Source organism: Rana temporaria, chromosome 1, assembly GCF_905171775.1.
Source record: "Rana temporaria chromosome 1, aRanTem1.1, whole genome shotgun sequence".
Taxonomy (NCBI): domain Eukaryota; kingdom Metazoa; phylum Chordata; class Amphibia; order Anura; family Ranidae; genus Rana; species Rana temporaria.
The window spans coordinates 519,230,222-519,302,310 of NC_053489.1; the positions used below are offsets into that span (position 1 = coordinate 519,230,222).

Below are 72,089 nucleotides of genomic sequence, written 5' to 3' on the forward strand. Positions count from 1 at the left end.
AAATTACAGAAAACAAAAAAATGGCATCTGCAAAAGTTTGGGCGCCCTGCAGAATTTATAGCATGCACTGCACCCTTTGCAAAGCTGAGACCTGCCAGTGGCATGGATTGTTCTCAATCATCGTCTGGGAAGACCAGGTGATGTCAATCTCAAAGGTTTTAAATGCCCAGACTCATCTGACCTTGTCCCAACAATCAGCACCATGGGTTCTTCTAAGCAGTTGTCTAGAAAACTGAAACTGAAAATAGTTGACGCACACAAAGCTGGAGAAGGCTAAGATAGCAAAGCGTTTTCAGATGTCAATATCCTCTGTTCGGAATGTAATTAAGAAATGTCAGTCATCAGGAACAGTGGAAGTTAAAGCAAGATCTGGAAGACCAAGAAAAATATCAGACAGAACAGCTTGCAGGATTGTGAGAAAAGCAATTCAAAACCCACGTTTGACTGCACGATCCCTCCAGAAAGATCTGGCAGACACTGGAGTTGTGGTACACTATTCCACTATAAAGAGATACTTGTACAAATATGGTCTTCATGGAAGAGTCATCAGAAGAAAACCTCTTCTACGTCCTCACCAATGTTCTGTGGGCCGATGAGGTTAAAATATAACTTTTTGGCCTGGAATGAGCAAAGGTACATTTGGAGAAGAAAGGGCACAGAATTTAGTGAAAAGAACCTCTGTCCAACTGTTAAGCATGGGGGTGGATCAATCATGCTTTGGGGTTATATTGAAGCCAGTGGCACAGGGAACATTTCACGAGTAGAAGGAAAAATGAATTCAATAAAATTTCAGCAAATTTTGGATGATAACTTGATGCCATCTGTGAAAAAGCTGAAGTTAAAGAGAGGATGGCTTCTACAAATGGATAATGATCCTAAACACACCTCAAAATCCACAGGGGATTACATCAAGAGGCGTAAACTGAAGGTTTTGCCATGGTCTTCACAATCTCCTGACCTCAACATAATTGAAAATCTATGGATAGACCTTAAAAGAGCAGTGCGTGACAGACAGCCCAGAAATCTCAAAGAACTGGAAGACTTTTGTAAGGAAGAACGGGCAAAGATACCTCAAACAAGAATTGAAAGACTGTTGGCTGGCTACAAAAAGCGTTTACAAGCTGTGATACTTGCCAAAGGGGGCAGTACAAGATATTAACTCTGCAGGGTGCCCAAACTTTTGAAGACACCATTTTTTTGTTTTCTGTAATTTTGAAAGTGTAAATGATGGAAATAAAATCTAACTTTTTTTGACAAGTTATAAGAATGTCTAATCTGTAATTTGATGCCTTTTGGAGATTTTTCCATCTTTCCTTGGCTTTGTTATGCACATTAATACAAATTTTTACCTGATGTGCCCAAACTTTCGATCCCCACTGTATGCCTAAGATCATAATAGTTTTTTTGACGATCTTGTGCACGTTTGAGATTTTGTTTCAAAACTTGCAGTACATGTGAAAGGGTAGACCAATAATCAATAGTTGAGGGTACATTCGTAAGTAATGGAGACTCCGGTAGAATATTGTGATGAAATCCTTAATTTGCATAAAAAGTGGAGTAGCGAGTAGAAGAACTAATTGAATTATTGTAAGAAAATTCAGCGAGAGGAAGAAGGGTAGACCAGTTATCCTGAAGATGGGTGCAATAACATCCGAGATATTGTTCAAGACATTGGTTTATACGTTCTGTCTGTCCATTTGTTTGTGGATGGTATGCACTGGAGTATCTATGGTCTATTTGGAGAATCTGACATAGAGCCTTCCAGAATTTTGAAACAAATTGCGAACCTCTATCAGAAACCAGATGTGAAGGAACACCATCTAATTTAATAACATGATCAAGTAGTGTTTGTGCTGTTTCTTTAGAAGAAGGTAATTTCTTAAGTGGAACAAAGTGAGCCATTTTTGTAAGCATGTCAACTGTTACCATAATGGTGTTATATCCATTGGAAGGAGGTAGTTCAACAATGAAATCCAAAGACAATGCTTCCCAAGGTTTTGTAGGAATAGGTAATGACATCAGAAAACCATAAGGTGGTCCTCTCTCATGTTTGGATCTTATACAGACCTCACAGGTCGATACATAATCTTTTATGGTGCAATGAAATTGAGTCTGCCTGATTCCTATAGGGTTCATCCTGTCTTTCATACTTCTCTGTATAAGCCTGCTGTCCCAGATCATTGTTCCTCTCTCTCTCTCCCTATCTAATGCTGATCCTATTATTGTAAATGGAGAAGAAAAAAATGAGGTTAGAGGACATCTTAGATCTTGTCATGTACTTTTGTGCTTCCAGAGGTCACGCCTTGTGGGGGGGCACTGTCACAACCCGCATCCTACCTGTACCAACCACAGGTGTCCTCGGCACTCAGCACACAGCATGTGAGTCCTTGGCACTCTTGTTGGTGGCCTGTATCCTGTGGCACCCCCATGTTGAGGCCTCTACTACATGTCTGATGGCATCCTCATATCAAAATGGCAGCACTGAAGTTCTTCCTGTTATCGACAGTGTGTTACTATGGCTATTAATCAATTTAAGAATAATATAGAGTTCTGAAGCTTCTGAAACTTTGGAGAACTTTTGAGTTGGACTGAGCAAGGAACCATAAAGGACATTACATCTTAAGCACTAATGCCGCGTACACACAAGCGTTTTTAGGGTTGTAAAAAATGAAATTTTTAAGGGTCTAGAATGTTTTTTTTCAACCCGATCATTAAAACGGCCTTTTTTTTTTTTTTTTTTTTCTTTGTTAGAGGGAGGGATAGGTAGGGTATATAGGGACAAGGGAACAGAGAGGTCTAAGGTGTATGAGAACAATACAGTTTCTCTAGAGATTCCAATTAAAAGGTTTAAGATGTGTTGTTAATTATACAACAATAGGGTAAGGGAGAGGATTGGATAAGCCTGGTTGGTTGCTACTTTTGTTGTGTTTTTCGCTGTCTGGAACGATAATATGTATATGATTATGAATTCCTTGCTTTTGTTATGTTAACATCTCTCTGTGACCTTGAATATAAAAATAAAAAAACAAATGAATATAAAACGGACTTGCCTACACACGATCGTGAAAAAAAAATGTTCTAGCAAAGCGCGGTGACGTACAACACATACGACGACACTATAAAGGGGAAGTTCCATGCAGATGGCGTCACCCTTTCGGCTGCTTTTGCTGATTTTGTGTTAGTAAAAGACGATTCGCGCTTTTCAGTCTGTTACAGTGTGATGAATGTGCTTACTCCATTACGAACGCTAGTTTTACCAGAACGAGCGCTCCCGTCTCATAACTTGCTTCTGAGCATTTTTTCACGTCGTTAAAGCCCACACACGACTATTTTTTACGACGTAAAAAACGACAACGTTAAAAACGACGTGAAAAATTAGAGCATGTTCGAAATTTTTAATGCCCATTTTTTACATCGTGAAAAATGCTCTGGAGCCCACACACAATCGTTTTTAATGACATTAAAAAAAACGTCATTTTTTACAACCCGAAAAACGGTCATGTGTACGCGGCATTAGTTTAGTTTACTTAATGCGTTGTGTTGCATTGTGTATTCTACAGTTGTATGTTTAGTAAAGCAGTGATACACTACAGGGCCCAGATTCAGATAGGAGATACGACGGCGTATCTCCTGATACGCCATCGTATTTCTAAGGCCAGCCGGTCGTATCTATGCGACTGATTCATAGAATCGGTTACGCATAGATATGCCGAAGATCCGACAGGTGTAAGTGACTTACACCGTCGGATCTTAGGCTGCAATTCCAAGCCGGCCGCTAGGTGGCGCTTCCATGTCTTTTACGCGTCAAATATGCTAATGAGCATTTACGCCGATTCAGAAATGACCGCCCGCCCGTCGCTTTTTTTTTACGTCGCTTGCGTTTGGCTTTTTCCGGCGTATACTTACCCCTGCTATGTGAGGCCTATCCTATGTTAAGTATGGCCGTCGTTCCCGCGCCGAGTTTTGAATTTTTACATCGTTTACGTAAGTCGATTCAGAATACGGCCGGACACAAGTTACGCTCACGCCGAAACCAATGACGTCCTAGCGACGTCATTGGGAGCAATGCACGCCAGGAAAATTTGCGGACGGCGCATGCACATTTAAATCCGCGCGGGGACGCGCCTGATTTAAATACTACACTCCCCCTAGCCGCGGAATTTAAATTCCGCCGGGGGATTTACGATCCGCCGGCGCAATTTTAGAGGTAAGTGCTTTCTGAATACAGCACTAGCCTCTCAAAATTGCGCCGGCGGTTTGTAAATCAGATAGATTACGTGGATCTAAAGATCCGCTAATCTATCTGAATCTACCCCCAAAAGTCGAGGCTTCCTTGGTTTTACCGCAAGAACTTTAATAGATAGACTCAAAGCATAACAGACAGTAATTGCATCACTTCCACCACACCCTCCTGAGGTAATTTATTGTTTAATCACTATAAAGCTGAAATGTTCCAGGGAGCGAGAGTGCTTAGTTATTTTAAAGCTGTCCACAGTGTGTACCTGTTGCTTGCCGTGTGATACTGACCTTTGCTACGTTTATCGACTCTGATCCTTTACTGCCTTCCCTGAGCTTATGCTACATTTGACTTTGATTATTGGACTTTCCCTTTTTGTACCACATTTTTGGAAATTGCTGGATTCACCTCCTGAGTATCCTTATCCAAGGTGTGTACCCCTGCTATTGGGCTTCTCATACCTAAACACTGATAGTAAAAGTAAATTATAATATCGCCATCTAGTGGCTCTTTTGTATACTTATAGTTCTATAGATTAATTACTGTAGGTAGACAGATTATAGCTTGAAAGCCACCGTAGCTTCCCAACTTCCTAGTGGACTAGACCATGAGGTCTGAGATACAGCCCCCAGTAGCCATCTTGCTTTTTCATTAATGCATCTTCTCCAGAGGACTCCACATCTACTAGAGGAAGAGGAAGCAAGCGGCTGCCGAGCAGAGCCACATAAGCCGATGCTTCCTGTATAGTACCAACTCCTGTCACAGGCGGAGTGATACCAAATGCTCTCTGCCTGGGACGGTAACAGCTGGTAATGCCTTTATGGAAAACTGTTATTAAAGGTAAGTTTATTACTAAAATCACGTGTATGTAGGGATCTCCCCGACTTCCAAGGGCCTGATGGTGACCCCCAGAGCCAGGGAGAACTGACATTCTTCTTCAGGGTGCAGGTTACTAGGCATAGTGGGTGTAGTGTAAGGTGGAAAGATTGGGCGCCAGTCACTTTATTGTAAAAATGAACAAAGGGAGTTTTATTTCTCTTAACAGGAACTATGGGGAGAGAGGGTTTAGGGCACAGGACACCCTTAGGCAAATGTGAAAGCAATTAAGGCAAACTCTGCAGAAAAAAAAAGAACTAGGCATACAGCAATACAGAACGAGGGCATTTAAGCTGAATACAGCAATCTGTAGCAACCACTGTCTCCTATGGCAACAAAATCTCTCACAGTATCCTATTGTAAATCTTCCAGTTTAACTCTCAGTAACCCACTGTAGGTCCTTAAGCCACGCTCGCCATCTTTCACTAGACTTCTTTGACTCTCAGCTACCTGCTGGATTCCCAAGCTTCACCCACAGCTAACTGCTGTACTTTATCTTTAAACTTTACTTACAGTTACCCGCCATTCTCCTTCAAGCTTTACTCATAGCTACCCGCTGCCTTCTTAGATGAATCTTTACTGAAGCTTTCACACTACTTCACTGTCCCCGGCTAGTGAAGCGTCTGCTCTGGTACTCCTTCAGAACTTCACCCCTTCCAAACTTACCTCCGGTAACAGGAGTGGTCTTCCCATTGTGGCAACTGCTTCTCCTTTACCTCCGACAACGAACAGGCTCCCTTCAGGCCGAGCCTCTAACACATGCGCCTCCGCCCCAGGCTTTGGGCTTAACCTTGGCTGCCCCTGAGCTGCTGGATAGGCCTTAAGTGTACCTAGCAGCCAGCCTGCCTCCTGGATAGGCCTCAGGCTGCAGCCTCAGGCGGGAAGAACCCCGATCACCTGACACTTCCCAAATAAATAGCCTATCACAGCATACACAGTGGTTAAATAAACTTCTGCTGATTGGCTGAGACAACCTAGTTACCCATTACCTGAATTTATGGTAATCCATCATTCTAATGCCAAAAGCAACATTGGCACCTATTGACAGATAAGAGACACTACCCCAAACTCAGACTTAGGGCAGGAATCAGTGAATCAACCTACCAATTAGCTAGGCTAGTTACCACCTAGCACAACTAGAGTTATTAGAAACCCTATTAAAGACCAGGGTGCTACATGTATATATGGGCATATCTGTTCTGCAAAACTTCCTAAAAAAAATGGTTGGACTGCAGCTTGCAGTCCAACCAGAATTGACAGTTCTGTCAGCCAGAGAACCTGACGTGGTCGGAGGTAGAAGGGGAGCTGTCGCCACTAAGGAACCAACCACCTTTACTAGGGACCACAGTGAGTAACTGAAGCAAGTACCGGAGCAGTATTCTCAACAAACGGGCATGGTGGAGAATCAGGAAACTTCAGGCGCTGATCAAGTCAGGGACCCAACCAGCGGAGGTGACACTTGCAGAGCAGCCTTGTGTGTCAAGCCATGGACAAAGCTGGTCAGCAGGGGTGAAGCTTGAGAAGTATCTGGAGTGCAAAGCCAGGGACCCAGCAGGGAAGCGTGGGTGGCGCTTGAGGGAGATACCACCGCAAAGATTAGAGGAGCTCAAGGCATTCAGAGTCAGTAAATCAGAGGGTCTAGTGAGAGACCCAGAGCTCAGTGTTGAAGAACTACAATAGGCAGTTGTAGTGAAGCTGAAGGAACTGTTACGTTTGAGTTAGGAACTGTTAAAGACTGTTACCTTAGGAGACAGCAATCCTGCACGTGCAGATGTGGCGTCTTGCCGGGGCCTTTCCCTGCACGGCTGTCCTCCTATTGAAGTCATTGAGTCTGCCAATTGAATCTACAACTAATTAAAGTGGAGGTCCACCCTAAAAAAAAAAAATAGCCAAAAAGGTTAAAAAAAATAATTATACTTACCAGAAAAGGCTGTTACTAGGCAGATTGTCCTAATCTGCCTCTTCCTTGTCTGCGGTGAGGTTCTGTGTTCTCCTCCTCGCGTTGCCTCCTGGGAAATGGAGGCGCGCTGCTTTCTGGGACACACAGGACGGTGTGCCCATTCACAAAAAGCTGTGTGGCTTGCGCATGCGCAGTAGGAAACGGGCAGTGAAACCGCAAGTCTTCACTGCCTGTTTCCCTTAGTGAGGATGGCGGCGCCAGGGGACCCGGTCCGAGGGACGGATCGGCCTCGGGCAGCCGACATCGCGGGCAACCTGGACAGGTAAGTGTACTTATTCAGTGTTTGTAGCTGCTGACTTTTAATTATTTATTTTTTACCACCAGACCTATGCTTTAAGGGTGTCCTGGCCCTAACCCTCCTTTCCCAAAAATACAAAAAAGACTGTTAAGAGAAATAAAACCTCTTTTACATCCAAGAAGTATCTGGCGTCCACTGACTTTCATCTTTGCACCCACCATGCCTCACAGCCCACTACATATTGAAGGATGTCAGCTATCTTTGGCCTTAGGCCTTGTACACGCGACCGAATCCGGTTGTGTGTACGGCCTAGCGGTCATTTTTCAGCGGACATTTGTCCAGTCGACTGGTTTTCAAGTGGATAACAATTTCTTAGCATGCTAAGAAATCTATCCGCTGGAAACCTATCCGTCGGACGTGTTCGGTCGTCTGTACAGACTCACCGGACACGTCCGACCGACCGCCATCCCTCGCATGTGTCGTACTGATTCGACGCATGCGTGGAAGCTTTGAACTTCCAGGGCCGCCCACGTCGCCGCGTCATCGTCGCCGCAACGGCGCGGCCACGCCCCGTGTATTGTTTAAGCGTGGATTTCTGTCTGATGGTGTGTACAACCATCAGACAGAAATCTCCGGGCGGACATGTCTGCTGAAAACGGTCCGGCGGACCGTTTTCAGCGGATTATCCGCCCGTGTGTATGGGGCCTTAGAGGTTCTCATTAGACTGGAAGAGGCTGAAGACTTTGCTACACAAATATTAATACAACCAATTAAATTCATTGGTAATGTTGACCAGTTATGAAGCTCGTCCCTGACTTCTCCTGTTTGCCTGTGACCCTGACCTTTTGCCTGTCCCTCGGTTACCCTTGTCTGCATGTTGCCCTGACCTCAGCTTACCCATAACTATTGCTTGTCCTGGTTGCTGCTTCCCCTCTCTCCCTGTCGAGCATGACCTTGGGGACCCCAGGGGTCGCGACCTGGATCCAGCTGCGGTGAAGGCCATCCTCACCACCAGAGGCTCTGGTGAACACAAAGCTGGGTCTTAGACTCCGCGCCCTGGGGAATCTTGGGCTTACGCTTCCTCTCTGATCGCAGCAGTCGGCCATAGGGTTCACTACCCTGTGGTGCATCCCTGACCCCAACGGGGTGCACCTGACACTAGCACCATGTCTGGAGACCACCATTGCAAGATTAGAACTTTGTGCTGCTGTTCTAGCAGTGGAGCTAGCAGAACTGATTATGTCTGAAATAGATATAGAACTTGAGGACACAGAGTCTTATACAGACAGCAAGGTAGTGTTGGGCTACATTTACAATGAAAGCAGGAGATTCTATGTCTACGTACAAAACAGAGTCCTGAGGATCAGGAGGTCAAAAAACAGCTTAACCAGTGGCATTATGTATCAACTGATCATAACCCAGCAGACCATGCTACAAGGGCTGTACCAGCATCCCGCCTTAGAGATACTACATGGCTCACAGGACCACCCTTCCTGTACAAACCAGCGCCTAGCGCTCCTGAAAAAGGCACAGATGTACTGTTGGAGCCTGAATCTGATGCAGAAGAATGCCCTCAGTTTTCACACTACACACAACAGTTTCTAACAAATTGTTGGGATCCCAGCACATTCATACATTCTCCACTTAGAAGTCTATATACAGAGCTATAGCCTGCTTAATTCACATAGCCAGACCTTTTAGAGCCACACCTACAGGATCAAGACATTGCAAAGGCTGGCACTATTGTTGCAAGGCATACATAGTGGATAAGCTCACACAGGCTAAAATTGTTATCATCCATTGTATCTAACAAGAGACTTATCTCTATATCTAGAGCACAAACACTAGTGTAGCACCCTGCTCCCAAATGACTGGGTGCTATGCTAAATTTAGTGGGTGTCTGAGCCGATAATATGGCTCAGACTGTATGATTTATTCTAAATTAGCCTCTGTCCTGGCAGTGGCTGTGCCTGATAGCATTTTACCTCTGTTGCCTGTAGGTGGCGATACCCCCACAGGCCGTTGTTGGAGCAAGGGCAAGCCATAGGTCATTGAGTATCTTTCCTCGGGAACAGCCCAGTGGGAGTGGTGCCCCGCTGTGCATGCCGGGAAGGGATACTTAAGGGGCAGACGCCAAATTTTGGGGTCCTTCGCCTCGTGGCCCTCCTGGCACGAGGTATGTGTTGTGTGATTTCCAGCCCCAGGACCACGTTGGCCCGAGGCTACATCTCTACTAGTAGGCCCAGTTATGCTGGCTGGGGCCTACGAATCAAGAGGGATCCTAAGCTGTCCATCTGATTGAGGAAGCTACACTTAATGAAGGAAACCGGGGAAGGACCTGCACCGGAGGAGACCAAGCAGAAGGTTTATGTCTCGGGATAGGCCTGGTGACTCAAGTTGTCCAGTTCGCCGGGTCGGCTTAAAGGCTCTTCAACTGTAAGGCTGGAAGTTCGGGTATTACATCCTGTGGCAGAGGATTCCGGACTGTTCAAATTTGTTCTCAATCAGTCTGTGGCAGAGACTGTTGTCAAACTGGTTCGTGCATCATTCTGGCTGCTAGGCTAGGTGAAAGCGATCTATCCGGGTAAGCAATACCCACTCAAGAGGCGATTAAATTCGCATGTGCTGCACTATATAAGTTTTCATTCATTCATTCATTCAAGAGTGGAGAGGTGAATGACTTTGGAGTTTAAGGAGTTTTTTTCCCCAGTTATCTGTACCGTGTACCTGAACCTTCCCTTCACCTTTAACCCTCTTCACAAGTTTTTCAGCAAAATAATAAAACCTGACAGTTGGAGGTTTTACATCTTGTGTGGACATTGGAATTCTTTTAGACTTTCTTCCCCTAGACGACAAATGTTGAGGTAACGTGCAGGCCCAAAACTAACCAGCTGCTCCTACGGGGGTAGTGCTACACTAGAATGCCTTCAAAATCACAAGAATGTTCAAAGAGACTGTCCACTAAAGAAACTTGATCCCTTTGTAGACTGCAAGCCCAACTTGGAACCTGGCACCGTTGTCCTTGTGAAAGACTCTCAGTCCAGAAGAAACGAATGGCCTTTGGGTTTGATAACCAAAGTGTTTCCAAGCAAGGATTGAAAAGTCAGGAAAGTTGAAGTTAAAGGGGTTGTAAACCCTTGTGTTTTTTCACCTTAATGCATCCTATGATCACCGGACTCTTAGCTGCACCCACTGGACATGCATCATGGGCTGCACAGTGCAGGGAGCCAGTGAAATGCAGGAAGCTTTTACGTTATTATGAGGGAAAGGGGTGGTTACCTGTTCTCATGTATAGGTGAAATGTTCTTATCATATACAGTCCTTGTTATTCTTTTGTAATAATCATTTAAAAAAAAGCAAGTTTAGTTTATTTACTGAATAAGCTGTACTATTATTTCAATCATAATGCTTTTATATACACTGCATTTCATCTTCCCAGTGTAACTTTTCCAAAATAATTTTTTTTCCAGTAGAAAAACAGGGAAAAAAGTTTTTCTTTCCCAGGGTCTCAAGATTTCCACAAATGTTACATCTCTACTTGGCACCAAAGGTATTTGATATAAAAAAGATACAGAACAATTTAAAAAATAGTGAGCAAGAATCACGCTGATTTTTTTCCAGCAGCTAGATGGTTATTTTGAAGAGATGCCACTCTTAACAAGGAATAGCAATAGATTATAGCTGTGTAATCTTCACAGCAAGGCAAGACCGGTTGCTACAGCAGTTTGTTTTTTAACCCAGTGAATTGCTAGAAATAATAAAAGAAAGGGCTCCCCGCTTAGTCAAGGGGCCTGGCACATTTTGAGGTCATGCACCTATTGTGTGAATGTGTGTTAGCTGCAGGAAGATGAAGCTGTGGAAGAGTCTAGACAGCGCTGACCTTGGAAGCTTAAAAGGCAAGACTTGAAACAGAAAAGATAATGAAATTTCTCCTGGGAGAGCAAAGCTAAAAGCCAGATTGCATGTTGACCATCATTTTCCAATACTTTTCCTCCCACTGTGAATAATATCAGGACAGTTTAGTGATATTGCTTGCAATATCTTCATCAAAATATTTTAAGATTTAGGTTTTGCACAGTCTATTGAACACATAACGTTAACGATACATGGTCATGTACGTAATTGATGGTGTTGATTTCAGAATCTCTGGATCCGTTTAACCCTTGCTATTGAGAGATTCACACCAGACAGAATATTCCATATGGCAGAAAAACACAGATGAGATACTGCAAAGTGCACTAGCCCAGTTAGAAACCCTTTCCATCCAGCTAAAGTAAACTGAAATATGATTGGATGCCATTGGTAACTGAACCTTGCATATCGTCACTGCTGTTATTACTGTCTGAAAAAGCCTGGGCATACAGTTCCTTTATTTGAGTATTTTTTTTAAAATCAACATAAAATGTAACTATTTCTTAAAATATGTAATGCATCTAAACTGAACTTCTAGTGCACAGTTCAACAATTAGAGAGACCTTATTGTTTCTCAGTAATAAGTACAACAAAAACAATACAGAAGTAAAGCCCTAATCCTGCAGAGTTACAAAGGTCCAGTGATAGGTCAGGACAGACTCACTTAATGAGCCCATTAGGGTTTAACATGCTCAGGCATAGGCCAAGTAACAGAAGGTCATAACCTTCTTTGCCCTGTGTTAAACAGGTAGTTAAAAGTAATGAAATTTGTTTATCGTGTATATTTTGTCTAGCTATTGCTTCTATGAAAATATGAAATAGAGGAAGCCTGATGTTTATTTGACCCATTGTAGATCAAGAACAAATACATGAGTCGATTGTAAATATGCAAAATGATGATGATGATTAAAATGCTTATACTTTATTACAGGGGTCTCCAAACGTTTCTGTACGAGGGCCACATTGTGTATTTTATAGGTATCTGCGGGGTAAAAAAAAACAGCTTTATAACACTGACCGCTACACACTGACCGCTACACAATACACTACCCACAGACCACTACCCACAGACCACTACACAATACACACTGGCCACCACGCACAGACCACTACACAATACACATAGACCACTACACAATACACACTGACACTACAGCATTGGTGCATTTTACTATAGAGGCATTGGTGGACTACAAGGTCCAGCATTTAACTTTAGGAGGCATTGGTGGACTACAAGGCCCAGCATTTTACTATAGGGGCATTGGTGGACTACAAGGCCCAGCATTTTACTATAGGGGCATTGGTGGACTACAAGGCCCAGCATTTTACTATAGGGGGCATTGGTGGACTACAAGGCCCAGCATTTTACTATAGGAGGCATTGGTGGACTACAAGGCCCAGCATTTTAGTCCCACCAATGCCTCCTATAGTAAAATGCTGGGCCTTGTAGTCCACCAATGCCTCCTATAGTAAAAAGCTGGGCCTTGTAGTCCACCAATGCCTCCTATAGTAAAATGCTGGGCCTTGTAGTCCACCAATGCCTCCTATAGTAAAATGCTGGGCCTTGTAGTCCAATGCCTCCTATAGTAAAATGCTGGGCCTTGTAGTCCACCAATGCCTCCTATAGTTAAAGCCCCAGCATTTTCTATAGGAGGCATTGGTGGGACTAAAAGGCCCAGCATTTTACTATGGAGGCATAACACGTTACACACTGACTTTCTGGCTGCTCTCTCCCTCTCCCCAGACCAATACCTACTCCCCCGGGCCAGCAGCAAAAACTCATGAGGGAGACGAGTCTCTCGCCTTCTTTTTCTTCCTACTGCCAATGCCTGTCACACTACACCCCCGGGCCTCCCCGAAAAGGACATGTTCATGGATCCATTCCGCCGGAGAGCCTGAGGAGGAGGCGGAGAAGACTGCGAGTGTACAGTCGTACACAGCTCGCAGCGAAGGCCAGCTTCGCGATTGAGGATAGGCCAGCCCCGCCCACTGCACATGACCACCTGACCCAATCACAGGGCGCCAGGGGCTGGCCTGACACTAAACATGGAGGCTGGACCGCGGGGTCACGGAACTTAAAATTATGATAATGTAGCGCCCGGGGCCTAGGCCCCCCTCACGCTACGCCACTGCGACTAACATTCTGCAAGCTGTGATGGCCGCACGGCACCCCTGTTGCCCATGGCGCTCTGTGCTGCCACACAGCTCGCAGACTCCAAAGGCCGGCCCTGCAGAGGATTAACCCCTTAGGTTCCACAGTATAACAAACACTGCACATACAGACTGATTTTACTGCTGTGGGATTAGTAACACTTTAATTCTGTAAAACGGTTTGCATGTGTAGTGGTTTTTCTATATATTTATATGCAGCTCCTGTTATTTTAGTTATTCCTGTCTCTTCTGATCTGGGATTCTATAGTTAATTTTAGCTTAGGGCTCAATAATCAGCATAGGCTACAGCCAGGTTAGCATATCTGGTAGTGGGTTCTGGTTAAAATCTGCTAGTGACTAAGATGCAGAGTAAAGAGGGTGACTCTGAGTTCCAGTGCCACACTACGGTTTCAGCTGATGGGAATCTGAGTTCCATGATGGTTGGACAAGAGTTGGAGGATCCCTCCATCACCGCTGATTTTCTCTTTAGGTCTCTGAAGCTGATAATAATAGTGTCAAACTGTAAAACAAACTATATTTCTTAGATTAAACCTATTAAATAAATAATGTGTAAATAGGAAAAACAGTAGCGCTAAAAAGTGATACACAATATAACACCAACTATAAACAATGACAATATTGATGTATAATGTGAATATTAAAAATATCACCCAGTGACACGTGACAAATTAATAGTCCATAAACAAAACAAATGTTGAAGTGAAGATATTGAATGCAAAAAATCCAAATGATGAATCTTCTTATATCTTAAATCTTCCACCACACCAACGTGTATGTGACACCACTCCAACGTGTATGTGACACCGCACTCACCAGCTAATCTTGCCTTCCACTTTCGTGTTTGGCTCAGATGCTTTTTAAAACACACATGGGTTAAAACGATCATCCACTATTCAACCGTGCTTCAAAATAGGATCTCTCCACATGTGAAATTAAAAAAGTGCTCCAATAGCATGATATTGTTTCAACCAGTTTATTTAAAATCACACAAAACCTTCAATCTTTGCACTCACATTTCAAACAAATAAAAACAGCCCGTAATGAGAAACCACAGCACTGCAGTCACGGTGGACCTGAAGTGTGCGCTTGATATAACCTCTCACCCACTCCAAAGCTCAGAATCGCGGTGTCAGTGTCCTGCTCTAAGCTCAGGCGTCACACGTCAGTATGGATGATTGCCATATAGCCACGCCCCTGACATGTTTCGTCACATTGACTTCCTCATGGGACGAAACATGTCAGGGCGTTGCTATAGACTTTTGGCATTTATTTAGAAGATGCAAAGCATTCTCTGAATGGCACCCATGCTGATCAGCCAACCTTCTGTGTTCACAATGCATCAGACTGGCTACTCAGCATAGGGCCTAGAAGCGAGTGGCGATCACTGAAGTAGCAGCGTCTACTTCAGTGATTTCCAGCTTCCAGGCATCGGCCAGGGATGGTATATACATACAGTATAGTTAGTCCAAGATGGATCAATTTAATTGTGTACAAATATACCACACATTGAATTCTTCTTTAATTATTTTTATTAGGATGTAGACACTGTAATGTTCCTTGTTAGTACTCCTAACTGGCCTCCAAATCCTAGTCTTAAGCTGTTTATACACTGAGTGAATTTCTGCTGCTTCTTGATGAATTAGCTTAAATCCGCTCAGTGTGTCACCATGCCCCTCCCAACATCTTTAGATTGAAAAATACATGGATGTCAGGTGGAAGATTGTTGCCGTCCGCCCACCGTCAAAGGACGATGGGACAATGCGGCTCTCGTTCTTGGTGGATGTCATATGACGGCACACCCGAACGGCCGCTCCTGCGTGCCTGTGGGGCTGCGCGGCGATTGCAGATGTGCCATGTTGCTACGAGACGGCGAGACCCTGATTTCTCTGTAAAGAGCCGGTAATGTTGTTCTTTAGTGATGTGATCAGCTGTGTCCAATCACAGCCGTTCGTATGTAAACAAGGAAGTGACAGTACGTGGCAATCCTTGTCTCACACTGACAGAGTGTGTGGCGAGGAGAGACAATCAGCAGAATCTACTCACAAGGGACAGGGAGAGATGTAATCGGGGCACTGATTATCAATACCCTGATTATTAGAGCACCGCCAGTGCCAGCAACCATTGCCCACCAGTGCCAGCAACCAATCCCAACCAGTGCCAGCAATCAATGCCCACCAGAGCCAACAGTCAGTGCCCACCACAGCCAGAAATCAGTGCTCATTAGTGATGCCAGTCTGTGCTTGCTTTCAGTCCCACCTATCAGTGGTGGCCATCAATGCCCATCAATGCTCATCAGTAAAGCCCATCAATGCCCATCAGTGCCCATGAGTGCCGCTTATCCATGCCGCCTATCAGTACCCACCAGTGCCAGCTATCAGGGCCCGTCAGTGGCACCTATCAGTGCCCACTAGTACCACCTATCAATGCCCACCAGTGCCACTCACCAATGCGCCTATCAATGATCATCAGTGCCACATACCAGTGCCACCTATCAGTGCCCATAAGTGCAGAATATTAGTGCCTCCTCAACAGTGCCACCTAATCAGTGCCAATAAGTGAAGCCTATTAGTGCCCATCAGTGCCACCTTTATCAGTACACATCAGTAAAGGAGACAAATTACTTATTTACAAAATTTAGTGACAGAAACTAACGGCCAGATCCACAAAAAGGATACGCAAGCGTATCTACTGATAGGCCGTCGTATCCCTGTTTCTATCTATGCGGCTGATTCACAGAATCAGTTACGCATAGATATTCCTAAGATCCGGCAGGTGTAATACTTTTACACTGTCGGATCTTAGGATGCAGTACCTCGGCCGCCGCTGGGGGCATTTCTCATCGAAATTCCGCGTCGGGTATGCAAATTAGCACTTACGGAGATCCACAAAGCTTTTTCCCTTCGTTTTTTTCCCGTAAGTGTTAGTTTGCCGTCGCAAAATTAGGGCTACTTTTACAAAGTGTAAACTTAGTACACCATGTAAAAGTAGACCCTTCTTTCCCGCGTCGCTGTCAAATTTTTTAAAAAAAAAATTTTTTCCCGCCGCAACTCTTTTTTTTTCTTTTACGCCCGTCGCGATTCTCAAAACTCGGCGCAACGTAATTTCGCGCAAAGCACGTTGGGAAAATCGCGTCGAGAGCATGCGTGCCTAATTTAAATGGGACTCGCCCCATTAGATTGGGCACGCCTTGCGCCGGACGGATTTAAGTCACACCGCTGCAAATTTCTAGGTAAGTGCTTTGTGGATCGGGCACTTAGGTAGAGATTTTGCGGCGGTGTTACTTAAATCCGAATATTTAAGTTGCGCCCGCTGTGCGTGGATCTGGCCCTAAGAAAAAAACTTTTTTTTTCAATATGTTCAGTCTTTTTGGAAAAAATAAATCCCAGCAGTAATTAAACTCCACCCAAAAGAAAATTCAAAAAATTCACATGGTTGCAGTGTAGCATGACCACGTAATTATCATTAAGGCCGGATTCACACTTGTGCGGTGCGAATTCCAGCTTTGTTATCTCTGCAAAAAGATAAGAGACCTGTTCAGCAGATCATCTCCATTTTAGCTGCGAATGTGGAGACCTGGGAGAGGGGAGGGGGAGGGGGGAAGTGTATTGAGTAGAATGAGAGAAATCCTGAAGAGAAATGAACACATCTGTGAATCAGATGCATGCCCATAGAAGATAATGGGCCTGAATTCGCACCTGAGCTGCACCGCAATGCCTAGAAAACGCACAAATTTTTTCGGCAATGCGCAGTGCGAATGCATCGCACATATGTGAACCAGCCTCATTGAAATTAATGTATTTAGAAATGTTCTGCAAATTGGATGCGGTTTAAGCCGCACTCAATTCGCATAGGTGTAAACCCGGCCTCAAAGTTTGACAGCGCTGAAAGTTGAAAAATGGCCTGGGCAGGAAGGGGGTGAAAGTGCCTTGTAGATATGTGGTTAAGCAGTGCCTTATCCAATTAGATGCAGGCCTTGTTTGGATATTTTGACAGGTGGTGGGGCTGGCTGTTAGAATACTGATGCAAAATTAGTTGATCTGTGTAGCGTGGATGGTGGAATCAGTTTTTGTGATTTTTATGCCCATGTCCAGTTTAAAACTAAACTGAACTTTCAGTTTAAATAAGTTAAATATATTCCAGGTGCATCAAACTAAACATCTTGCGGTTTGTCAAAAAAAGTTGCAGCTGAAAAGCCTGTCCGTTGCCAGGATGCTGCATAGAAGAGCCTTTGTTCTCTGTATGAAAGCAGTGGTCTCTCTTCAGAGGTCCAACACACCTTGAAGTCCTTGAATTGCATCAGAATTTACGAAGGATAAATAGGGGATCAGGAACATGGAGGTGGGCATAGCACATTCCATTTATCACCCCTTACCTCTTCAGTCCTCTCTTCTAAGGTAAAAACTCACAGTCAAATGACATCTTTGAATATTTATTTTTAACCTCCTGCAAGCCCTGTAGAGAATCCCTCTTTCGTTTATGTAGAGCCCCCATCCCAAATCTAGGTGCGCTTTTTCAAATTTAAGGGATGTCTGGGCCAGTACTTGGGCCCAAACCTGTTTGATTGATACAAATTTGCCTCTGCTCTGGCTGTGATACTATCTGGTAGTTTTCCCTTGTTGCCTGCAGGTGGCGTTACCATCTCAGGCTTTTGTTGGAACGCAGATATACCATTGTGTATTGGGTGTCTCTTCTCGGCAGCGGTGCAGTGGGAGTGGTGACCCCGCTGTGCATGCTGGTGTGATGGAAGTGAAATAAAATAAATATTTTATTCTATGCTATTTTGTGTTATGATTACTTTCCTCCTGAGCTACTCAAATGTTACACATGTATGTGTGAAAATATACCACAGTGCTGTTACTTTACTTAAGAGACATTATAGGGTTAAAGGAACCTTCAGGAAGTAATTAAGTGAAGACAGCTGCTATCCCACCCTTGTACACACACCTAAACTCCCTCCTTTCCGGCCCATCCCATCGAGGGAAGAAGATGGCCCCCAAAGACTTTGAAACATGTGCCTGGACATTCCACAATGGACTTTTATGCCTGGACTTACACGAGGCTGTTAGTGCTATGAGAGCCCCCATACCACAAATGGACTTACAAGGAGAATGTGTGTAGTATGCCGAGATCAGACGTCACAGGGGGCGTGTAATAAGGGGCTGAAATGTATAGACTGAACCAATCAAATGTTCTTGTGTGTGTGATGTCATGTTGTTTTTAAAGGGACCAATAAAGTGGGTTCGGTCTCTCTCTCTCTCTCTCTGGCTGGACACCGAAAGGAACAGAGCTTTCTCTCAGTTCTCTGCATACTTTCACGATTTGGGTCAAATGGCAGAAATGGGGTTTTGCCCTGAGGTTGTATCAGGGGTCAATCATTATCACTGGGGAAGGGTAATTAAAGGGCAGACGCCATTTATCGGGGTCCTTTAGCCTCGTGGCCCTCCTAGCGCAATGTGCATTTATGTGAGCCTAACTTCGGGGCCACGTTGGCCCGGGGTCGCTTCGCTGTTGAGTAGACCCAGCTATGCTGGCTTGGCCTACAATCCTAAAAGGGCATCCCAAGCTGTCTGTCCACAGGGGAGGAAGCTGTCTTAATGAAGAAAACCCGGTAGAGGACCTGCCCTGGAGGAGACCGGCTAGTGTCTCGGGTGAGGCCTGGTTACCTAATTAAGGAGGGATCCACCATATTGAAAGCCCTGCAGTCTGCCGGTTCGGCTTAAAGGCTCTTCTACTGCAAAGGCTGGCAGAGACTGTTTGGACATTAGTTTGTGCATCATCCCGGCTGCTAGGCCATGTGAGAGGGGACTATCCGGGTGAGCAATATCCACTCAATAGTTGCGAGTGGAGACCGATTGACTATTTTTGAGCATTCTGTACCGCGTGCCTGAACCTTCCCCTACTCTTCTCCTACCTTCTACTTTCTCTTGTTCGAGTTATCCTGCAGAGAAAATAAAACCCAACTGTTGAAGGTTTTACATCTGTCTGGACATTGCATTTATTATGGACTTTCATACCCTGACAACGAAGCTTAAAAGGTAACGTGCAAACCCAAAATTTAACCAGCAGATTCTACGGGGGTAGTGCTACATTTATTTTTATACTTAAATAGCTCCTGCCGAGAAAAAAATCTTCAATGAAGAACAAGTGATGTCATCACCTTATTCAAGTAGTGCAAGTAAAAGGAATGTGCATGGCACCCTACATCAAAAAAGCATGCCCTGCAGAGCTAGTGTGGGGAATTGAGGAGAAAGATCACCTAGTGAAGAGAAATACTTGGTATGGAGTAGCTGCACTCCTTAACAAGAAATATTGCCACAAGAAAATGAACTGGTGTATCTTCACAAGACAGCAGCATAGACAATATGCATAGCTCCCAACTGTCCCTGATTTTGAGGGACTGTCCCTGATTTGGAGCATAGTCCTTCTGTCCCTCTTTCCCCCTCATTTGTCCCTGATTTTGCTCTGCTCTATATAGTTGTATATAAAATGCACTTTTTATCTTTCAAAAAGTGTTTCCCAGTGCTAAACCTTTCATCCAATTTCTAAATTGCTGCATCTGTACATTTTAAAAGCCAATATAATAATAATAAAAAAAAAGCCAATATAAAGGAATAGTAGTGGTAAAGAAAAGTCCTTGTGGATTTAAATAACCTTTTTTGGGGTTAATTCTCCTTTTAGGGGGTGTGCCAAGGGGCATGTCCTATGCCTACATACATTTGTTAGTAGGTGTCCATCATTACCATTTCAAAATGTTGGGAGGTATGAATATGGTACACTTACAATTTTTAAAATACATATAAAAAATTCTGCCACAATAACACTTTTAGAGCCGGTTCACACTGGGGCGGCACGACTTTGGGGGCGACTCGGCAAGGCGTCCTGAAGAAGACTTCAGAGGCGACTTGCAAAATGACTTCTGTATAGAAGTCAATGCAAGTCGCCCCGAGTTGCCCCCGTTGCGTCGCTCCTATTAGAACGGTTCTATTGAATAGAATGGGACGCGACTTGTCAGGCGGCTGAGTCGCCTAACGAGTCGCCCCAGTGTGAACCAGCTCTAAAATCACATGCTGTATGTAGCAATGGAAAGAAGTCTAACAACAATGATAGAGCTGTCTGCAAAAACCTTTACTTGCATGGCATGATCAGAGAGCATTGCATGGCCTAGAACCTTCCACACTCTCCACTTATTGGTTATGAATAGGCACACCTCTTGTCTACATCAAGCAGTGCAATGTGGGGGGCCTTAGCAACCTATCATCAGGTCCACGGTCCATCCATTGACATGGATGAAGGCCGAAATACAGCTATACAAATATCTCCTCTCAAAAAGTTGCTATTTGCATAGTCTCTTGCAGAATTATCAGCTTATATAGTTAAAGATATACTGTCATGCATATGGTAGCTTGCTTGTTCACTGTCACAGATTCACCTTAATGCGTTTGCTAAATATTTGTCTACCCGTGTTGCTACTGTTCCATATACATTAATAAAGTTAACTTTTAAAAACCTACAAATCCATAAACTATATTGAAACAGATAACTCCTGTGATTAACTATAGTAATATCACTTTAGGTCCTTTAAACTCAGCAAGACTTGAAACTGTGATGTAAAGTAGTGTGGCTTAATAGGGTGATTGTCAAAAAGGAAACATAAATTATGTAAAACATAACATCGTAATAGAATTTTAAAATGGTCCATCAAAAATAAAGTATCTTGCAAATTAACTTATCGAAAATAAATCTGTGGAGTTGTAACACTAAGCCATTAAAGTCGCTGGAAGAGGCTTCACTTATATGTGATTCACGCTTGTGGATCTTAACAAAAGGCCGTAAATATTACCTTGGATTTTAAACTTAATCATAAAGTTTTATTTACCTGTTCATTGAGGGTTTTGAATGACATTAAAGTAACTACTTGAAAAAGAAAGCAATTGCCCCTTCCTTTTGCAATATTTATAAGAAATTTGACAAAGGCCATGTGTGTGATCTTTAATGTTTGAGAAAACGATATTAGCCCAGAGACTGTGTGAGTTAGCAAGAGATATGAACTCTATCATTCCACTTTATGACCTTTCATTTAAAGGCAACTGCGACTGTCTGGCATCTCAAGGCCGGGCACACAGCAGAAGTGGGGAATCTGAAGGGCTTCAGACATAAACTTTTATTACTAAATTATAAATAATTTCTATTACTTAAAATGTTCACCTTGCAAGTTCATCTTGATTATAACACAAGGGCAGCTTCCCACTCATATTGCTGATCTATAAAAATGAAAAAGGATTATTGCACCCTGCTGTGCTAGAAGTACTTAAAAGAATGCAGAGGACATTAAAGTAACAGAGTGTCTATCATATCACCCTTCTCATATGTGTCTCTTACATAGCTGTGCTATCTTTGTCATGATACAGCTGCCTTCATTTAGAGATTGGTCTCTGCTGCACACACTACATAATTGTGTCTCATAAGTAGATGTATAATACTATTATTAATATCAAAAGAGGTATAAAAGTGGATCCTGTATAAATTGGCTGCAGTATGTGTATGTATGAATGTGAGTTAGGGACCATAGATTGTAAGCTCCTTGAGTAGGGACTAATGTGAATGTATAATATATATGTAAAAGCGCTGTGTAAATTGACGGTGCTATACAACTACCGGAAAAAATAATAATATATAAAATATAGTACAGATAGCAATCATTCACACATGATCATACAATTTTCCATTCAAATTGTATCAGGTTAGTGTAGAAATAACACAGAAGGTATTTTGCAGAAGTCAAGCCCAATACAGGAGTTGTAACGTGAGTAGTGAATTTGTGAACCTATGACAAGAAGTGGGTAATGGAGGGGCATTGCCACCATATGTGTTTTAATGATCCGCTGGCAGATTGACAGACCAGCATTTGTTAGAGTTGCTGAGGGATATTTTGTGAATGAGTATTGGAATGCAGTACCATCTGGTCCAGATTTGATATATATTTTCCTGAGTGAATACATTTTGCAAGCACTTGTGAGCTAGTATGTTAATCGGTTCCCAGTTGCCCTTTGTGAGGGAGATATCCAAGTCTCTCTCCTAGGTTTTGGAACCTAGATTTTTGTTGGCTGGTGTTTGGGGAAAAATAAGGTTGTAAAGCATTGAAAGAAGATATTTCTGTAAAGTGGCGCTTAGACAAAGTTGTTCAAATGATTCAATAGACCTAGTATAATTGGAGTGGTATTTGGGGTTAGTAATGAAATGTCTAATGTACACACGGTCGAAATTTTCGATGGAAAAAGTCAGATGGGAGCTTTCCATTGGATATTCTGACCTTGTGTATGCCTCATCTGACTTTTTCCATCAGAATTTCCGACGGACTTTAGATAGAGAGCAGGTTCTCTATTTTTCCATCGGAAATTCCGACAGTGTTTTGCCCGGTCTAAAGTCTGACCGCGTGTACGCGGCATAAGTTGAAGATAAGACCACCATGGTATCTGTGGTGTCTCCAGCTGATCACCGGGTGTAGCCTGGCTAACAACAGATCTATGTTATTTTTATAGTAGGTTGAATCACCCAGTAAGGTTTTAGAGAGCTTGGAAGGCTGATGCCCCTTTGTTTGAGTGTGATGAACATTTATAGGCATGGCTTTAAATTTATGTAACAATGTCTTAAACAGAACTGTGGGAGAGAGAATTAGGGCCAGGACACCCTAAGTAGATGCAATGTTAATTATCAGACTCCAAGGCCCGGATTCAGAAAGCCTGGCATAACTTTGTGCGGGCGTAGCGTATCTCAGATACGCTACGCTGCCGTAACTTAGTGAGGCAGGTTCTGTATTCAGAAAGAACCTGCGCCCTAAGTTATGGCAGCATAGCGTATGTGGTCCGGCGTAATACAAATTATCCAGGCAGTGGGCGTGTTGTATGTTAATAAATGGTGACCCCACGTAAATGACGTATCCCAGTGTGCATGCTCCAAATTACGCCGCAAAGCCTCATTGGTTTTCGACGTGAACGTAACTTACGCAAAGCCCTATTCGCGAACGACTTACGCAAACGACGTAAACGACGCAAAATTTGATGCTGGCCCGACGTCCATACTTAACATTGGCTACGCCTCATATAGCAGGGGTAACTTTACGCCGGAAAAAGCCTTATGTAAACGACATAAAAAAATGCTCCGGGCGGACGTACGTTTCTGAATCGGCGTATCTACCTAATTTGCATATTCGACGCTGAAGTCTAGGGAAGCGCCCCTAGCGGTCAGTGTAAATATTGCACCCTAAGATAAGACGGCGTAGGAGACTTACGCCGCTCGTATATAGGCAACATTGAGGCGTATCTGATTCTATGAATCAGACGCCGAGATGCGACGGCCCGTATTCGGAGTTACGACGGCGTATCTGGAGATACGCTGACGTAACTTCTTTTCTGAATCCGGGCCCAAGACTTCTATAGGTAGACAGCTATACAGGTGAAGGCCTCCAACCAAACACCACTTCTGTATAGGTAGGACCACTGTCTCCTATGACAACAATCTTATAGCTGTTACTAACGGTAACAGTATTAAACTATCTGCAACACAAACTGTTCTCTTTACCCCGCAATTCACTGTGGGTATTCACTCAACAAGCTCCCAGTCTCTCTCACTAGACTTCAGATCCACTAGCCACTGGATCCCCTGAACACTTTCACTATAGCACTCAGTATCTTCCTCAAGCATCACCCCCGCTTTACTGATGGGTCCCTGGCTTGGCACTCACAGATACTTATCAAGCTTCACCCCTGCTGACACGTTAGGTCCCTGGCTTGGCACTCTACAAGCGTCACCTCTGCAGTCCCGCTGGATCCCTGACTTGGCACTTGCTGATGCTTTCCCACTTCTTCACTGTCCCCAGCTGGCGAGAAGTCTGCTCTGGTACTGGCCTCAGCTTACTCACAATGGTCTCCGGTAGCAAGGGGGATGGTCCCTTAGTGGAGACAGCTTCTACCTCCGACCATAACTGGTTTCCCTGGTCGACGGAATCATTACTTCTGGTTGGACTACAAGCCGCATTCCCAACCCTGCACTACTTCTGGATAGGCTCTCATATAGCCTAGCAGCCAGATGCCCCGGAATATGCCTTAGGTTTCTGGCCTAGCAGCCCAGGGCAATACAACACAGGCTTCCAGGTGGCACAGAACCCCAAACTCCTGACTCCACCCAAATAAATAGGTTCTCCCAGCAGGCCAAGGGACCCAAGAAAATCACTGCCCATTGGCTGAGACACCCCATTCATTCCTAATCTGTCCTTGCAATGCCCTTTTCTTATCTAATGTCACATGACACCTGACCATCTAGTGACAGAAGAGAGAAGTGCAGCAATTCCAGAATTAGGGTGAAATCAATTGACATCTTAACAATTGGCCAAGGCAACTATCACTTGGCAAATATATTTAATCGCAACCCTGTCTAAACATCAGGGTGCTACATCTATAGAGGATTTTGGGGAGGATGTTCATTCATCTTCAAATCTTTATCATTCTGTCAAACCAGGAAAAGAAGGAAAGCCCAGTGTTGGAGGTCCATCCTTAAATCGTAAGTTTGAATTTTCAACAATTATTGAAATTTAAAGAATAAAGGATGGTTCACCCTGTTGGCAGTTGTAATCCCTATATATGTGAGGGATGTTGTTTTGCATGGAAAAAGAAAGTTTTGTTGACACTGCATGACCAATAAATGTGGGAGAATTTGGTTAATAGTGTGGGACTTCAAGCAGTTAATTTTTTTATTGACTTGCTTCAGCCCGCCATATAGACAAATCACGGGCGGGATCCTCTCTCGTTCTAGAATGATGTCACACCAGTCTCACCGCGCTTGCTCATCAGTGCCGCCAATCAGTGCCGCCTCATCAGTGCATATCAATGAAGAAGAAAAATTACTTATTTACAAAAGTTTGTGATTAAATACCACCAAAAGAAAGCTCTGTTTGTGTGAAAAAAAATGTAATTTGAGTACAGCGTTGCATGACTCCGCAATTGTCATTCAAATTGTGACAGCGCTGAAAATTGGCCTGGGCAGGAAGGTGTAAAAGTGCCCTGGATTGAAGCGGTTAAAAAATAAACAGTATGAATCCCTTCATTTTTGTTTTAGAGGCCCAGTAGCTTAGGTTCAGGAGTGGGTGGGGACAATATTTTTCTTAAAAGAACAGGGCCCATAACATGGGAGCCTAGCACATTACATGAGAGCAGAGCAGATTACATGGGAGTAGGGTACTATACATGAAAACAAGGCACATTACATGAGGACAGGGCATACTACATGAGAGTAGCCATTTTGTTGTTTGCTGAAAGTAATGGCTTTCTTCTGGCCACTCTGCCATAAAGCCCAACTCTATGGAGCGTACGACTTATTGTCGTCCTATGTACAGATACTCCAGTCTCTGCCATGGAACTCTGAAGCTCCTCCAGGGTTACCGTAGGTCTCTGTGCTGCCTCTCTGATTAATGTCCTCCTTGCCCGGTCTGTGAGTTTTGATGTGCCTCCGTCTCTTGGCAGGTTTGCTGTTGTGCCATGTTCTTTCCATTTGGTTATGATAGATTTGATTGTGCTCCTAGGGTTAATCAAAGATTTGGATATTTTTTTATAACCTAACCCTGACTGTTACGTCTCAACAACATTGTCCCTTACTTTTTTGGAGAGTTCCTTGGTCTTCATGGCAGTGTTTGGTTAGTGGTGCCTCTTGATTAGGTGTTGAAGCCTCTGGGGCTGTTCAAAAAAGTGTGTATATGTAATGACAGATCATGTGACACTTAGGCCCCGTACACACGAGAGGATCGATCCGCTGAAATTGATCCGCGGACCGGTTTCAGCGGATAGATCCCCTGGTGTGTACAATCCAGCGGATATTTTTTCGCGGATTTTTTCCCCCGGGGATGGATTTCCAGTGGATCAAAATCTCTTAACATGCTAAGAAATCTATCCGCTGGAATCCATTCCAACGGATTCATCCGCTGGTCTGTACAGACTCACCGGATCAATCCGTTCGAATCCATCCCCCGCATGCGTCCTAATGATTCGACGCATGCGTGGAAGTCCTTATATGACAGCGTCGCGCACGTCGCCGCGTCAACATCGCGGCGACGCGTCACCGCGGATGGAATTCCGCGGGGATTTTGATCTCATGGTTAGTACCAGGCATTAGATTGCACACAGGTGGACATCATTTCACTAATTATGTGACTTCTGAAGGTAATTGGTTGCACCAGAGCTTTTTATGGGCTTCATAACAAAGGGGGTGAATACATACGCACGTACCAATAATAATTTTTTTATTTCTGAAAAAATTGTTTTATGTATATATTTTTCAAATTTTACTCCACCAACTTAGACTATTGTGTTCTGATCCATCACATATAATTCAGATTAAAAAAACATTGAACTAAAGGATGTAATGTAACAAAATAGGTAACAATCCAAGGGGGTGAATACTTTTGCAAGGCACTGTATGACTGTTACTGCTAAGAAGCCAGTGAATCAAGAAATTTAGAAAAAAAAAAAAATACGTAATTTACTTCAAGTGCGGAGGAGTGGGACACCACGGATGCAAATGCACAAGCCCATCTCTAACAGCCAGCTCCAAATCCAGAGAAGTAAAGAAACAATAACAAAAGCCTAAAGCTTGGAAAAAGACTCCTCCTGCTGTTTCTGCAAAACTGTCCAACTGGGGTTGAGCTGATCCCTGAAGTAAGAGAAGAGTGGACCCAACTGATGCCAGCTTTATGTCAAGGGGTTCAGAACAATGTCAGGGAAGCTACCGGAGCTAAAGCTATTGGAGTCACTGCAGCAGGCATTCCTAAGCTCTACTGTGATGTCACTCAAGTGAGAGGTGGAGACCTGTCCAAACTATTGAAAAGAGATCTAAGAAAAGATCAAACAGAAGACCTTTTATGCAGTTTAAATTTGAAATTTGAAAGCCCTGCGGAGTGGACATTCAGAACTCTTATTAGTGAACTCTCCAAAAGAAGCACACCTGGTCCAAAAGGAATGGGATCAACTAAAGCTACATTATGGGGTGTTCTAGTAAAGAGCCCATTAGACCATCCTGAAGACAAGTGGCAGTTGTTCCTACCAGAAAAGCATAGCGCATTTCAAGTTAGTGAGAAATTGGTTCTATTGGCCTTGTAGTCAAGTCAGGATTTAAGAGTTACTGTCACTCCTGTATTTGCTGCATACAGAGAAAGACTTTGCCCTCCAGAACCACCCCAATGGCCACCTCCAAGGGCAATGACCCATGGAGTTGGTGTGCATTGAATTCTCATGCTTAGAACCCAATTTGAGTGGACAGGGAAACATCCTGGTGGTGATAGACCATTTAACCCATTATATCCAGGTGTTTTTTGGACAAAAGACCAATGAGCATCCACAACAGTCAAAGTCTAGGAGAAGTTTTTAGTTCACTATGGACTGCCCAACAAATTCACTCGGATCAGGGAAGAGACTTTGAGAGTCAGCTGATCAGGAAACTGCTGGATCTGTTGGGTTTTGTTGGGTGTTCAGAAGTCTAGAATGACCTCCTATCCACAAGGGTAAATGCAGTCTGAGGCACCCTTCTGGACATTCTTGGGACTCTAATGATGGAGAATAAACAACATCCTACCTCAGCTACCGGGAATAATCCAGGGACCATTAGGCCAAAAGCCCTGAATTTATACCTTAGATCTATGAGACAGAAAAACCTCTTGGCCCAGATTCACAACCGAGATACGACGGCGTATCTCCAGATACGCCGTTGTATCTCTGAGTTGCGCCATCGTATCTATGCGCCTGATTCTTAGAATCAGTTACGCATAGATATCCATTAGATCTGACAGGCGTAAGTCTCTTACGCCGTCGGATCTTAACTGCATTTTTTTTTACTGCTAGGTGGCGCTTCCGTCGAATTTCGCGTCGAGTATGCAAATTAGCTAGATACGCAAATTCCCAAACGTACGCGCGGCCGACGCAGTAAAGTTACGACGTTTACGTTAGGCTTTTCCCGGCGTAAAGTTGCCCCTGCTATATGAGGCGCAGCCAATGTTAAGTATGGCCGTCGTTCCCGCGTCGAAATTTGAAAAAGTTACAACGTTTGCGTAAGTCGTCCGTGAATAGGGCTGGATGTCATTTACGTTCACGTCGAAACCAATGATGTCCTTGCGGCGTACTTTGGAGAAATGCACACTGGGAAATTCCACGGACGGCGCATGCGCCGTTCCAAAAAAACGTCAATCACGTCGGGTCACAGTAGTTTTGCATAAAACACGCCCCCCTGATCCAAATTTGAATTAGGCGGGCTTACGCCGGCTGTTTACGCTACGCCACTGCAACTTACGGAGCAAGTGCTTTGAGAATACAGCACTTGCCCGTGTAAGTTGCGGAGGCGTAACGTAAATCAGATACGTTGCGCCCGCACAATTTTATGCGGCTCTACGTGAATCTGCCCCTTTGTCTTCTGTTCTACCTGATGAAGAGGAAACAGAAGTCCCTCAGCTGATGAAAACAGAAAAACAAACAAGGTGTCTCTAAGTGCAGAAGTATAAAACAGGAAGTGTGTCATAGAGGCCTCTATAACACACTTCCTGTTTGTGTTCCATGCTGGTTTTTGTCTCGCTTCCTCTGACATCATCCCCAGGCTCCAGCATTATTGTGTCCCCGAAACATTCACAGCACAAGTCTGTTATCTCGTGGACTTCCCTGGAAGCTTTACCATCACAGACTGGTACTGCCCTGCCACTGGAACATCTCCTGGACACACTTACCTTCTACATGCCTGTTTCATCCACTATCTTGTAAGTGTTTTTAACCCCTTTAGAGGCGCCTTGTTTGTTTTTCTGTTTCCATCAGAGATTGCTTGTCTCCCTGAGTGCTGCCTAAAGTGTGTGAAGATTTGCTACCCTCTCCAACACAGACTTTATCTGTCAGGATTCAAATGCTTGGAGCGCCCTGGATATACACAATTTTCCTCAGCTGATGAAGAGTCCTCAGGAGAAGGGGCATCTGAGCCAAAGGAGCAAAGACTCCCTAGCCCAAATTTTCAGAAGAGACTTTGTCCATGGCCCAAAGGTCTTCAGAAATGCTGGAACTTTCTGTCACAGATTTGGTAGAAAGCAATTCTAGCCCACTCCTTTTTACACCTTGATGGAAATTTCCTTTGGCTGATACTAAGTGTCTATATATTAAAAGTCAGCAGCTACAGTATTTGTAGCTGCTGGCTTTTAATATTTTTTAAACGGCGGAGCTCCGCTTTAAGTATAATCATGTTTGTTATTTTTTTATAAATACAATGTTAGACTTTACAATGACTCTAACACCCAAATTGTCTACAGAACTGCCAAAGCGCCTCTGCCTTCTTTGTCCAACTTCACACTTTTTTCCCACTGTGGCCCTACACTCATACTCCCCTTCTCTTGTTTGCAGTCTCAATCTCTAATGTCCAGCCATGTGAATGTCCATTGCCTGGTGCACAGTGTGTTCTTCATGCATTTCTAGCGCTACCCCTGCAGGAACCACTTGGTAATTTTGGTTCTCTGTTCTGAGCTCTGACTCCAAAAACACCCTCAGACCCTCTGATACACCTGATTGAATGAAAGTTACTGCAAAACACAAATATAGATACCAATAAAGCCCAAATCCAGGATCCTGTTAAATTTGGATTTCTAGATTAGAACTTCTCCTTAGGCTCTATTAAAGTGAAGGTTCAACCAAAAACGTAATTTTTAACATTAGATTGATGCTCGTTTTGTCAAGGGGAATCAGGTGTTTTTTTTTAAATCGAAGCAGTACTTACCATTTTAGAGATGCATCTTCTCTGCCGCTTCCCGGGTATGGGCTGCGGGACTGGGCGTTCCTATTTGATTGACAGGCTTCCGACAGGCTTCCGACAGTCGCATACATCGCATCACGATTTTCCAAAAGTAGCCGCACGTCGGTGCGCAGGCGCCGTATAGAGCCGCACCGATGTTCGGCTTCTTTCGGCTACTCGTGACGCGATGTATGCGACCGTCGGAAGCCTGTCAATCAAGTAGGAACGCCCAGTCCCGAAGACCATACCCGGAAGCGGCGGAGAAGATCTGTGAAGGATGCTTCAGTTTAAATTCTCCCTGCTAAGTAATATTGCTGTGTGTTAAGTGTAACAAGTGATTTCAGGTGTGACTCACCCCTCTGCTAACAGGCTTTTGAAATGTTAATGACCCTTCCTCAGCCAGGGTAATTGTGTGTGGGAAGGAGCCCTGTGGTTACTGTTTACTGTGATTAGCAGTGGCTCATGTTAATTATTCTGATTGCTTCATTGTGGTCAGGCTGTCTAGATAATGTATTCTGTACAACTAGTAATTACCTTCACTGATGTCATTATCTAAAGAAAATGTGTTTTCAGGGTCGGCTCCGAAATGTCTGCCCATGATCTGTATGGAAGCCCCAGTGTGAGGGGGCGGAGATTTGTCATTGTAACAGTTTTGGAAATTACATATAAGCTGTGTGTTGTACCATTAAAGTCTGTCTTGTTCCAGCAGTAAGCGTGACCCATGTGTGGCTTATTGGGTGATTCCAGGAATATCCCTCCTCGTGGAATATTGGGGTGATTTCCTTTATGGGGAGAAGGGAAGACTTTGACGGGGATATCATTCTAATACCGTCACAAGATCTATCTCTAAAACGGTAAGTACTGCTTCGATTTAAAAAAAAAACACCCGATTCCCCTTGACAAAATGAGCCTCAATCTAATGTTAAAAACATTTTTTTCGGGTGAACTCCCGCTTTAAAATGCTGACAAATTATACATCGAAATGCATTACTTTACTATTTATTCTCAATTTTCAGTTCCCAGTGAAGTCATCATGTCCCTCCGAAAAAAGGGAAAATTCCATGCCACTGGAAGGAGGACTTTCTGTATCCTCACATGTCACATCCGCGTGGGGAAGCAGCACTGCATTTCCCATAATACACTGGGTAATGCAGTAGGCGATGGCTGAATTTGGACAATGCAGAGCTGTAACTAAGACAAAGAGCTGAGGGTGAGTTAAGAGTGGAGCTGAGGGGTGACAATGCAGGTGCAGTGGACGGTTCAGACTGTGCGCGCCCACTACAGCGAGGAGTAATTACTTTACTGTTCGCTGCAGCAGAAGTACAGTGGGGAAGTTACCAGACGGGTGGCTATGAGAATAGAGGGTACAGCAGCCATCAGTCCTACAACGTCTATGTGAAGGTGAATCAGACCTGCAAAGCTGAAGAAGAACATTGGATATTTCATGTTCAATATGCCTAGTAATGCACACAGCACCACATTTGTGTAAGATATGAAAGCACCTGTAGGTGCTCCGGTTGTCTCTAAGGGCTCTTTCACATGGAGCGGATCCGTATTGATCCGCTCCGTGTGTGTCCGTCGGCTCAGCGGGGATCATCCGTAAATCCCCGCTGAGCTGTCGGCGGACAGGGCGGTCCCCGCACACTGTGCAGAGATTGCCCTGTCTCCCCTCTGCTCTCCCCTATGGGGAATCGGATGAATACGGACCTTGTGTCCGTATTCATCCGGTCCGTTCCGCCAGACGGAAGAAAAATAGGGTTTTCTTCCGTCTGAAAAAGCGGATCTTTGCGTACGCGGATCGTTGCGAACGTTAGCGGATGCTCAATCCGCTAACGTCTGCAATCCAATAGGGAAGCATTACAAGTAAACGGACTTGTAAAAAACGGACCGTTTGTCCGCCCGTGTGAAAGGGCCCTAACGCCTACTGGAGCCGCCGGTAGCTCCCCTCACTGCCTGCATGCCGAGTGAGGGAAAGATGGCCCCAGCTCGGCTCCATAGCATTGGAGAGCTGAAAGCGACATCAAATGTCACTTCCGCCCAATGCTCTTAAAAGAGATTTTTATTTTTTTAAATGAGATCTGAGTGTAAATATGAGATCTGAAGTCTTTTTGACCCCAGATCTCACATTTTTTTTCTATTACACGGGATGTTTTCATTCCTTGTAATAGGAATAAAAGTGAGCCAATTTTTTTTTTTAAACATTGTAAAAAAAAAGATTTTTTTTAAAGCGCGCCGAACTTGTGCGCAGAAGCGAACGCATACGCAAGCCGCGCCCACATATGAAAACGGTGTTCAAACCACACATGTGAGGTATCACAGCAATCGTTGCTAGAGCAACAATTCTAGCACTAGACCTCCCCTGTAACGCAAAACTGGTAACCTGTAGAATTTTTTAAACATCGCCAATGGAGATTTTTAAGTGCCAAAGTTTGTCGCCATTCCACGAGCGGATACAATTTTGAAGCGTGACATGTTGGGTTTTAATTTACTCAGCGTAACATTATCTTCCACAAAATAGAAAAAAATTGGACTAACTTTACTGTTGTCTTATTTTTTTTACTCAAAAAAGTGTATTTTTTCCCAAAAAATTGCGCTTGTAAACCGCTGTCCAAATACAGTGTGACATTAAGTATTGCAATGACCGCCATTTTATTCTCTAGGGTGTCTGAAAAAAATAAAAAGATATACAATGTTTGGGGTTCTAAGTAATTTCCTAGCAAAAAAAAACTGTCTTTAACTAGTAAACAACAAATTTTAAAAAGAGACTCAGGGCTGAAGTGGTTAAAATCATGCCATTTCAAGTGAAGTCGCACATGAACAGGGGTTTAAACTTTGCAGTGCAGGACAAGCCCCACTGCAAGCAAACATTTATCCTTTTTTATGGAATTCAGCTGCCAGGTACTGTAGCAAAAGAACGCACCCGCGAGATTCAGTGATTGGTGGCCCAAACCAAAGATGGCCGCCTGACTCTGGACTTACATTTCGCATGCGCCGCCGAGAACTCCGGTAAGATGACTTAAACCTCAATGGCCGACAGAGCATCAGTCACTATTGCGCATGCTCGCCCGGCTACCGGACGTGACACAAACGGAAAAGGCGGGATCAACACGGCTCCAGATTCTGAAGTGAGAAAGAGCGAAAGCGAGCGCGAGACTGTACATTGAGGAGAGATAGGAAGCCTCAGGTAATAAGTCAAACAAACGTGTCCCGAAGAAATGAGCCACCGAGCAATGGGGCTTTCAGCTTAGTGACGTCTTTAGCGGTATACACTTTAGGACTGCATTCAGGAGAGCAGGGATACGAATTGTACGATAGGCTAAGCTGAAATCCTCTGACCCTGCTGGGAAGATTGCTTCCATTTCCTGTGCAAAGGACACAGTGGGCAGAAATCCTCCCAGTTGTCCCCGGAAGAGGTGACACATTACCCTCACCTGCAGCTTTTAGTTTTTTGACTTCCTGTCACTTTTATTTAACCACTTAAGCCCTGGACCATTTTGTAGCTAAAGGACCAGGCCACTTTTTGCGATTCGGCATGTGGCTCCCAAACAAAATTTACGGCCCCCCCCCCCCCCACACACACACACACAAATAGAGCTTTCTTTTGGTGGCATTTGATCATCTCTGCGGTTTTTATTTTTTGCGCTATAAACAAAAATAGAGCAACAATTTTGAAAAAAATTCAATATATTTTACTTTTTGCTATAATAAATATCCCCAAAAAATATATATAAAAAACATTTTTTCCTCAGTTTAGGCCCATACGTATTCTTCGACATATTTTTGGTTAAAAAAATCGCAGTAAGTGTTTATTGATCGATTTGCGCAAAAGTTATAGAGCCTACATAATAGGGGATAGTTTTATGGCATTTTTATTAATGTTTTTTTTAGGGCTGTGCGTTAAACGCGATGTTAACGGCGTTAACGCAAACCCATGTTAACGCCGTCAATATTTTTATCGCGCGATTAACGCAGGAGCCCTCGGGGTGGACGTGCAGAGTGTGCAGCGGCGCGGCTTACCTTCTCGCTGGATTCACAGGCAAGTTACTCACCTTGTCCCTGGATCCAGCGATGCCACCCCCGCTGTGTGATCGAGTGGGTCCTCCTCGCTCGGCGGGTCCTCCTCGCTCGATTCACAGTGCCTGTGTGCCGCCGAGCTCCGTTCCCTACGACGCACGGGAGCGGAGAACGGCGCCAAATTCAAAAAAGTAAACACAATACACACAGTATACTGTAATCTTATAGATTACAGTACTGTATGTAAAAAATACACACCCCCCTTGTCCCTAGTGGTCTGCCCAGTGTCCTACATGTACTTTTATATTTGAACAGGAATGCGGTGCGATTCTTGTCTGAATCACATGCGGGTTCCCCTTATAGCTCCTGTGTGAACCCAGGCTTGTCATAGTGACTTCAGCTTGGGCTCAAATAGGAGCGGCGTGGGAAACCACACGTGAATCAGATAGGAATCGCACTGCATTCCTGTTCAAATCCTGTGCGATTTGAGCCCATTCATTTTCGTATGGGCTCAAATCGCACCACAACGGTATCAGTATTCGGTATCAACCAAAAGTCGCAGTACCCATGTCATACTCGCCACCTCTGTTGCTGTGGTTCTGCACAGGGCAGCCCGGATCCTCCTCTTATCAGGTCTATTTTCGATGCTTCTGGCCCTTCCCTCCTGTTCAGTGCCCCCGCAGTAAGCAGCTTGCTATGGGGGCACCTGAGCTGGGTCACAGCTCCCTGTGTCCATTCAGACATTGAGCCCCGGCCTGCCTCCGTTCTCCTCTGATTGGCTAGCTTACTTTGACAGCAGCGACCACCAATGGAGCCGCTGCTGTCTCATCCAATCAGAAGGCAGAATCTCAGATGGCTGAGACACTCGTGGATAGAGCAGGACCTCTCAAGTAAGTGTTAGGGAGGCTGTTGCACACAGAAGGCTTTTTATCTTGACGCATTAAGATAAAAATCCTTCTGCCTTTACAACAGGGTGGGTTTGATTTTAAATCAAGTCTATTTAAATTACGGTTTATATTATGATGTAAATCGCTAGTAAAAAGGCTCAATTGAAATCATAATTTTTAAAGAGCAACTTTCATCTCTGTCGTCCTCTGACCTGCTGTTGACTCACCGACAGTCTCATTCACTTTAATGGGGCGGCTGGTGATGCAGCAGTGACACAACAAGGTGAGGGATGTGGTGGCAGCATGTGAGTGGATGCCCGCCAACAGGCGCTGCCATGATGGATCTGAAATGACAGGTGCTCTTTAAATGTAAGGACTCATTCTTGCTGGTAGTTAGAATATTTAATATTTGCAAACAAAATTAAGGTTTCCTATTTAGAATAATAAGCTGTCAGGTTAGTAAAACAGCGATATCAGAACAGATTCAATCATACAGTTTGTAGTGTTTGTACACTACAAACTGTATGATTGAATCGGTTCTGATATCGCTGATTTGCAAAACAATGGGATAAAGGAATATTTCTAGATTTTATCTTGTGGTTACTGTGAAATTGTGTGAATGCATCAATGCAGTGAGTGTTATTTCAGCTTGGATTCATTGAATGAGTTTACCAAAAATGTAAATATTGCATAATATACAGCCTCTTGCTACATAACTCTGCTCCATTTCATGCTGAATAAACAAATGTATTAATGTATCTTGAATAGAAAACTATCTTTAGATGGATTTTTACTCCCTGGCTCTAAAAGGACCATGTTGCCGGGATCCACCTAGCTGTCTGATGCCAACTGGGCCCACTTCCATCCACTTCGGCACTCCAGTGAGCGCAGGAGAGGCTGAATAGAGAGCGGTGAATGGGGGGGTACACTCGCAAGTTTTCTTTTACAGGTGACGTTGAAGGGTTTACATCTTCAAATCATTTACCTGTGGAAAAGGAATACTATGGGTGTGACCATTTGCTTGTATAGGGATTTGAGGAAGGAAGCTACCCCCTCCGAAACATGTTATCCTGACTGCTACCTCTGTCAGTTGGCTCCATCAGTGCTCTCCCTGGGGACAAGTTTTGTAGGCGCCCCACAGCCCTCTCCTGACCGGCCGTCTCTTCAGTGAGCGGGTCACTCGTGTCTTGTCCGCAGCTGCTTGATGAGCCTGTGTCTGTGGAGCCAGCCCATCCATCCATCCATCGGTCTTCTCATCTATTCTGAAGCATGGATGTGTCTCCTTTTAAGGCTCTCTATTGGAGGAACTGTTTGCTGTTCATTCCCCTTCACTTGTGAGTGTATCGATTTTTCTTTTTATATCCAATAAAAATACATAATTGCACCATGAGCCTTTAAGCTTGTATTCCCTTTTGCTTGTATAGTTGTAGTCCTGAGTTTTTTTTTTAACCACTCTACTACCGGCCGCCGGGCACAGTAGCTCAATTGTTCTGACAGGACGTCATATAACGTCCTCGTCTTTTAAAGCCGCTAGGGGGCACGCGCCTGCCGCGTTACTGGGAACACGATGCGCGTGCCCGGCAGCTGCGATAGATCCATGTCCTGTCAGGGAGAGGAGACCGATGCTGTGTCCCTTGTACATAGGGACACAGATTGGTCACCTCCCCAATCAGTCCCCTCCCCCTACAGTTAGAATCACTCACTAGGCTACACATTTAACCTCTTCCTCGCCCCCTAGTGTTAACCCCTTCCCCGCCAGTCACATTTATACAGTAATCAGTGCATATTAACCACTTAAGGACCCTCCACTGTATATGTACGTCCTCTTTTTAAACATGGATATCTCAGTAACGGCAGCAGCTGCTGCCACAACTGAGATATCCATGTTTTCAGCGGGCGGCCGTGTAAACGATAACGGCGGTCTCCGCGGCGGATTCGCCGCGAGATCGCCGTTATCGGTGGCGGGAGAGGGCCCCCGCCACTTTTCCACGCCCTCCGCCGCTTACCGGAGCCGTCGGTAGCGGCGGAGGAGATCCGATGCTGCCGCCTGGAGAGTGAGGACTTGAGTGAGGGCAAGATGGCCCCCACCCGTCCTCATAGCTCTGCTGGGCGGAAGTGATCTCAAAACGTCAGTCCCGCCCAGCCTCTTAAAGAGACAATTTTTTTTCTGTCATTTTTTTAAATGACAAATTTTCCTTTTTTTTTTTTTTTTTTTTTTTTTTGCATTTAAGCCTAAATATGAGATCTGAGGTCTTTTTGACCCCAGATCTCATATTTAAGTGGACCTGTCATGCTTTTTTCTATTACAAGGGATGTTTACATTCCTTGTAATAGGAATAAAAGTGATCATTTTTTTTTTTTTTTATATTTTAGTGTAAAAAATAATAAAATCAATAAAATTAAATAAGAAAACAAAAACATTTTTTTTTAAAGCGCCCCGTCCTGACGAGCTCGCGCGCAGAAGCGAACGCATACGCGAGTAGCGCCCGCATATGAAAACGGTGTTCAAATCACACAAGTGAGGTATCGCCGCGATCGTTAGAGCGAGAGCAATAATTATAGCCCTAGAGCTACTCTGTAGCTCAAAAAATGCAACTTATAGAATTTTTTAAACGTCGCCTATCTAGATTTTTAAGGGTAAAAGTTTGACGCCATGCCACGAGCGGGCGCAATTTTAAAGCGTGACATGTTGGGTATCATTTTACTCGGCGTAACATTATCTTTCACAATATATAAAAAAATTGGGCCAAATTTATTGTTGTCTTATTTTTTAATTAAAAAAAGTGCATTTTTTGCAAAAAAAGTGCGCTTGTAAGACTGCTGCGCAAATACGGTGTGACAAAAGGTATTGCGATGACCGCCATTTTATTCTCTAGGGTGTTAGAAAAAAAAAAATATAATGTTTGGGGGTTTTAAGTAATTTTTTAGCAGAAAAAACTGTTTTAGTCTTGCAAACACCAAATCTGAAAAACACCTAAGGTCTTTAAGTGGTTAATAGCACTGTTCACTGTATAAATGTGGTCCCAAAAATGTGTCAAAAGTGTCCGCTATAATGTCGCAGTCCCGAAAAAAAAAATCACAGATGGCAGGTATTCCTAGTAAATAAAAAAAACAAATCATAATTATGTCCCCTATTTTGTAGGCGCTATAACTTTTGAGCAAACTAGTCACTATACACTTATTGCGATTTATTTATTTTTTACCATATACGTATCCGCCTAAACTGAGAATTTTTTTTTTTAATGGGATATTTATTATAGCAAAAAGTAAAATATTTTTTTTTTTTTTTTTTCAAAATTGAAGCTCTTTTTTTGTTTATAGCACAAAAAAAAACCGCACAGGCGATCAAATACCACCAAAAGAAATCTTTATTTGTGGGAAAAAAGACGTAAATTTTGTTTGGGAGCCACGTCGCACGACCGCGCAATTGTCAGTTAAAGCGACGCAGTGCCGGAAGCTGAATCTTCGCCTGGGCAGGAAGGGGGTATATGTGCCCAGTAAGCAAGTGGTTAAAGACCTCTACATTTTACTGACATTTTATACGTTATTTTCTTGCTTTCAGGAAGTATCAGAATGAGTCTACGAAAACAAACCCCTAGTGACTTTTTGAAGCAAATTATTGGACGACCTGTTGTCGTGAAACTTAATTCTGGAGTTGACTATCGAGGTAACTAATATTGGTGTTAGATGTATTTGTGCCTGCATGTCTCATTAATTTCACTTTTTTTATTAGATTAACGCTAGGTTCACCGCCTAAAGTTTTTGCAACGCACGATTGCCCATTCATTTCATGCGCCTTTTTCAAAGCGCAGCCCGTCGGCAAATCGCATGGTCATTTTCTGATTTCCCTACAGTTTCTGCAACCCCACACGCACTGGGATTTTTCATTTGTGGGGGTGCCATTCAGAATGAATGACAGCAGCGCCTTTTCACTGTGGATGGTTGCAGCCACACCCATAAGTGTGAACCTAGATTCAGAACTTTTAGCCTAGGCTTAGTGGTTGACATTCAGTATAGAGATCTTGTGATTGGCAGATGTGCCAGGAATATAAGAATGTATAACGGTTGTCCGTTATTATGAAAATATTTTTAAAACGGGGTTTCACCCAAAAGTTCCATCTGTTTCCTCCCCTCTGGTGCCACATTTGGCACCTTTTCGAGGGTGAGGGGGGGGGGGGGGGTATGGGTACCTGTTTTTGACAGGTACCCGTCCCTACTTCTGGGAGACCTGGCTGCAGCGAGGTCCACCGGAAGTTCGCCAGACCCCACCAGGCCATTCACAAAGTGCGGCGCTTTTCATTCATGTGCAGTAGAGAATCGGCGGTGAAGCTGTAAGGCTTCACTGCCGGCTTCCCGTACAGGCAATGGCAGCGGCAGCACCCGAGAGCCAATTTAAACCTCAGGTGGGGTGCCGACATCGCTGAATTTCAGGACAGGTAAGTGTCCAAATATAAACTCAAATTTGTTTTGTGGGGGTTGGCTCGACCTCCTCTTTAAGTTTTTTTAATCTGAATTCAAACTTTTTAACTCAACTAACTACCTACTATTATCTCCCCTACCAGTGAGGAGGTCACTGTAGACTATTTTGTAGTCCTAGTATAGTTGACCATTATCAGATTACATTATTTAGCTTTTCAAGAGGAATTTCAGTTATTTGACAGGCAGGTTACATTGGAGATGTTCCAAAATTATACATTTCAGTTATCGTGTATAATCTGGCGTATTCAGAGGTGTTTACAAATGGCATACACTGGGCATGCTTGGAAATACATATCCTACATTAGAAGCTGGTGAATGGGTCGGGGTCATAGAGCACCGCATTAGTAACAAAAGATAGTAGGATGACCAGATGCTTTCACTATTGCTGAATGAAAAAGTCAAGCTCTGTAAAGTTCATTTTAAAATAAAGAAAACCTTTAACAACAATCCATCGAGATTGGGGTCAGAACTAGCAGTACAGCCCCTCTGATGACATTGAATGTAATCCAAACCGGGCCTTGTCCTTAGTTTGGTGCATTATTCCTTAAAGGGGTTGTAAAGGTTTGTTTTTTATTTTCTAAATGGGTTCCTTTAAGCTAGTGCAATGTTGGCTCACTTACCTTTTCCTTCAATTTCCCTTCTAAATGTTTTTTTTTTCTCTTTGTTTTCTTTGTCTGAATTTCTCACTTCCTGTTCCTCCTCAGTAAGGTGTTCAGTAAGCTGTTCTAAATGACTTTCCACCGCTCAGATGATGGTGGAAAGCTTACTGAGGAGAAACAGGAAGTGAGAAATTCAAACAAAAAAAAAAACATTTAGAAGGGAAATCGAAGGAAAAGGTAAGTGAACCAACAATGCACTAGCTTAAAGGAACCTATTTAGAAAATTAAAGGAACCTATTTAGAAAATAAAAGCTATCTCCCGTCACTAGAGCTGTTTACTAAGGGGAACCAAAAAGCTGACTCAGCCGAGGAAATGTAAACTTAAAGTGGAACTTTAGCTCACTGTAGAAATTCGGCAATACTGAAGTTGACTGCACTCCTGCCTGGCCAATGATAGCAGCTAGCGATCAAGGCATGAATGATGGCCGCCTCAAGATGGTATCGGTCGGAAGGGAGCTCAGGAATGAGGCATCGCTGTGTCCCGGGTGAATATAGCTCTGCTTCTACATCAGTATTAGGCCCAAAAGCAAACCTTTATTATATTGTGATGGCTGCATTAGTTTCCTTTTTAGGCTTGCTTTCTTCTAATTTCATCTGGTGATGCAGCTAATAAGTCTTTTTCAAAAGAACTCGCTCTTACCATATGTATCGAGGATGAGACAAACCATTTACTACTGACAAGGGGTTCTTAAAATTATCAGCTTTTATATCATTTTTTCCCCCCTCGCTGTATATTAGCTGGTTGGGAAGCTGGCCACCGTGTCCTTACCAACCGATGAGTCATTGGCTGTCAGTTTAATGTAAAAAATAAATAAAATTATTGCTGGCACCCCCCCCCCCTTTATTTCAGGTCTGGAATGGATTCAGAGGGAACCCCCCATGCCAATTGAATACAAATAAATGGTGTACCAAACCTTTATCCGAGCATGCAGGTCTAGAACCATACCAGGCCGCATGAGCCTCAACACGGGGGGTGGGTGCTTGTTGAGGGCATGCTGCCTGCCCCTCCGACATCCTTGGCCAGTGGTTGTTCAGGGTCTGCAGGCAGGGGGCTTATTGGAATCTGGAAGTCCCTTTAACAAGGAGGACCCCCAGATCCTGCCCCCCTACCTTATGTGAATGGGTAGCTGGTTTGGTTCGGGGGGTGCGCTCGCTTGTCCCCTCCCTGACCTGCTGGGCTGCATGCTCGGATAAGGGTCTGGTATGCATCTTGGAGGAGGACCCCACGCCTTATTTTATTTTTGTTTTTTACATTCAGCCATCAGCGGGCAACCTTGTAATAGGAATAAAAGTGATTAACATTTTTAGGGAGAGTGTTAAAAAAAAAAAAAAAAAAATTATGAAGTATAATAAATAAGGAAAAAAGCGCCCTGTCCCTCAAAGCTTGCGCACAGAAGTGAACAGTCACGCCCACATATGTAAACGGTGTTCAAACCACAAATGTGAGCTATCGCCATGATCGTTGGTGCTAGTGCAATAATTCTAGCTCAAGACCTCCTCTGTAACTCTAAACTGGTAACCTGTAGAAAAAAATGTTAATGTCGCCTATGGAGATTTTAAGTACCAAAGTTTGTCGCTGGTCCACGAGCGTGCGCAATTTTAAAGCATGACATGCTGGGTATCAATTTACGTAACATCTTTCACACTATAGAAACAATGCGCAAATACTGTGTGCCATAAAATATTGCAATGATCTCAATTTTATTCTCCGAAGTCTTTTCTAAAAAAAATTGTAATATAATATCCTAAGTAATTTTCTAGCAAAAAATACAGATTTTTAACTCGGAAACAACAAGTGTCAAAAATAAGCTCGGACCTTAAAGCGGTGGTTCACCCTAAAAACTACTTTTTCTTATTCCACTGCCCCCCCACGTTACAATCCGATTAAGGCTCTTATTATTTTTTTCATGCTGTACATACCTTAGTACAGCATATTCACCCGTGCATCCGGCTTGCGAGTCCCGCGGGAGTGGGCGTTCCTCACATGTGTGTGATTGACGTTTTGCCCGTCGCGTAAGCCGCGTCACGATTGGCGAAAGGAGCCGAACGGCGATGCGCATGTGCAGTATAGCGCCGACTCGCGGTTCGGCTCCTTTCGCCAACCGTGACGCGGCTTACGCGACGGGGGGGAGCTCGTTTTTGGGCAAAACGTCAATCACCAGCATGTGAGGAACGCCCACTCCCGCGGGACTCGCAACCCGGATGCACGGGTGAATATGCTGTACTAAGGTATGTACAGCATGAAAAAAATAAGAGCCTTAATCGGATTGTAATGTGGGGGGGCAGTGGAATAAGAAAAAGTAGTTTTTAGGGTGAACCACCCCTTTAAGTGGTTAAGGGAGGTGATAGAATAAACATGCAGAGTGCTTTGGGGGAAGGGGATAGAGCTGCTGCTCTGCTCGAGTGCCCCCATAGCAAGCTGCTTGCTGTAGGGGCACTCAACAGGAGGGAGGAGCCAGTGAGGGACCCGAAAAGAGGAGGATCTGGGCTTCTGTGCGCAAAACCACTACACAGTGCATGTAAGTATAACATGTTTGTTATTTTTAAAGGGAGAAAAAAATGACTTTGGTATCACTTACATTATCTTTTTAAAAAAGTTTCTGCCTTTTAAGACCACTTAAATATTTTAAATCCAAACAATTGCAACACATTTTTACAAGATTTGTATTGCAGATAGACTATGCCTGCTTAGCTTCTACTATTAGGCACATCTAATTGTTGTTCAGGTAGAATATGACCATTCTTATTTTAATGTTGCCATATAATATATCTTGTATTATGGCTTCTGTGATCCGTTTGAACTCCTAGGTACGCAATTCAGTGTTTTATTTTTTTTTTTTTTTAATTTACAGGGGTGTTGGCTTGCTTAGATGGGTACATGAACATTGCTTTAGAACAGACCGAAGAATATGTAAATGGACAGCTGAAGAACAAATATGGAGATGCCTTTATCCGTGGAAATAATGGTAAATCAAGATATGGCTTAAAAAGCTTTTTAGAAATGAGTGAATGAGTAACTTGTATAGCGCTACAAATGTGAACTAAATCGCCTCAAGGTGCTTTTGCAGCCAGTGTCTGCCTGTGTCTTCAGAAGAGATGGGTCTTGAGCTTCTTTTCTGAAGGCCTGATGGTTTTCTTCCAAGCGGATTTCCGCGGGTAGAGCGTTCCATAGCCGGGGTCCTTGGACTGCGAATCTTCGTTCGTCTTTTGATTTGTAGCAGTTCTTGGGAATAGTGGAGCCAAATTTAAAGCAGAGTATGCTGTGAAAACGTATTGGTTTACAGCTTTGTTAGTTTGAACTATTTTGGAAATATAAACCCAACCATTGGGGGTCATTACACATGGACTTTATGGGGTAATCATTGCACACTAAACACAGCTGGCCACATCTTGTAATTGGAGCCTAAGGCTGGCCATACATTTTTACAATTTTCCTTTTTAGTTTTACCAAAACCATATAATATGAGGTCAAACCTAAACACTTTTAATTTGCATGCAATCAGGCAGGCCCTTGAACTACATAGTTAAAGGTAAATCTAAATGCAATTGAATAAAAAAATTGCAGCCAAAAAGAGCCCAGCTATGCTCACTCTTTTCTGCCCAGCTGTTCCATTCATAGACACTGTACTAAAGCGTCTATGAACGAAATGGGATTTACGCATGAAGGACAGGTAGATAATCCGTTCCCTCCATTCATAGAAGCTGTAGTATGGCTTTTATGAATGAAAAAGCTGGGTGCAGAGGGTGGGCATAAAGTGCCTTGAAAAAGTATTTGTACCCCTTGAAATTTTTCACATTTTGTCATGTTACAACCAAAAACATAAATGTATCTTATTGGGATTTTATGTGATAGACCAACACAAAGTGGCACATAAATGTGAAGTGAAAATGATAAATGGTTTTCAGATATTTATTTGTAAAAAAATAAAATTTGGAAAGTGTGGCATGCATTTTGTTTTCACCCCCCTTTACTCTGATACCCAGAACTAAAATCTAGTGGAAACAATTTCTTTCAGAACTCACCTAACTGGTAAATACAGCTGTTCTGTGAAGCCCTCAGAGGTTTGTTAGACAACCTTAGTAAACAAGCGGCATCATGAAGGCCAAGGAACACACCAGACAGGTCAGGGATAAAGTTGTGGACAAGTTTAAAGCGGTGTAGGTTATAATAAAAAAAAAAAAAAAAAAAAAAAAAAAAAATCCCAAGCCTTGAACATCTCACAGGGCGCTGATCAATCCATCATCGGAAAATGGCACAACTGCAAACCTACCAAGAGATGGCCGTCCACCTAAACTGACATGCTGGGCAAGCAGAGCATTAATCAAAGAAGCAGCCAAGAGGCCCATGGTAACTGGATAATCTGTAGAGATCCACAGGTCACTTGGTTGTAAATCCTATGACAAAAGAAGGCAGGGGAAAAAAAACTTGCAAGACATTGGCACATGCAAATACAGGGGATATCTCCTAAACCGTTCAAATATCCAGGGTAGCTACAGGTAAGCCTTATTATAGCTTTACCTGTAGCAAAAAGTGTGTTTGTAAGACCCCTTTCACACTGAGGAGTTTTTCAGGTGGTAGAGCGCTAAAAATAGCGCTTCTATACTGCCTGAAAAACTCCTTCACTGCCTACTCGATGTAAAAGCCCGAGGGCTTTCACACTGAGGCGATGCGCTGGCGGGAGAGAAAAACATCTCCTGTCAGCAGCATCTTTGGAGCGGTGAGAGGAGCGGCATGTATACCGCTCCTTCCCATTTAAAACAATGGGAAACCGCGGCAATACCGCCCGCAATACACCTCTGCAGAGGCGCATTGCGGGTGGTATTAACCCTTTATCGGCCGCTAGCGGGGGTTAATACCGCACCGCTAGAGGCCGATTCCCGCGGCAATCCCGGCGGTAAAGCGCCGCTATTTTAGCGGTGCTATACCATCACCGTGGCTCCCGCTCCAATGTTAAAGGGGCATAAGGGTTTACAACCACTTTAAGAATGTGTGACAAGACTTCAAAATTGCTCTTCACTGACTCTCTGTCCAATCTGACAGAGCTTGAGCTATTTCCCCTAATCGTCTTTCAGGACAGCCACCTGAGAGACCTTGGCTCCTCCCCTCTGTTGGAAACACCGCGCCAGTCCATAAATTTCCTCCTCCCCTGCTGGTCCTCAGTTATTTGTGTTTCCTCCAGAGGGGAGACACCATAGGAACAAGCCAGGAGAGCCAAGGGAGGCTCAGGCAAGACGGTCCTGAAAGGGAGCAGGGGCTCTCTGGACAAAAGAGACAGGTACTAACCTGAAAGACATCCACCCTCACATCCCTGAGCGCAGGTGTAAGTCGGGGGGCTCCGGTTTTTGTATGCACCGAGTGCGGTGTGAGGAGGTACAGCCAGCGTCCTAGACCAGCGTGTGTGGCTGCCGGAGGAATGGGGATTCCAGACGCGCAAGCCACGCTGTGTACTAGGACCGCTCGGAGCCGATGGCGGGTGACGTCATTCAGGCACGGGGGCGGGTACTTCCGGGTTCGCGGCTTCCGGTTCCGGGCGCGAAACTCAAAAACGGAGCCAGGCAATGGCTGGAGGGAGCTGCATAGACGCTGTAGAGACAGCACACGCGGCGCTGGTGACACAGACATGTCGGAAGCAGAGGGGAAAGATGTTGCTCCAGCAGAGACCAGCTCCAGCCACAGCAAGGTAAGGGGAACCTAGGGTGGATTTCCCCTCTCCTAAAAAATAGCCTACCATCCCTCTACACCCCCCAGGGTAATAGGGAGGGGGAGGTGGGTTAACCCCTCAGTGTCAGAGGGTGATTCATAGGGCCCCTAGCGTGGTAAGCCCATATGAAGACACTGCGCACCTGCCGTGAGCAGGGGGAAGGCTACGGTACTAATCATGGGGTATATATTTTCGCTTGTGTCTTTCAGAAAACTGACAAAGACAAGAATACCCACAGTACAAAGAAAAGATGTCCATCCTGTAAAGTCACACTTAGGGAGTCATGGAAAAAGGCTATTTGTAGCGACTGTATTGATAAGTTAGTACAGGAGCACACTGCGGAACAAAGTGATTTGGCATCATCAGTGAAAGAACTTTCTAATACCTTTGGGTCATTCAAAACATTTTTTGAAAACTTCCAGATCCCGCAGCTTCAGTCAGCTCCTCCTGTACAGGCAACAACATTAGTCCCGGGAGTAAGACCTTCCACTAGTGCAGGCCCTTCAAGAGTTCCTAGTGAGGAGCTAGAAGAGGAACCTGACAGCGCAGTGTCCGGTTCACAGGAATCAGAGGAGGAGGCTCGGGAAGGTGATTCCAGGAAGCCCTCCCGCTACAAGCTCTCCTTGGAGGATGTAGACCACTTATTGGAAGCTATTTATGCCACTCTGGGTATTCAAACAGAGAAAAAACCATTATCATTGCATGACCAAATGTATGAGGGTTTAGGCGACCAGGAAAGTAAAAATTTCCCAGTCCATGATGTCTTGATCGAAGCAATTAAAAAAGAATGGCAGGAACCAGAAAGGAAACCATTCTTTTCCAAAGCTTTGAAAAGACGATTTCCATTTTCGGATGACCCATCCTCAATTTGGAATAAAACGCCAAAGCTGGATGCTGCCTTTTATCAAGTTTCAAGGCACACAGACCTAGCTTTTGAGGACATGGGCATTCTATCCGAACCAATGGATAAGAAAATGGATTCATTACTAAAAAAGTCCTGGGACTCCACGCTGGGTAGTTTAAAACCAGCAATGGCAGTCACCGTGGTAGCCAGGAACATGGAATTTTGGCTGAACCAGATTCAGGAGCACATTGAGGAGGAGACGGCAAAAGACCAAATCCTAGCCTCATTTCCCACATTGTTGAGAGGCATAGCTTATATTGCAGACGCTTCAGCTGAACTGGTACGGATGGCAGCTAGATCGTCTGCATTAGCTAACTCAACCAGGAGGGCCTTATGGTTAAAGACGTGGCAGGGGGACTGCGCATCTAAAACCAAATTATGCGGCATCCCATTCACAGGGGACCTGCTCTTTGGGCCGGGATTAGAAAAAGTGCTGGACCGTACAGCGGACAAGAAAAAAGCGTTTCCGCTGAAACGCAAAGCACCCTGGAGTCAGCCACAGCAGACCAAAAAGAGACAGAACAAATTTAATTGGGTACCTAAGGGCCCCCGCTTCACACCCAAGGTAGACAATCAGAAAAGACCCTGGGCCCAGAGAGGGAAAGGCAAAGCAGGAGCTATTTTTCGTGCTCCTGAACAAGCCTATGATAAGAAATGACAGATTGCTCACAGTGGGAGGAAGACTGGGGGACTTCCTCCCTCAGTGGGAAAAGGTGACTTCCAATCGATTCATATTGAGGATCATAAAGGAAGGTTATCATCTAGAATTCTCCAGAACACCCCCAAAAAAGTTTTATTTAACAAAACTTCCGAAGGACAGAAGAAAGGCCGAAGGGTTAATGAGAGCCCTGGAGGATCTCAAGAAACAAGAGGTAGTAGTGGAGGTCCCCAAAAAAGAAAGGGGACTTGGGTTCTACTCCCACATTTTTGGAGTACTAAAACCCACGGGGAAGGTCAGACCAATCTTAAACCTAAAACCCCTCAACCTATCCATAACCTACAAGAGGTTCAGAATGGACTCAATTTACTCAGTGAAAGCCCTACTACCTCCAAACTGTTTCCTGGTCTCCTTAGATCTAAAGGACGCCTACTTACACGTTCCAATACACAGGGACCACCAACAGTTCCTGATATTGGCGATAGAGACGGGAAACAGAACCTTACATTTACAATTCCAGGCCTTACCCTTCGGCCTCTCTTCCTCACCCAGAATCTTCACCAATATTCTGGCGGAAGCCCTGGCACCCTTGCGAGTCCAAGGCATTTCCATCATTGCATATCTGGACGATCTGCTGCTGTTCGCAGAAACCCCAGAGAGGTTGCAAAAGAACCTCGAGACCACACAGATCTTTTTGAAGGATCTAGGGTGGTTAATAAATGTGGAAAAATCAAATCTAAAGCCCACACAACATTTAACATACTTGGGGTACGTGATAGACTCTGTACAGCAAAGGATTTTTCTACCCAAAGAGAAGATAGAAAAGATCCAAAAAGAAACAAAGGCAATTCAGGTGAATTCACCATGTACCATCAGACAGATCATGTCAACACTGGGGCTGCTAACATCGGCAATCCCAGCTGTTCAATGGGCAGCCTTACATTTCCGACCACTGCAAATGTTCCTTCTAGAGGTTTGGGACCACAGGCAGGAGTCCTTAGACACCCAGGTTCGAATACCGACACAGGTAAAAAGAACCCTTTGGTGGTGGAGGACGGTGGAAAACTTGACCATAGGTCGGCTGTGGACACTTCCCATTTCCCAAATCCTTACCACGGACGCAAGTGGGATAGGATGGGGAGCACATCTATGCTCCCAAGTAACCCAAGGAATTTGGAAAGGGGAAGAGAGGAGGAGATCCTCCAATTGGAAAGAGTTGAAGGCAGTGGGGCTTGCACTTCAATTCTTCCAGGGACAACGGAAGGGACATCATGTTCAAATAAGATCCGACAATGCTTCAGTTATTGCCTATGTAAACAAGCAGGGTGGAACAAGGAGCGGAACCCTGTGGGCATTAGCGAAAGAAATCCTGACATGGGGAGAAAGGAATATTCTCTCGCTATCAGCAATCCACCTAAAAGGGGATTTAAACACAGTAGCGGATTTCCTCAGCAGAACTCAGCTGAAGGAAAGCGACTGGGAACTAAATCAGGAGGTGTTCAGGCAGATCACACTAAAACGGGGAACACCTCAAGTGGATTTATTCGCATCCAAGAAGAACAAAAAGGTCAAGACCTTCTTCTCACTAAACAGAGGACGGAGCAATAGGAGTGGATGCTTTAGCACAAAGGTGGACTTTCAGGACATGTTATGCCTTTCCTCCACCCGTATTAATTCCACAAGTGTTACGGAAACTGCGTGCAGAGAACACCAACCTGATTCTCATAGCACCTCACTGGCCCAGGAGACCATGGTTCTCTTTACTGAAAGAGCTAGCTATAGAACCCCCCTGGTTGTTGCCAGTCCAGGAGGATCTACTCTCCCAAGGCCCAGTATACTGCCCCCAAGTGGAAAAGTGGAACTTGGCCGCGTGGTTTCTGAGGAGCAACTGCTGAAAGCAAAGGGTTTCTCAAACCACTTAATTGCGACTCTACTGAAAAGTAGAAAGTTAGAGACACGCAAAATTTATGAAAAGGTATGGAAGTGCTTTGGCAAATGGTGCACAGAAAACTCCTTTAATACACAGAGTTCAGTGGCCGTCCTAGAGTTTTTACAAAAGGGAGTAGAAAAAGGACTAAGCCTTAGTACGCTAAAAGGTCAAGTATCCGCACTGTCAGTGTTCCTAGAGGAAAGGCTAGCATCTGACCCATGGATAGTCAGATTCTTCAGATCCTTGAGCCGACAGAGACCTATTCAAACCTCGGTCTTCCCGAAATGGGACCTGTCCTTGGTACTACAAGCTTTGACAGCCAAACCTTTTGAGCCTTTGGAAGATTGCAATCTAAAGACGGTGACACTAAAAGCAGTCTTTTTGGTGGCAATCACCACTGCAAGACGGGTCTGTGAGTTAGAGGCCCTATCGATCAGACCCCCCTTTTTTTCAGATCTTCGCAGATCGTATAATTTTTAGATTGGATCCGGGATTCCTGCCTAAAGTAATCTCAAGGTTCCATAGAGAACAAGAAATGATATTACCTTCATTTTGTCCGAACCCTTCCAGAGAACAGGAAGTGAAATTCCATAGCTTAGACGTCAGGAGATGCGTCTTGCATTATTTAGAAGTGACTAAAACTTTAAGGAAAACGGACTCTTTATTTATTTTGCATTCTGGAGCTAGACAAGGACATAGAGCTACCAGGCGCACTATAGCTAGATGGTTAAAAGAAGCCATTGAAAAAGCTTACAGTTTAGGAGGCATACCGATCCCAGAGGGTATCAAAGCGCACTCCACAAGGTCTATGGCAGCCTCACAGGCAGAGAGAGCTGGAGCAACGCCGGAGCAGATCTGTAAAGCGGCGACATGGTCCAGTTTTGCCACCTTCGTAAGACACTATAGGGTGGATCTTTGGTCAGCTAAGGATCAGACCTTTGGACGTAAGGTCTTACAAGCTGTGGTCCCGCCCTAGGGTAAGTGCTTGGTTATCCTCTCAGGTGGCTGTCCTGAAAGACGATTAGGGGAAAAACGAAGTTACTTACTGGTAACGTTCTTTCCCGTAGTCTTTCAGGACAGCCGGGTAACCCACCCAAAGGTATGTATAAGATTTCCTTACAGGAATTGTGATATGGTTAACGATGTGTATCATGTTTTCTTGTGTCTCCCCAGCAACTGGAGGTGCTCTAAAAGAACTGAGGACCAGCAGGGGAGGAGGAAATTTATGGGCTGGCGCGGTGTTTCCAACAGAGGGGAGGAGCCAAGGTCTCTCAGGTGGCTGTCCTGAAAGACTACGGGAAAGAACGTTACCAGTAAGTAACTTCGTTTTTTCCAAAGTAGAATGGGCAAAAAGTTCACTCTCTCTAGATGTGTAAAGCTGGAAGAGACATACTCGAAACGACTTGCAGCTGTAATTCCAGTGAAAGGTGGTTCTACAACGTATTGACTCAGGGGCTTAATACAAATGCATGCCACACCTTTCACATTTATTCGTAAACAAATAAAAAAAACATTTTCCTTTCACTTCGCAATTATGTTGTAACATGGCAAAATGCGAAAAATGTCAAGGTTTGTGAATACTTCTTTTTTTTCTTCAAGGCACTGTAGTTGGTTTTAGTTGTTTAAATTCCTGACATCAGAAGACTGTGGAAGGGAGGGATTGGCAGCATGAATGGAGGAAGATTTCAAATAAGGGAAGAGGCATCAGCTGATATAAATTTTTTTTTTTGCCCGCACTTAGGCTTTAACACATACCTAAACTAAACAAATCATCAGTCCATCAATTTAATGGTAGGTTTATTTTACCAGTGAGAGACGGAATAACAAAAATATCCAGAAACACTTTTTAAAAAAATTAAAGGGGTTGTAAAGGTTCCTTGTTTGTTATTTAACCACTTCAATACCCGCCCATAGTCATTTGACGTCCACAGATGGGATCTCCCATCCTGGGTGGACGTCATGACATCCTGGGCTTTGTGGGGGGATATCTGAATGATGCCTGCAGCTAGAGGCATCATTCAGATATCATTCGTTAGTGCCGGAGATTCTGTGCAACATGAGAACGATCATGGCGGCAGTTCGGGGGCCCGGAGAAAGAATCGTCCGGCGCAGGCAGGAAGCATAGCGATGACTGGTGACCAGATGGTCACCAGTCATCCCTATGACCGTCGGAGGCCCGGGCGCGATGTGATGACGTCATGCCTGGGTACCCGTAAGTAAACAAAGCTGCGATTGCGGCTAGTAAGCAACACTAATCATGAGATCGGTGAAATTTTTTTCACCGATCTCATGCTTTCCAGCCTGGAGGAGAGATGCGGGGTCTTATTGACCCTGCATCTCTCCATAAAGAGGACCTGTCGCACACATTTCCTATTACAAGGGATGTTTACATTTTCAAAACATTTTGTGTTTTTATTGTAGTGTAAATAAATAAAAAAACAGAGGTGGTCAAATACCACCAAAAGAAAACTCCTATTTGTGGGGGGAAAAAATTATAAAAATGTTGTTTGAGTACAGTGTGGCATGACCGCGCCATTGTCATTCCAAATGCGACAGCGCTGAAAATTGACCTGGGCAGAAACGGGGGTGAAAGTGCCCTGTATTGAAGAGGTTAAGGTCCTGAAGTGGCCTAGCCAGTCTCCAGACCTTAATCCCATAGAAAATATGTGAAGGGAGCGGAAGGTTTGAGTTTCCAAACGTCAGCCTCGAAACCTTAATGATTTGGAGAGGATCTGCAAAGAGTAGTGGGACAAAATCCCTCCTGAGATGTGTGCAAACCTGGTGGCCCACTACAAGAAACTTCTGACCTCTGTGTTTTGCCAAGGGGTCAAATACTTTATTTCACTCATTAAAATGCAAATCCAATTTATAACTATTTGAAATGCGTTCTTCTGGATTGATTTATTGTTGTTCTGTCTCTCACTGTTAAAATATACCTACCATTAAAATTAGACTGATCATTTCTTTGTCGGTGGGCAAGCGTATTAAATCAGCAGGGAATCATATACTTTTTTTTTTCCCCTCACTGTATGTGGTTAAGAGGTCCTCTTGGTGGGCTTGTTAGTCATTGTTTGCTGTTGCCTGCCCTTCGTGGGATTTCTTCTGGACATCCCAGTGGTCCAAGAATTAACTCTTCTGTGTTTGTATGATTATGAATCTGGATTTTTTACTTGCCTATAAAATCTTTCTTGGTGTACCATCACAGGACACGGCTCCCCCTCCCCTTTTGTTTCACTTTGATATTGCTTGCTAGCAAATCTGAGGCGATGGGGCTATGCAGGGTTGAGTCAAGCCTTCCTATTTGCCAGTGTACAATAACATGGAGGTGGAGCATAAACCTGTGTTCTATGATGTACTCCAAAAAAGGGTTTTACAGGCAAGTTAAAAAAATTATCTTGTTTGCCTTTATTGTGCCTTCAGTTGCAGCTGAGCAGTAGACAAATTGATCTGTTTGGGTTTTTCCTGGCTGCGTCTCTGAGCTCCCACAGTCCAATATTAATTCATATTGGTTGGTTGACTTCTTCACAAATTAGCCCTAATATGTAAGTAATTTTTTGGAGATGTTGGATTGCAGCCCTGTCATACATTCCCTAAGGTCTGTGAATGGAAGACTACAAGTTCCACCTGCCACCAAAGAAGAGGGGTTCACAGATCTTAAAGTGGAGTTCCACCCATAAATATAACATTACATCAGTAGTTTTAAAAAAAATGTCATTAGTCCTTTACAAATTTTTTTTTTTTTTTTTAGATGCCTTCAAAGTGTTGTTGCTAGGCAGAATAGTTAATCTTCCCACTTCCTGCACCTAGGTGCTTAATGCTTCCTAACCTACACCGCACAGACTCCTGGGAATGTAGTGGGTGTAACTTTCCAGGAGTCTGTGCATTCCCCAGTCTCAAAGAATCATGTGACTTGGACAGCACAGGTGCTGAAACCTGATCTGACACTGCTTGTGCAGCACTGAGTATGTGCGAGATTTGCAAGGCTGAAATCCAGGAAGTCATACAGTCTGGCTTCATGATGCCCACACTTAAGATGGCCCCAGTCAATTTCTATTTTATAAAGTGTCTAAATGCTGTAACAACCTAACAAAACAGACCTTGGTTTACAGACTAACTTTACTAGAATACATTAAGCTTGTGTATTACAGGGGTATTTATATTTAAAAAGTGAAATTGTGGCCGGAACTCCGCTTTAAGGGAGCACAAGTGTGGTGATGTCACCACACTTGTAGTCCATTGATTTCTTCCTATTTGCAGTTGCAAAGCTCTGCAGGCTCCAACAAGTGTTGTACATTGAAGCCCAGTGTTTGTCTTTTTAAATCGCAATTGAAACATGTGATATGTCCATCTCTTGGAGTATCCTGTGTACAGGATGAAAACCTTGCAATTTCACTTCATTATTACTATTCCTTTTTAGGCTCCATGCACACTGAAGCTGATAAACTGCAGTTTATTGGCATTTTGGCTTTTTTTTTTTTTTTTTTTTAAAGCCCATAAACTGAACTCTATGTTGGCCTATGTGCTGACGCCAGTGTTTTTTAGCGTTTTTTTTTATCCATTGAAAAAAAAAAAAAAAAAAGCTACACTGAAAAACGCTGATTAAAGCTATTGCAAAAACTCTAAAAAAAAAACTTTGAAAGGCTCCCTGCAAAGCTACTGGCGTTTTTTTTTTTTTTTTATAGCTTTTATCGGCTTCAGTGTGCATGAAGCCTTAATATGCAGTTTTTATTCCTTGATTAAAACAAATAAAACAATGACATTAATCCTAATTCCTGATTGTAACGCTACAAAGGGGTTGATTTACTAAAACTGAAGCATACAAAATCTGGTGCAGCTCTGCATGGTAGTCGGCTTCTAACTTCAGCTTCTTCAATTAAGCTTTGACCAAAAAAAACCTGGAAGCTGATTGGTTTCTATGCACAGCTGCACCAGATTCTGCAGTTTTAGTAAATCAACCCCAAAATGTCCCATAAATCAGTTTTCCAGTTTTCAGTTGGGGTTAATGGGGGAATGCCTCCCACAGCGATATTGTGTTCTGCTGGCTGAACGGGACAATTTTTGATCCATGTATGGCCAGTTTAATTCAAATTCAACTGGACAATCCATTTGAATGTATTCAATTGCTACTAGCTACTGCAAAATATGGAGTACTTATGCAAAACTGTTTGGGCTCCATAGTTATATACAGCATTTAGTATTGTATGTGTATTTTTGTTTACCCCTGCTCATTACATTTTTTTTTCTTTTCAGTATTGTATATAAGCACACAGAAGAGAAGAATGTAAATGTGGTCTTTTTTTTTATTTAATACATTTGACAAGCCCAGCTGTCCGGGATGTGGAAGAGGAGCTTCCAAATGAATTTTGTTATGTTTTTTTATGTTTTGGAGAAATAAGTATATATTTTCTTTTTAATATAGTTGTAGCTGATGGTTGCATAAAACATTTTCATTTTTTTCAAGATGTTGCTGAATAAACTACAGTTACAGATACATGTTTCTTTTGTGAGTTGTTTTGTGTTTGGTATTATGTTGTGATACTTGGCCAACTTCTGTTCTGAACTGTTAGCTCATCTAACAATAATATGATGGCCAGGCGTTGCTGCCCTGGGTGGACATCATGACTTCCTCCCAGGATCGCACACCATGCTGCAATGACAGATCATTGTGTCTGGTCACTGCCACTACCATGTGATTGCAGTGACCAGTCACAGCAGACCTAATGGGAATTGTGCACAATGAATGGCTTTCATTCATAGCCAACTGTATCATGTGATGGCGGTGGCCAATCAGTTTCACAATAGTACATGTAGCGCTACCCCCGCAGGAGCCGCTGGTTGATGTTGGGATCGGCTTTTTAAGTTGCCTAGGGGTGTAGTTGATGAGTAGAGTAGTGAGCAAATGTCCAGTCGAAGATGAGGGTTTTCAAATGCTTTATTTCCAGGCCCAACATGGCCAACATCAACATAAAGTAGAGCAAGAAGGTTGATGAAGAGAGAGAGAACCTTGCAGCCTCAGGCCTGGATATGAGGAAGAGCAATCCTGCCCTCAGTAATACAATAGTAATAGTTACAGTTCATCGCTACTCTAGCCAGAGTGGGTGAAGTGCCCCCGGACAGACGCCTGGCAGCCGAAGTGTCACTTTAGATTTGCTGGGAGGAACAGGCCTCTGCCACAGACCTGGCTCTAGGGCCTCTGCCACAGGCCCAATACTTGAATGAGGTGAGCGAATCCTCCCAGTGGAATTAGGGTCACCGGGTGACAGTTGAAATGTACCTGTCAATGTCCCGGTCACCAGATCCCCTGATGGTTCGTTCAAGCCCTGTTGGACAACCTGCCTCCGGGTTCTCCTCAAGCCGACCTCCCCCCCCAATCGAAATGGCACACAGCCTGGGATCTCCTCAGTGGAGTTGGGAACCCAGTAAGTCACTGGGTCCCCCATCAGGAACATGGAAACTCTCCATCCTGCTTACTAAATGCATTGGACTGTCTACTTTCCTAAAATGTGTACTTTCATTTCTTGAGGCCCAAAAATGCCAGATGTCAGTACATCAGGGTTGAACTCTATAACTTTCCTACAGACTAAATAATATACACTGATTTGGGTTATTTTCATCAAAGACATGTAGCAGTAAACATGGCCTAAATTTATGACGAAAGATCGTTTATTGGCAAAGTTTTATGAAAAATGGAGAGAATTTTATTTTGGTTAAGGACCACGATACACGTTTTCCTTTTCCAATCATTGGTGAACACGGCTTTACCACAGGAGTGTATATACTCTTCCTACAAGGGCTTGGCTACTATTGAACAATCAGTGACTCATATTTATAGGAAACCTATGGCTTGTTCACATTTTAGTGCACCTGCACATTGGAACTGTGCTGTACAATTGTAGGCTTTGTTTTAATTGACAGTATATATCTACTGTTGCAATCAGTGTGCTGTGAGCAGTGTTAATTTTGGCAGCAAATTTCGATTTAGTTTTAGTCTTGGGACTAAAATTACATTTTAGTTTTAGTCCCATTTTAGTCTTCTGAAATAGTTTTTGCGTTGGTCGTATTTAGTCGACTAACTCTCCAGTTCATTTTAGTCGACTTGAACTCATTTTAGTTGTCTAAAATCTAATAGGCGTAATTAAAATGCATTAACATTTCTCTACAATTTCCAAACTCATTATATACTGCTGGAGTGAAAAATCTGATATGTTATTATTTATAGCAGGGGTCTATAAAGTTTCAATCAATAGTTCCCAAGGCAGTGTCTGGATGAAACGCCTCCACCAAAGATGCAACGTGCTGAATAAAAGCTTCAGTGATGGCCACCTCTAAGTGTACTAGTAGCTCACCTCACTGCCGTTTAGTCCAAACAGCTAACATGCCGTAGATCTGAATGGATGTAAAGGCTGACAGTGTTAAGCTAGCCTTACAGGTCCCTGACACTTCCAGTTGAGGATGTTCCAGTGTTTAACCACATCAATACTGGACACTTCAACCCCCTTCATGCAACACTGTACCCAAGTGAATTTTTTTTTTTTTTTTTGACACATGGTATTTAATCACCATTTCTAGTTGTTGCTATATAAACAAAAGAAAATGCCAACAAGTTTTTAAAAGAAAAACATGTTTCATAGTTTCTGTTATGAAATTTTGCAAATAAATAATCTTTCTTCATAAATTTAGGACAAAATGTGTTCTGCAATATTTCTTAGGTAAAAATAACCCAAATCGGTGTATATCATAGGCGTGCGTGCCGGGTGTGCCTGGGCACACCCTAATCACCCCCTGCCAGCCAGCACTCTTTTCTGGTGAAACTGCCTGCTCCACCAATGGACACTCTGTCAGTGACAGAACTATGAGTGAGACTATATTGGCAATTATATTAATATTTTATATTACATAGATTGAACTATGAGAAGGACTATAGCAGCGGAGTAAGCAGCAGCCAGCCGCATTTTCCGATGCTGCCTCTATAGTTCTGGCAGCAGATCCCTTTCTGTAGTCGGCGGAGTGATACTGCTGCACTCCGCCTGCATTCATATGCCTCTTCTGCTTTCACCAGAGCCGAGGTCAGCGGCACCTAGATGGGAGCATGGCTAAATCTAGGAGGGTGAATTTCACATGTGCCCCCCTGGCAACCTTCCTCCAGCAGAGTTCGCTCGAAGGTAGAGCTGCTGTCCGCATCTGACACAGTGCCAAGCAATCAAAATACCCTTCCTCCTTTCCACAAACAGAAGATGAGAGAGGGCTCGATTCGGTCCGCCTCCTCCCATTCCTAGTGTATACCCCGCCCACACTGTAATCTTAGTGAGTGTGCAGCCTTTACCTGAGGAAAGGGATGTGTGTGGGGGGGATTTAAAGTGCAGAAGCTGGAAGATCCGTGGTGGCTGAAAGATACCAGCCTCTGGTAAGTAAGCAGTCTCCCATCTGCCTCCCCCTCTCCCTCATCTGTCCCCTTCCATCCCTCTTCCATGAGCTGCCCAGTTAATTTCTTGTCCAGCTAGCACAAAAGGGACAATTTGGCTTCAGGTGTAAGGGGGACTCTGCCAGGGCTTCAGGTTTAAGGGGGAACTCTGCCAGGGCTTCAGGTTTAAGGGGGACTCTGCCAGGGCTTCAGGTTTAAAGGGGACTCTGCCAGGGCTTCAGGTTTAAGGGGAACTCTGCCAGGGCTTCAGGTTTAAGGGGAACTCTGCCAGGGCTTCAGGTTTAAGGGGAACTCTGCCAGGGCTTTTGGTGTAAGGGGGGACTCTTTTAAAAAATAAAATAAAAGACCAAAACGTTTGGGGGGAAAAAAACATAAATTTCTTCATAGAATTAGACCAAACTGTCTTTTGCTACATTTCTTTGGTAAAAAAAATCCTGATAAGTGTATTTTAATTGGTTTGTGTGAAAGTTAGTGTCTACAAACTGTGGTATATATATTGGAATTTACGCAGCTATTACACTATACTGGTAATGGCGGTGACCAGTGACTTATAATGGGACTGTAGGGTAGCAGGCAATTTGGTGCTGACACTCCCTGGGAGGGTCGTGAACTGACACTGACGCCATTAGTGATACCAATACAGTGAATGGTGATAATACTGTACACCGTACTAATGACACTGGCTGGAAAGAGGTTAACAGTTCACCTAACAATGTGTAATGTGTGCTGCTTTTACTTACTAATCTAGCAATTTTTTATCCCTGATTTTCAGGGAGAAGAGCCAGATCGCTGTTATATATACACACATACATACATGAGGTTCTGTTTGGGTGCACACCCTAATGCAATAGGCTGCGCACGCCTATGGTGTATATTATTAACCACTTCCCGCCCAAGGACGTCATATGACGTCCTGGACTTTCAGTGGGGATATCTGAAAGATACCTGCAGCTACAGGCATCATTCAGATATCCATCTCTTCAGCCGACGATTCTGTGCACCATAGGGACAATCATATCTGCAGTTCTGCCGCTGGATCGTTCTTATAGGCGGCGGGAGGGAAAGCCCCCCCCCCCTCCTGCCATCCGGGGGTTCTCCGGGCTCTCCCTTGCCATCGGAGACCCGGAGAAACGATCTGCCGGCCCTGGATGAGAGGCATAGAGATGACTGGTGACCAGATGGTCACCAGTCATCTCTATGATCGTTGGCGGCCCGGGCGTGATGTTATGTCACGCCCGGGTACCGGAATGTAAACAAAGCCGCAATCGCGATCTCATGCTTTCCTGCCTGGAGGAGAGATGTGGGGTCTTGTTGACCCTGCATCTCTCAAAAAAGAGTACCTGTCAGGAACCGTTCCTATTACAAGGGATGTTTACATTCCTTGTAATAGGAATAAAAGTGATCAAAAAAAATAAAAATGTAAAAAAAGTGTAAATACATTTAAGTAAAATAAAAATATATTTTTTAAATGCCCCTATCCCCAGTAGCTCACGCTCAGAAGCGAACACGCACGTTAGTCCCGCCCACATATGTAAACGGCGTTCAAACCACACATGTGAGGTATCGCCGCACCGCGTAGACCTCCCCTGTAACTCTAAACTGGTTAACCTGTAAAAAAATAAAAATAAGCGACGCCTATGGAGATTTTTAAGTACTGAAGTTTGGCGCCATTCCATGAGTGTGCGCAATTTTAAAGCGTGACATGTTAGGTATCTATTTACTCAGCGTAACTTCATCTTTCACATTATATAAAAAAAATTGGGCAAACTTTACTGTTTTGTTATTTTTTAATTCATGAAACCGTTTTTGTTCCCCAAAAAAAGGCGTTTGAAAAATTATTGCGCAAATACCATGCGAGATAAAAAGTTGCAATGACCGCCATTTTATTCCCTAGGGTGTCTGCTAAAAAAACATATATAGTGTTTGGGGGTTCTGAGTAATTTTCAAGCAAAAACATGATGATTTTTGCATGTAGGAGAGGAGTGCCAAAATAGGCCCGGTATGGAAGTAGTTAAGAAAATTGATCAGTCCTGATGTGCTGACAGCCTCATCTCATTTATTGAGGCCCTAAAATGTCAGGACAGTAAAAATATTCTCCCTAAACCACCCTTTTTTTGGAAAGAAGACACCCTAAGGTATTTAGTAAGGGGCATGGTGAGTTTTTTAAAGTTGTAACTTTGTCACAATTCTTAGAAAATATTTTTCTTTATCGTACATCACGGGACACAGAGCAGCATAGTAATGACTGTGGGTTATAGAGCCTACCTTCAGGTGATGGACACTGGCACTCAAAGACAGGAAGTTCCCTCCCTATATAACCCCTCCCACACCGGGAGTACCTCAGTTTTTTCACCAGTGTCTTAGGTGTTGGTCGCGTTCGTGAAAGCTCTTGCTTACGAGGTCCTTTTTTGGACTAGAGCAGGCTAAGAATCCGGATCCGTTCAAAGTGCTTCATAGCCAAAGTGGACGGTACACGGGCCTCGGATGGAAGAACGAGGTTTGGCCTATAATGCTTCTCTTTGGAGAGCTGGACTCTGGGCTCCAGTACTTTGGTCAATTCCACGGCTAAAAGTTTTCTGCTGCCAGGGTGCTATATAGGTCCAGGGGAGTGGTGTTCCTGTCCATGGACCCCGGTCCCTGAAGGTCTTTGACAATACCCACAGTGAAGGGTGAAGATTGGGCCTATTGCATAAGCAACACCCTGCAGCGTGGAAAGGTAAGTGGAGGTACCTACGGAACTTGGTTCGACAGTAGGTCCTACAATTTTTTATGGGGTCTATGGGTGGCCTATATTATGCTGCTATGCATGGGCAATGTTGACCACTATGTCTATGATGGACAGGATGGCTACTAAGTTTACCCATATGGATATCCCCTAGCTGATTCCTACATTATGCTGTTAGGTTGAATGTAAGTAAAACTTTTACCTGTAATGTCTTCCTTCTTCAGCCTGGGTTAAAATTTTGCTGAGTCCCACAGCGCTGTGTCCCCCTGCCTGGGGCTGCTGCCCCCCTTCTCCTGCTGTCCTCCATCGGGCGTGTGCGCGCTTTGGCACGTATGTGCGCATGCGGTTGCGCGGGTCTGTGGCGCGCGCTGACGGGGGGGCGGGCGATACGTTCTTTGGACGCCCACCCAGGTGCTGACAGCCTCATGTTAAAAAGCAGAGGATTCAATGTGCAGATGGGACACAGTGCACATGCAGTATCTACTGCAGTTGGATGGGCTGGAGCTCTTAGAGCGGTGACTGGCGTGGACTCAGCAAGGCAGCAGCTCTCCAAAAGTGCAGGCTCACCTTAACCCTGAACACACTGTTCCTCAGCAGGTTGTATTAGAATCAGTCTTTGTAGCTCCAGCAACGGTGACCAGCTAGTAACTATCCAGGCAGGGAAGTTGTACTCAGGGTTTAACCCTTGGAGTAATTCCCCTATTATTTGTCTGGATTAGTGGGTGTCCCGTTAACGGTCCTAAAGTGAGGTCATGGTTCCTAAAGGGTCAGGGACGGCTAAAACCACAAAAAAAGCAAAAGGGCTCCCCATCGGGCTCGGAGGATCTTGGGCAGACCTCTATGGCGCCATACTCCCCCGAGACACCAGAGTTTGGTCCTCAGGTTGAGCCATTGGGGTCACTGGGGGCTACAGTCGGTCCAACTCAGGCACCCCCTGTCTGTTACAGTGGAGGTGTTGGCTTCCACCCTTGGGGGGTTGGAACAAAGGTTGGCGGCGTTAATTGCGGCCGCCTTGCCCGAGAGGAAACGGGGTAGGTCCCCCTCTCCCGGAAATCAGTCCCTGGACAGGGAGGATTTTTTCTTAGAGGAAGCTGAGGACCAGGCGGGAGAGGAGCTAGAGGGAGCAGATTCTGAGGAATCAACTCTAGAGGAGCCTTTCTCAGCCACTCAAGCAGAGAGACTTTGGATCCAGTCCTTGACTGATATGGTGCGCTCGGCTTTTAAGCTACCCCGGCCAGTACCGACTGTGAGCGCAGTCTCCTCCTTGGGGTCCTTAAGGGCTCCACAATCAAATTCAGTTTTTCCGATACATCCTGTTAGAGAATCTGATGTATCAGGATTGGGTTCGCCCGGACAGGCTCTTTGTCCCCCCTAAAAGATTTGCGGTTCTCTATCCAATGGAAGAGAGATTCACAAAAAAGTGGGTGGTCCCCGCAGTAGATGCGGCATTGTCATGTGTTAATAAAAGCCTCACCTGCCCTGTGGATAATGTCCAAATGTTTAAGGACTCAGCTGATAAGCGGTTGGAGACTTTGCTAAAGGCATCCTTTGCCACGGCAGGCGCAGTGATTCAGCCAGCCATTGCGGCTAAAGAGGGGTCTGCCAGGCTTTAAAGGACCAGGCAAAGCAGGTCCTGAGGGATATCCCGGCCCAACAGGCTCAGGACTTGGCTGACCTACCAAGGGCCCTATGCTTTGGTGTAGATGCCATCAAAGATTCCATCCAGCAGGCTTCTCGTCTCTCGCTAGCGTTGGTTAATATGCGGAGACTCTTGTGGCTGAAAAATTGGTCAGCCGAGACCCCTTGCAAGAAACTCCTGGCAGGATTTCCCTTTCATGGCGAAAGGTTGTTTGGTGACGATCTGGATAAGTACATTCAGAAGATCTCAAGTGGGAAAAGTACCCTGTTGCGGGTAAAGAAAAGGGTTCGGGGCCCCACATTTAGGCGCCCTCCCTCTCCGGCCCCGGGGACCTTGGCCTCTTGTCAGTATCGACGGCCTCCAGGTCGATCGGGCATGGGGAATAAGCCACAGGGTCAGGCTCCAGGTAACGGGAGACCTTGGACCCGTAAGCCAGACAAGCTGGCCCCTAAGGCGTCTCTATGAAGGGGCGCCCCCACTCGCTCGGGTGGGGGGAAGGCTCAGTTTTTTTTCAGAGGCTTGAAAAGAGAAGGTTCCCGACAGATGGGTCCTCTCTAGGATCTCTTCAGGTTACCAACAGGAGTTCCGAGGGTTCCCCCCTCCTCGTTTTCTTGTCTCAAACATGCCAAAAGACCAAGGAAAGAGGGATACTCTCCTGGCAGCTTTGGATTGGCTTCTAGATCAGGGAGTGATCGTGGAGGTGGCTGTACAAGACCAAGGCCAGGGATACTATTCAATCTTTTCATTATGCCAAAGCCAAATGGCGACAGTCAGGCCAATATTAGACCTGAAGGGCCTAAATCGGTATTTAAACATCCAGACCTTTCGGATGGACTCTATCCGGTCCGTAGCCGCTACAGTACAAGGCAAAGATTTCCTAGCATCCATCGACATAAAAGATGCATACCTCCACGTCCCGATTTTTCCGGGTCATCACAAATACCTACGATTTGCGGTAGGGCAGCGTCATTTCCAATTCGTGGCCCTCCCCTTCGGGTTGGCCACGGCTCCCAGAGTTTTTACAAAGATCTTGGCACCCCTGTTGGCCAATTTGAGAACTCAGGGGATCTCAGTGATAGCGTATTTAGACGATCTCTTGTTGATAGATCACTCAGCCCTCGGCTTAAGGAGAGCAGTTCGCGTAACTGTACAGTATCTCCAGTCACTCGGCTGGGTCATAAACGAGGACAAATCGGCCTTACAGCCAACAAGACGATTGGAGTATCTCGGCATGTTGTTTGAAACGGAAAGCCAGAAGATCTTCTTACCACAACCAAAGATAAACGCTATAAAAGGGTTGATTCAGTTAGTCCTGAGCAAAGGAAGGCCATACATTCGCCTCTGTATGCGACTGTTGGGAAAACTGGTGGCCACGTTCGAGGCAGTACCCTACGCGCAATTCAATTTAAGGAAATTGCAGGCAGCCATCCTTGCTGCCTGGAGCAGGAAACCTAAAACTTTGGACTACCCCATGTCTCTCTCACCTCTAGTCCAGCAGAGTCTTTGTTGGTGGATGACCCCCCGGAATCTCCAAAAGGGGAGATTCTTCAGCCCGGTCGTTTGGAAGATAGTGATGACGGATGCCAGCCTGACGGGCTGGGGAGCAGTGATGGGGAACCTATCCCAGCAGGGAAGGTGGTCAGTCTCAGAGGGGTCTCTGCCCATCAATCTACTGGAAATCCGGGCAATTCGGCTAGCTCTAAGGGATTGGACAGCGGAGCTACATGGTTTCCCAGTCAGGATTCAGTCGGACAACTCCACAGCCGTGGCATACATAAACCACCAGGGGGGCACAAGAAGCCGGTCAGCCCAGAAGGAGAACGATCAGGTCCTCACATGGGCAGAAATGCATGTGCCCTGCATTTCGGCAGTATTTATCCCCGGAATAGAGAATTGGCAGGCGGATTACCTCAGCCGCCAACAGATCTCTCCAGGGGAATGGTGCCTCCATCCTCAGGTGTTCCGAGAGTTTTGCAGAAGGTGGGGGTCGCCGGATGTAGATCTTATGGCATCCAGGTTCAATGCAAGACTAGACAGATTTGTGTCCCGGACAAGGGACCCATTGGCATGCCAGACGGATGCACTGGTGTGCCCATGGACCCAGTTCTCCTTGATATACAACGTCCCACCTGTGCGTCTATTACCCCGGCTCCTTCGCAGGATTCGGGTGGAATGCAAGCCGGTAATTCTGATAGCTCCGGCATGGCCCCGAAGGTCGTGGTATACACTAATCGTAAGGATGTCAGTGGGGGATCCGTGGTCCCTTCCACTTCGGCCAGACCTACTCTCTCAGGGCCCGATATTCCACCCTTCCTTACAGTCGCTAAGTTTAACGGCTTGGCGACTGAAGCCTACATCTTACGAAGGAGAGGGCTCTTCAAGCCGGTGATTGCCACTCTAATTAATGCCAGAAAGCCTGTGTCTAGACTAATCTATTACAGGGTCTGGAGGGCTTATGTAGCCTGTTGTGAAACTAGGGGGTGGCACCCTCATAAGTTTGTTGTTGGAAGGATTCTGGAATTTCTTCAACTAGGTGTGGACATGAAACTAGCCATCAGCACCATTAAGGGGCAAATTTTGGCTTTGTTCGTATTATTTCAGAGACCATTTGCTACCCACTCTCTGGTCAAGGCTTTCCTGCAGGGAGTCTTGTGGATCAATCCAACAGTTAGAACCCCCTTGTGTCCCTGGGACCTAAACCTGGTCCTCTCGGCTCTACAGAAACAGCCCTTTGAACCATTGAGGTAAATTCCCTTAGTTTTGCTAACTAGGAAGCTGGTGTTGCTGGTGGCCATGTCTTTGACCAGAAGAGTTTCAGAGTTGGCTGCTCTTTCTTGTCGGGAACCATACTTGGTCATCCACAAGGATGGGGTCGTCTAACGGCCTCATCCATCCTTCCTCCCGAAGGTAGTATCGGGTTTCCATTTAAACCAGGATCTTATCCTTCCTTCCTTTTTTTCCAAATCCGAGTTCTGGGAAGGAAAGGTTACTACATGCTTTGGATGTGGTAAGGGCGGTCAATGTCTATCTGAAGGCTACTGCCCAGATCCGAAAGACTGAGGTCTTATTTGTCCTGCCAGAAGGTCCTAGGAAGGGCCAGGCAGCGTCTAGGGCCACTATTTCCAGATGGATTTGGCAAACAATCTCGCAGGCCTACGGATTAATGAGGAAGGATCCCCCCAGTACCAATAAAGGCTCACTCTACCAGGGCAGTGGGCGCTTCTTGGGCGGTGCATCATCAAGTCTCCATGGCTCAAGTCTGTAGGGCGGCGACCTGGTCGTCAGTCCACACATTTACGAAATTCTACCAGTTGGATGTTAGAAGGCGCAAGGACATAGCCTTTGGGCAAGCAGTTCTGCAGGCTGCTGTTTAGATCCCGGCGTCCGGGGGCGCCTATATGTTTATATATTGATTTACTTCTGGTTTCCCTCCCCTCATTTGGCATTGCTATAGGACATCCCACATAGTCATTACTATGCTGCTCTGTGTCCCGTGATGTACGATAAAGAAAAAGGGATTTTTAATAACAGCTTACCTGTAAAATCCTTTTCTTGGAGTACATCACGGGACACAGAGCTCCCGCCCCTCTTGGGGAATATTGGGACCTGTATTGCTTGCTACAAAACTGAGGTACTCCCGGTGTGGGAGGGAACTTCCTGTCTTTGAGTGCCAGTGTCCATGACCTGAAGGTAGGCTCTATAACCCACATAGTCATTACTATGCTGCTCTGTGACCCGTGATGTACTTCAAGAAAAGGATTTTACAGGTAAGCTGTTATTAAAAATCTTTTTACATACTGTCACCAGATCATATGCCTGGTGTAGTGGTGATCAGGGATACTGACTGGTAACGGTATGGAAAAAAAAAAATTATAATTTGTTTGTTACAATCTGTGACCATAGTGCAGTGTTACTGTAGTGACACTACTACTCTGAAGAGGTGATCAGGATTCTTTTTTTTTTTTTACACTATGATTGCGTATAACAGTGAATATCACTGTTAAAAGCAATAATTTTTATGAATCACATTCATTCATTCATAGTCATTACGTACTATTGGGATAGCTATGATTGGCCACAGTTCTTATATGGTACAGCGCACTGGGGATGGTCCTGTCTGTACCATGCGATCACTATGACCAATCACAGGGATCACAATATTACACAATGAATGGCTATGAATCAAAGCTGTTCATTGTGTACAGGTGTCGTGTGATTGATCACAGCAATCACATGATAGCGGGGCCAGCCCGGTACAATGATCTGTCATCTGCTATATCCAATGGATTCAGCGGGTAACAGCTCAAGCAACAGTGCAGCTGCCAGAGCTCACAGGAGGTGCGCAACTGGGAGGACATAATATGACATCCTCCTGGAACCAGGGAGCTCCCTGTCATATTACTAAACGCTGGGTGGGATGTGGTTAAAGGATAAGTTCACCTTTTGGGAAAAAATAATAAATGCACATAATTTTCCCCCCCAAAAAAATTAATTTATTATTTTTTCCTGTAGAGCATTACACCTGTGATCAATAGATCATGGGTGCAATGTCAGGCTTCTGCAGATATCTTCCCTATTTAAGGGACTACCTTGGCTCAGGACGAATATCCACTCCTTTGGGAACGACTCTGTTCCCCTCCTTGGGCAAATATCTCATTGGAACCCTGGCTGGATGCCTGCCCCTTCCGGGGCTATGTAAAAATATTTTTATACAGCACCTGTGGATATTAATTGGAAGGGAACAAAATACACTGACAGCTGCCACTCCAATTAATGTTATTATACCAATAAGCAATGTCAAACAAAGAAAAAGTTATGGCGTCTGTGATCCCTTTCGTGGCTAGTATGAAAAAAATTATATATAGTCCCAATATATCACAAATATATATAGCAAAACATGATCAACACATCGGACACATTTTGGGTAAAATAGAAACGGAAAAAATCAAATTCGAGAGAATTCATAGGATTAGAAAACCGGCGGAATTGGCAGCAGAAATACCCAGAGATGTGATCGCAAGATTTCATAATTTTCAAGATAAAGAACAGATTTGGCAGCGTCTTAAAACTATCAGGCCGGTTACATTTAATGAGACTGATTTACAGATCTTTCCGGACCTTGCTATTGAGACCCTCTCTAGAAGGAGATTATTAAAACCGCTACTCGCACATTTAAAAATTCACAATATCCAATATTCTTGGGGTTACCCAGCGTGTTTAATTGGGAAGAAGGAGGGCAGGTCCGCGACCCTAAGGTTCCCTGAAGAGATGACAAAGTTTTGTAAGAGACTGGAGATTCCATTGATAGAGATACCTGGTTGGAGTGAACCACAGGAGAAGATATCTCCTATACCGGGTCATCAGACATGGCATCTTATGTCACGAAATAAAAGAGGAAAATAATCAAGAAACGATCCGCATAGGATAAATAACCAGAACTGAAAATGATGATGCGAGATGTCGGGGGGTGGGGTGCGGGGGGGATGGGGAGGGGGTTCAGTGGTTGGGGGGGAGGGTGTGGGGGGGGGGGGGCCGGGTGGCTTGTGCTCGGTGGGTTGCTGGGGCCCCGGGGCTACTCACCTGCCCCCACCCCTTGGGTTGGGGGGGTTGGTGGTGACAGTCCTGGATGTAGCCCCACATGCAGAGCTCAACCTCCGGGGCGTGAACCGTAGGGCCGGGTGGAGTAGGTTGGCCACGGATCCATGTGCCTATTTAAGGCCGTAATGCCCCAATTGGTAGGGGAGGGGGAGAGGGATAGGGGGAATGGGGTGGTTATAGTGCAGAAGAAGTGGGGGGGGCAAGGGAGAGGGTTCGGGGGGGAATATCTCCGATTATCTGTTTCAGAAATACGTTACCTGTTGAGGTTTTGCCCTGATGCTTATTGGAAAACCTGTCTATACAAGATTGAGATTGATATGTCGCAATCTACAGAGACCTACAATAATAACAATAAAGTAGCGGGAGAGGTTGGGGGGAGATTGACTATCTGGTAGATAGAACAGGAACCTTAAAAATACTCTCATATAATGTACGGGGACTAAACTCCCCTTTAAAAAGGGGCAATATTCTAAGAGAAATAAAACATCTTAAAGCAGATATAGTACTCATACAAGAGACACATATCTCGCAGGAGTCAAATCTTAAAATAAGTTCACCGGAATACCCACTATGGTACTACGGAGACTCACCGACTAAACGGGCAAAGGGAGTTGCCATAGGTTTTGCCAAGGAAGTAAGATTTGTCCTGGGAGAGAGAAAAGCAGATCCCGAGGGGCGGTATCTTTTACTTAGAGGAAAAATAAATGAAGTGGATTATTCTATTGCAAATATTTACTGTCCAAACACGAACTCCATGAGATTTCTTAGGGGGGTCACCGAGATGTTTATGGATTTCAGGATAGGCCGGGTAGTTGTTGCTGGCGACATGAATCTCTGTCTGGATCCAGAAGTCGACTGTACGTCTCGTGTACAGCGGACTGGAGATGCACAAAGAAAATTACTTAAAAAAAAATTACATCAACTTCAACTGATAGATGTTTGGAGAATACAACATCCGAAAACACGGGATTACTCATTCCACTCCGCTGTACACGGGACGTACTCCAGGATCGACTTCTTTTTAGTGGATCATAGCTCACTGGATGTAGTGACAGGTTCGGGAATTGGAATAACTACCCTGTCGGATCATGCGCCAGTTTCAATTAATGTAAAAATCGAGGGAGCTCCGAAAAGTAACACCACATGGAGACTTAACGAGGATTTAATACAGGATGAAGAGGTTGTAGAAAGGATAAAACGGGAATTAGAATGGTATTTCAAGGCAAACTGCTCAGAACATATGCCGGAATCATTAGTTTGGGAGGCTCACAAGGCCTATATTAGGGGCATACTGATCGCAATAGGATCAGCGAAAAAAAAAGAAAGTAAGAAGAAATACGATGAGTTATATAAAAGTATCTTTGATCTTGAACAGACCCATAAACAAACAGGAGGGCATGAAGCAGAGCGTAATGTTATCCTAAAAAGAGAGGAATTAAGAGATCTTATTGAATATGAAAATAGAGCAGCATTTCATAGACGTAAGAAAGAGAAGTATCAATGGGGAGACTTGTCGGGTAAATTCCTAGCAAAAGGGCTCAAAAACAAACCTAAGGGTAATTTTATAGAAAGCATTCAAACGGGTAAAGGGGGTAAGGTACATACAACATCTGAGATCGCAAGAGTATTTCAATAATACTATGGGAAGTTATATTCGATATCGCAAGGGGACCCCCCCGAAAAAATTAAAAGGAGAAGTGATAATGCAAAAAAATTCCTAAACAACACATGTTTAAATAAAATACCCGAGGATAAAATTAGATTTTTAGAAGAACCTATAACAGAAATGGAAATTCGTAACAATTTAAAGGAGTCACCAAAGGGGAAAAGCCCAGGCCCCGATGGGTTAACAACTGCATATTACCTAAAGTTCAGTGACATTCTGATCCCCAGGATGTGCTCTTATATAAACGGTATTGGTTCAAATTGGGATATTCGCCGAGAGGCATTAGAGGCCGCTATTACAATAATTCCCAAGATAGGTAAAGATCCCTCCTTATGTTCTAGTTTTAGACCCATCTCGCTATTAAATGCGGACGTAAAATTGTTTGCCAAAATCTTAGCCGGGAGAATGAAAATAATCATGAAAGATTTAGTACATACTGATCAAGTAGGCTTTGTCCCTGGGAGGGAAGGTAGGGACAACAGCATCAGAACACTCCTGTTAACACAGATATTAAAAGATAGTAAATCCCCAGGTCTACTCCTGTCTATAGACGCCGAAAAGGCGTTCGACAGGGTAGACTGGGGATTTCTACTGAACACATTGGAGTTCATTGGGATCGGTCCAAAAATGATGGGGTGGATAAATGCTCTGTATAAACACCCAACAGCAAGAGTCAAAGTGAATGGGATACTATCAGGGACTTTTGAGATGTTCAATGGGACCAGACAGGGGTGCCCCCTGTCCCCTCTTTTATTTATTTTATGTTTGGAACCATTGCTGGACGGGATTAGAAATAACCCGGACATCAGGGGGATTCAAACAAATGATGGGGAACATAAACTCGCAGCATTCGCCGACGATATCTTACTATATATAACGAACCCAACTATAACCCTCCCGAATCTATTAAAAACTCTTAAATTGTATGGAGATGTGTCAAATTTCAAAATCAATCCTCTAAAATCAGAAATCCTTAATATTAGCGTGAACGCACAGGACGTACGGAGATATAAGCAAGAGTTTCCATTTATTTGGAAAGATATCGAGATAAAATATTTGGGAGTTAATATCACAGCATCCCCGGAGCTAATTTACCTACAGAATTTTATCCCGTTATTAAATGATATTAAAATTGATTTAAAGAGAATTGCATCTAGACAAAGATCTCTACTAGGGAGAATAAATTGTTTTAAAATGTTTATTCTCCCTAAGATATTATATAAAATTCAAATGTTACCAATCGTATTACCGGGTGCTTACTTTAAAATATTAAAACAGTTATTAAATAGGTTTATATGGCGGAGCAAAAAACCGCGCATAAGTATGGAAATATTAATTAGAGATAAGGAACGTGGTGGTTTGGGGGTACCTGATATCTACACATATTACACGGCTATTCACATGGCACGGGTGGTTGATTGGGTTAGAGATAACAATGAGAAAAGGTGGGTTAGATTAGAAAGTTGCTCAAACAAGTCACTGTTAGGAAAAGAGATTTGGATACCGCCACATTTCAGACAACAAAATATGCACATGCACACGATCACATTGGCATCCATGTCCATATGGGATAGGACACACAAAAAGCACAGATGGGGCTTTAACTCCCCATTAATCCCTCTATTCGACACAAATTTTTTTGCACCAGGGAAAATAGGCCTGTTTGGTAACTGGATTAAAAAACCAGATGCACAATTAAAAGATATATTAAAAGACGGCAAAATTCTTACCTACCAGGAATTAAGTAAAAAAAAAGAATTGTTTGAGCTGAACTGGTGGCGATATATGCAGCTGACGCATTTTGTAGATTCCTTCCCCTCCCCCCCGAGGTCAGATAGAAATCTGCTCCCTTTGGAGCGTTTGTGTTTGGCACCAAAAGGAAGAGGCGGGATCTCCTCAATTTACAAAATTTTGATGGGATTGAAAGATCCCGGTTTCCCTCCTTATATTAATAAATGGGAAGAGGAATTGGGAACGGGTAAAACCGAGTTAGAGGTCAGGAAAATATTAAAAAAGACGCATACTAGTTCAACTAACTGTGCATTAATCGAAATGAACTTCAAATGTTTAGCACGGTGGTATATAACCCCGGTCATAGCACACCGTTTTCGAGATGATACCTCCAAATATTGTTGGAGGGGCTGTCTTGAAGTGGGTACTATGTCACATATATGGTGGACCTGTCCAAAAATTAAAACATACTGGAATAACGTATTATTAGTAATTGAGGAGATAACCGGAATTAAAATACCTCCTGATCCATGGGTCTGTCTGTTCCACGGGACAGAAATGTCAACCAAACAGTATATGAGAACTTTACTTCCCCACGTACTAGATGCAGCAAAGAGTCTGATCCCCAAACAATGGAAGGACCCTATGAGTCCAACAGAGAGGAGCTGGTTTTGCAGAATCAATGATATATATTATGCTGAACAGCTCAGGTTCATGGGAGAGGAAGGAGAAGGAGGATTTAAATTAAAATGGCAGGATTGGGTTAATTTTAAACTTTCACCGAGGTATATAGATAGGATGATATAGTGTAAGAAGTATAACGGGCAAAGAGAGATACAATACGAGACAGAATTTCGGAGATAGGGGAGGGCGGAGGGTGGGG

At 44.2% G+C, this 72,089-nt stretch overlaps 1 protein-coding gene across 1 annotated transcript; it reads left to right on the top strand.

Annotated features, from left to right (window-relative positions):
- Positions 1-33,241: 33,241 nt before the first annotated feature.
- LSM6 (LSM6 homolog, U6 small nuclear RNA and mRNA degradation associated) lies at positions 33,242-54,913 on the top strand. The gene is made up of 4 exons (XM_040331710.1): positions 33,242-33,376; positions 38,656-38,760; positions 43,084-43,197; positions 54,676-54,913. Exons 2-4 carry the CDS (start codon positions 38,667-38,669, stop codon positions 54,708-54,710), a joined length of 243 nt encoding a protein of 80 aa, XP_040187644.1. The 5' UTR covers positions 33,242-33,376; positions 38,656-38,666; the 3' UTR covers positions 54,711-54,913.
- The last annotated feature ends 17,176 nt before the right edge of the window (positions 54,914-72,089 follow it).

What these genes read in the sequence shown, in the direction of transcription:
- LSM6 (XM_040331710.1), top strand. Translation starts at nt 38,667, where the DNA reads ATGAGTCTACGAAAACAAACCCCTAGTGACTTTTTGAAGCAAATTATT. An exon ending in TTCTGGAGTTGACTATCGAG is followed by an intron (nt 38,761 to 43,083) that starts GTAACTAATATT and finishes TTTAATTTACAG; the next exon opens with GGGTGTTGGCTTGCTTAGAT. An exon ending in CTTTATCCGTGGAAATAATG is followed by an intron (nt 43,198 to 54,675) that starts GTAAATCAAGAT and finishes TTTTCTTTTCAG; the next exon opens with TATTGTATATAAGCACACAG.